Genomic DNA, 72,089 nt, shown 5'->3' with positions numbered 1-72,089 from the left:
TTTCCCGCGGATGCTGGCTAGACCAGATTCGTCCGGCGGGTGCGACTCTTGGCCATCCATTCGTGACTCGTCGCCTATCGGCGTGTGCTAGTTGGGTGGCTGTCGCGCTCATCTTCCGGCGAGTACACTACCTATCGGCGTGCGTATCGGGAAGAGCTTGTTGTGGACGCAGTTCCCAGTGAGCGTGGTACTTGTCGGTACGCGTGTCACGTTTTGGGTTTTGACTGCCGGGATCGACGGTCCGGTGCGCGGACGCGATCCACCGACGCCCCGCTGCCTATCGGTGTGCGGGGCATGGAATTGTGCGAGAACGTCGTGCGAGGGTCGGAGGTCCAGTGCGCGGATCCGACTTGTTGATGTTCCGCTACCTTTCGGCGCATGAAACGTGGTATTGCGCGAGTGTGTTGCGCGAAAAATGAGCTTGTTATCCTTATTTTATCCCCGTTAGCCCCCCGAGTTTCTTGGGTACTCGTAGAGGAGACGAGAAATTGTAATATGATAAGGTAAAGGAGTCGAAACGAAATGTAATCAAATTATAATGTTGAAATAGTTAAAAATTACATTCCCAGGCCGTTGGCCGTACTTGAAATATGAAATTGTCTTTTGCTAAAACGGAAAACAGAATGAAAATAATTGCACATCGGGGATGGGGCGCCTCTATTGGTAGTATTGCCGCAGGTGCTCCGCGTTCCACGGGTGCATGAACACGAGTCCTTCCAGGTTCTTGAGCTCGTATGTGCCGTTGTGGATGGCTCGACGCACGCATTACGGGCCTTCCCAGGTGGGACCCAGAAATCCCGCACCTTGCACCTTGGTGTTTTGGAACACCCTTCTAAGGACGAGGCTTCCGTCGGCGAACTTTCGCAGCTTGATCTTGGAGTTGTAGTACTTCTCGACCTTCCTCTTTTGTGCAGCAAGGCGGGTGAGCGCATCCGCCCTCTTCTCATCTATGAGATCTAGCTCGAGCCTGATTGCGTCGTCGTTGGCGGCTTCTTCATACTCCTCGATGCGTAGGGTCAGCAGCATGGTCTCGACAGGTACCACGGCCTCGACGCCGAACGCGAGAGCGAAAGGGGTTTCGCCAGTCGTGTTTCGAGCGGTGGTTCGGTACGCCCACAAGACCATGCGAAGCTCGTCGGCCCAAGCCCCCTTCCTTTCTTCCAGCTTCTTCTTCAGGTTCTCCTTGATTGTCTTGTTGACCGCCTCGACTTGACCGTTGTCTTGCGGATGGCGGGGGGAAGAGAAAGTCTTGCTAATGCCCAAATGCTCGCACATTTCTCGGGGGCGCACGTTGTCAAATTGCTTTACGTTATCGATCACAATCGACGCGGGGATCCCGAAGCGGCAGACGATGTTCTTCCAGATGAAGTTCGTCGTGTTCGCCTCGGTGATCTTTGCCAGCGGTTCGGCCTCTACCCACTTCGTGAAATAGTCGATCGCCACGATCGCATGCTTGTATTGCCTCGGAGGCATAGGTAGCTCGCCAATGAGATCGATTACCCACTTCGTGAAGGGTCGGTGATCGGCCATAGCGGGGCAGGCGCTTGGCGCGGGATGTGAGCGAACCTTTGGCATTTGTCGCATTTTTTGGCCCACTCGTGGGAGTCCTTTTTCAAGGTTGGCCAAAAATATCCGAGCCTTAGAAGCTTCAATGCCAAGGATTGTCCGGTGGCATGGTTTCTGTTGTCGGCCCATCTAGGGCCGACGAGGACAAGGCATCTCTTCGACCCGCGTGACTGGTGCGAGGTCTTGAACGGCGAAACCCTGACCCAATCAGGGGGCCAGCCGAAACCAATGGCCGAGCCTGGCTATCCACGGCCCTCGGCCCAAAAGCCTCGGCCAATGGCCGAGCTTGGCTATCCTCGGCCAGCGGCCCGATAGCCTCGGCCAAAGGCCGAGCTTGGCTATCCTCGGCCATCAGCCCGATAGCCTCGGCCAAAGGCCAAGCTTGGCTATCCTCGGCCATCGGCCCGATAGCCTCGGACAAAGGCCGAGCTTGGCTATCCTCGGCCATCAGCCCAATAGCCTCGGCCAAAGGCCGAACTTGGCTATCCTCGGCCATCGGCCCGATAGCCTCGGCCAAAGGCCAAACTTGGCTATCCTCGGCCTCATGAGCTTGACCTCCGCTCGGCCTCATGAGCTCGACCTCCGCTCGGCCTCAGGAGCTCGACCTCGGCCTCACGAGCTCGATCTCGGCCTCAGGAGCTCGACCTCTGCCTCACGAGCTCGACCTCGGCCTCACGAGCTCGACCTCGGCCTCATGAGCTCGGCTTTCGGCTCCATGGCCGACCCCGGGCCGGCCTTCGGCTCCATGGCCGACCCAGGGCCGGCCTCCGACTCGATGGATGACCCAGAGCCGGCCTCCATCTCCGTGGCCGACCCAGGGCCGGCCTCCAGCTCCATGGATGACCCAGAGCCGGCCTCCAGCTCCATGGCCGACCCAGGACCGGCCTTCAGCAAAGGGGATGCCCAAAATGCCCCGCGGTCGCCTATAAATACAAGAGGCCCGCCCTCTTCCAAAGGTAATCGATTCTTGAGTACTGAAACGCTGCCGAACTCGTACCTTGCTCGTTTCTCTCAAGTCTCGGTCTCTAAACACCTAAACCCTCTATATCCACCTCAATCCTACTAATGTTGAGCGTCAGAGAGGTAAACAGAGGTAACCCCTCTGTTTCCCCTTTGTATTTCACACATCTCTGCTTGCTTTGCAGGTGCTGGACAAGACAGACATTACCGACAGCTAAGGGACGACTCGGGATACCGAGTCCGACACGCTCGAGTCAAGACGAGACCACTTGGTCCGGCCTTGGGTCTAACCGCCTTTGACTCCTAAATCGTTGTCCGAAAAACAGCGACAACATTTTGGCGCTAGAAGGAGGGGATCTCTCGACCTTGACGTTGCAGTCCCTCTACCACTTTCACTCCCACTACTCTCACGAATTTTGAACGATGAGTCACATTCCCACTACCTCCGCGGGTACTCGAGCGACGAGCTCGAGGTACGGTCACCGACGCCTCGCGCACCGTCTTGAAGGGCAACCTCCCGATAGCAAGAGCTAGCCACAAGACCCGGTGAGTGACCCCGAGGCCGAGCTCCGAGAGGACACGGCCCGGCGGCTTGCGGAGCTCCTTGACCGTCCCGGCGTCGACTGCTCGCTCATCGCCAATCTCCTCGGCTACGACGTCGAGGATTGATCCGCCCGAGACGACTCCGACCCCGACTACGTGGGGGAGTCAAGGACCGATGAGGCGACTCCTAGCCTCGCCCAAACGCGGCCCGAGAGGTCCAATGGTGCATTGGCCGATCCTTCGCACCCGGCACGACGACAGGCACAGTCACGTTCCCGGGGACTCGCCCCCTCGGTTTCAAGAGGCGGCCGGACACGGCCCCTTTCCGAGGAGAGAGCGACTCTGGTGGATGATGGGGCCGATAACCGAAGCGCTCGCCGGATGGTCCGACAAAGGGCGGCCTCGCCCCGCCACGCACCAAGTGTTGACCTTAGAGAGCGCTTGACGGCGCAGAGAAACTCCCGAGGGGAGGATCTCCACCAAAGGCTCAACTCCCGCAGGGACGCGCTCCTCGCCGCTACTCTCGGCCGGCCTCAGGCCAACATCGTGGACCAAGCGTCCAATGTGTTGGAATCGATCTAGGGTTTAAGAAAATAACTAACGCTTCGGGAAGCGGCGGAATTTTAAAAATTGACTAGAGAGAGAGAGGAGAGGGGCGGCCACAAGTTCTAGATAGAGATGCTCTCAATCTCTAACTTATGTGGAATGAATAGAATGAGAGGAATGAGGGTCCTATTTATAGGAGAATGGTTGGCCTTGGAAAGAAGTAGTTTCCTCTTATTTTCCAAGCCTTAATGAGCAATCTTTTATTGCCCATTCCTATCCAAGATAGGCGCCAACCTCAAGCATATCCCCAAGGGATTAGTTTCCTCTTTTGTTCTCTCTTGGTTGCCTTGGCCGAAATTCCCTATACAAGTATAGGAAATTTGTTTCCTCTTTTTCTTTTGGCAAGTATCTTGATACATTTATGCACAAAATATTCTCTCTTACTATGGGTATTATGGGCGCCTATCACCTTCTAGAAGGGGCTTCTAAAAGCTTCTTCATTTGTTCACGACAACATGAAAAAGGCCCATTAAGAATTTTCAATAAAATTCTTATGAAATGAAATTAATTCACAAGGCCCAATTAATCATATTATGGCCGAGTGTTACTTGTCATCAAATGACCATGTCAAAAAATTTATTGACATTCATTTCATCCTATGTCTCAAAAGACAAAAATACCATTTTGACAATTTTCGTTCTTGTTTTGACTTAGCTTCCAGTTTAACTATTCCTACTCGATGTGATTCGTGACAGTGACCTCATGGACCCAAATGAACAAAGCTTGAGCTAAACACTTGGACTCAAAACTTCACAAACCTTTTCCAAGTTTAGCTTAATGCCAACTGATTCCACTAAAGAGTTGACACTGAAAATCTCTCGGTTCAAATGAATTTCTTTTCTACTCAAGAATTCAACCTAATTATGATGAGCGGATCCACTGAATATTATCTATGTTTACCCTTCATGAATGTCATCAACTAGTAGGGATTTACTAAAGTACCATTTTACCCTTCTACCTGTTATTTCCTCAAGTCCTTTGCCGCTTGTGAATAAGTTAGAAACAATGTATTGACGAGGAGCTAACTAGTCAAATTGTTGCATCCAAAAGAGTCAGGACTCAATTTGGACACTGGCCAGTTCATTTATTCACACTCCAAGGAACAAAGCATGAGGTGACATACATTGCATTTCAGCAATCTTGTACATGAATTCCATATCTATGAGAACTTCACAAAGTTACTCATGACAGACTCACAACTTAGTACTTCACCAATAGGCCTTTTTCGGAATCACATAGTGAGTCCGAACTTTGACTTTCTCAAATGAGAATACTAAGGTGTGAAATGGCATGTCTCATTTCAGGATTAAGGTAAGCATGATGCAATTCATACATAGTGACTTCAAGACATAAGAGGTTAAATGGTTTGTTCTTATCTTGTCTCTAGAAGTGCACTGGTCAATTCAGTACCTTCGGAAGATACGTAGAAGAACTATAGAGTCTTCAACTCTCAATGCCTCATAACCAGACATCATAGATTCTTCTAACAATCGTACTAAGGTCAATAGTCGTTTGACCCTAAGATTGCGAATATATCGTTTTAAGCAAACTACGAAGAGTTTGTTCATGCAAATCTACATTTGTCTCTTCGTAAGTTGTTAAGTTTGTTTATGGACTAAAAGACTAAGGTTTTATCATAAAGCTTCAAACAAAGAAAGAAGATTGAATGAACGTTTCAACTTTTTATTAATGAATAAGCAATTACAAGCAAGAGTCTTCGTAAGACTATATGACATCAAATGTACATAAATAGACACTACTACTCTTCTTGTGGGCACCATTGACAACACAATGAGCGCCAACCCGCGACTCTTGTGGCCCCGGTGGTCAGCCCTGCTAACGGGCTTGACATGGTCACGATGATTCAGAGCCTCCAAAACCAAATCATCGAGATGAGGGAATTGGGGAGGCAAAGGCCTTACGGGGGGATCGAGGAGTCATACTCTCCCTTCGCCACTCAAATCCTCGCGCAGCCTTGCGTGGGGAACTTCAAATCGCCGTCCATCCCTCCCTATGACGGACGGACGGACCCAAACTTCCACATCCAGCACTACGAGACGTGGATGACAATGCAGGGGCAGCCGGACGCGACCCTGTGCCAAGCCTTCAGCCTGACCCTCACAGGGTCGGGCTTTGAGTGGTTCCGGAGTTTGAGACCTGGGAGCATCCCGTCCTTCCGGGCCTTGCGAGAGGCTTTCCTTGCCCGCTTCGCCACCCTCGTGGCACAAAAGAAGCCGAAGACCCACCTCCTCTCCATTCGGCAAGGGAGAGACGAGACGTTGAGATAGTACCTCGCTCGCTTCACCGAGGAGTCTCACAAAGTCGAGGGTTTCGACGACAAGGACGCCATCACGGCGATCACCGAGGGAGTTCGCACAAGCGACTTCCTCAAGTCCATTGTTGGGAAAGTCCCGCAGGACATGGCAGAGCTGATGGCGAGAGCCCGCACGTATATGGGAATCGAGGATTATCTCGATGGCCGAGATGGCCGGAAGTCAGGGGGACAAAGTGGTCGACGCCGCGACGACCAAGATGGAGATCGTCTCGACTCTTGGAAGAGGAGGAACAAGGGAGGCCGGGCCCCTAACGGTCGCTCCCTCCCCGAGCCGAGATCATCGCACGTCTATACCTTCTGAAAGTTTTCGACGTTCACCCCCCTGAACACCCCACAAGAGCGGATCCTAGCTCTGCACCGCGACAAGCTAGGAAGTCCGACTCCTCTCACAAAGGATCCCGCAAAGAGGGATCGAAACAAGTTCTGTGAGTACCACCAAGATCACGGGCATCTGACGTCCGAATGTTATCAACTCAGGTGTCAGATCGAGGCCCTGATTCAAGACGGGAAATTAAAAGAGCATGTCCTGAGAACGGTCGGGACGGCCGCGGCGCACGAAGGCCGCCCACGGCAAGAAAAGAAAGGTCCGGTGATGGTGACCGTTGCGGACCTAGCAACGACTGAAGAATCGGGGAACTCACAACTGCACATCGTGGGCTCGATCATGGGCGGCCCGGAGTTCGGAGACTCGAGCACGCAAAGGAAGAAATACGTGCGCGAAGTTTCCCAAGGGAAAATAGCGCACTACATCAACCACACGTACGAGGCTCCTTCTTTCGGCCCCGTTCGAGTCCATGTTCTTCACCGGCCAAGAGGCGGCGCGTGTGCTCCACCCGCACAATGACGCGATAGTCGTCTCCGCACCGGTCGCCAACAACATCGTCCGGAGAATCCTAATCGACAATGGAAGCTCCGCCGACATAATCTTCAAATCGGCGCTGGACAGGATGAAGTTATCCGGAGTGGGACCGACCCCGGTCTCGACCCCACTCTTCGGCTTCTCCGGGGAGAGGGTCAAGACGGAGGGAACCATCGACCTCCCGGTCACTTTCGGAACGCTGGGGGGGCTCGAGGTCACTCGCATCGTATCCTTCCTAGTTGTGGACCAGCCCTCGGCGTACAACATCCTCATCGGCCGCCCGACTCTCAACCGGTTGAAGGCCATAACGTCCACCTATCACCTGATGATGAAGTTCCCGACTGAGAAGGGGATTGCCATCATGTTGGGAGACCAGTCGATGGCGAGGATGTGCTACATCCAAGGCGTGGACGGGAAAGGAAAGGAAAAGATGGTGAGCACCATCCTCTAGCCCAGTCAAGCTGCGGAAGCTGGTACTACAGTAGAAACCCGCTCCCATTCTCATTATGTCATTTTATTTCCGATTTTAAGACAATTTCAAATTTCAATAAGGCCAATGGCATGGAAATATAATTTTTGACTATTTCGACATGGTAATTAGATTACATTTCGCCTCGATGCCTTTATCGTGTTGCATTATAATTTCTAGTCTCCTCTGCGAGTACACAAGAAACTCGGGGGGCTGATGGGAAATAATGCTCAACGAAACAAAAACTCACTCACTCAAAAAAAAAAAAAACAAAACAAAAACAAAGGCATAGCAAAGTCTCAAGGGACCGATGGTTAGGCCGGAGGTCCCAGAGAGAGGCGGTCTACATTACTCATCGAGTTGAGTTCACTCCTCGAGTTGAGTTTCGAGCCCACGAGTCGATCGACAACTCCTCGTGCCGACTCTACATTTCTCCTCGAGTCGAGTACCGAGTCCACGAGTCGACAAGCTACTCCTCGTGCCAATTCTACGTTTCTCCTCGAGTTGAGATCACTCCTCGAGTCGAGTACCGAGTCCACGAGTCGATAAGCTACTCCTCGTGCCGACTCTACATTACTCCTCGAGTTGAGTTCACTCCTCGAGTTGAGTTTCGAGTCCACGAGTTGATCGACAACTCCTCGTGCCGACTCTACATTTCTCCTCAGTTGAGTGCACTCCTCGAGTCCAGTACCGAGTCCACGAGTCGACAACCTACTCCTCGTGCCGATTCTAAGTTTCTTCTCAAGTTGAGTTCACTCCTCGAGTCGAGTACTGAGTCCACGAGTCGACAAGCTACTCCTCGTGCCGACTATACGTTTCTCCTCGAGTTGAGTTCACTCCTCGAGTCGAGTACCGAGTCCACGAGTCGACAAGCTACTCCTCGTGCCGACTCTACGTTTCTCCTCGAGTTGAGTTCACACCTCGAGTCGAGTACCGAGTCCACGAGTCGACAAGCTACTCCTCGTGCCGACTCTACGTTTCTCCTCGAGTTGAGTTCACCCCTCGAGTCATGTACCGAGTCCACGAGTCGACAAGCTACTCCTCGTGCCGGCTCTACGTTTCTCCTCGAGTTGAGTTCACTCCTCGAGTCGAAAACTGAGTCCACGAGTCGACAAGCTACTCCTCGTGCCGACTCTACGTTTCTCCTCGAGTTGAGTTCACTCCTCGAGTCGAGTACAGAGTCCATGAGTCGACAAGCTACTCCTCGTGCCGACTCTACATTTCTCCTCGAGTCGAGTACCGAGTCCACGAGTCGACAAGCTACTCCTCGTGCCGATTCTACGTTACTTCTCGAGTTGAGATCACTCCTCGAGTCGAGTACCGAGTCTAGGAGTCGACAAGCTACTCCTCGTGCCGACTCTACATTACTCCTCGAGTTGAGTTCACTCCTCGAGTTGAGTTACGAGTCCACGAGTCGATCGACAACTCCTCGTGCCGACTCTACGTTTCTCCTCGAGTTGAGTTCACTCTTCGAGTCGAGTACCTAGTCCACGAGTCGACAAGCTACTCCTCGTGCCGACTCTACGTTTCTCCTCGAGTTGAGTTCACTCCTCGAGTCGAGTACCGAGTCCACGAGTCGACAAGCTACTCCTCGTGCCGACTCTATGTTTCTCTTCGAGTTGAGTTCACTCCTCGAGTCGAGTACCGAGTCCACGAGTCGACAAGCTACTCCTCGTGCCGACTCTACGTTTCTCCTCGACTTGAGTTCAATCCTCGAGTTGAGAACCGAGTCCATGAGTCAACAAGTTACTCCTCGTGCCGACTCTACGTTTCTCCTCGAGTTGAGTTGACTCCTCGAGTCGAGTACCGAGTCCACGAGTCGACAAGCTACACCTCGTGCCGGCTCTACGTTTCTCCTCGAGTTGAGTTCACTCCTCGAGTCGAGTACCGAGTCCACGAGCCGACAAGCTACTCCTCATGCCGACTCTACGTTTCTCCTCGAGTTGAGTTCACTCCTCGAGTCGAGTACTGAATCCACGAGTCGATCGACAACTCCTCGTGCCGACTCTACATTTCTCCTCAGTTGAGTTCACTCCTCGAGTCCAGTACCGAGTCCACGAGTTGACAAGCTACTCTTTTTGCCGATTCTAAGTTTCTTCTCAAGTTGAGTTCACTCCTTGAATCGAGTACTGAGTCCACGAGTCGACAAGCTACTCCTCGTGCCGACTATACGTTTCTCCTCGAGTTAAGTTCACTCCTCGAGTCGAGTACCGAGTCCACGAGTCGACAAGCTACTCCTCGTGCCGACTCTACGTTTCTCCTAGAGTTGAGTTCACTCCCCGAGTCGAGTACCGAGTCCACGAGTCGACAAGCTACTCCTCGTGCCGACTCTACGTTTCTCCTCGAGTTGAGTTAACTCCTCGAGTCGAGTACCGAGTCCACGATTCGACAAGCTACCCCTCCTACCGGCTCTACGTTTCTCCTCGAGTTGAGTTCACTCCTGGAGTCGAGTACCGAGTCCACGAATCGACCAGCTACTCCTCCTGCCGACTCTACGTTTCTCCTCGAGTTGAGTTCACTCCTCGAGTCGAGTACAGAGTCCATGAGTCGACAAGCTACTCCTCGTGCCGACTCTACATTTCTCCTCGAGTCGAGTACCGAGTCCACGAGTCGACAAGCTACTCCTCGTGCCGATTCTACGATACTCCTCGAGTTGAGATCACTCCTCGAGTCGAGTACCGAGTCCAGGAGTCGACAAGCTACTCCTCGTGCCGACTCTACATTACTCCTCGAGTTGAGTTCACTCCTCGAGTTGAGTTACGAGTCCACGAGTCGATCGACAACTCCTCGTGCCGACTGTACGTTTCTCCTCGAGTTGAGTTCACTCCTCGAGTCGTGTACCCAGTCCACGAGTCGACATGCTACTCCTCGTGCCGACTCTACGTTTCTCCTCGAGTTGAGTTCACTCCTCGAGTCGAGTACCGAGTCCACGAGTCGACAAGCTACTCCTCGTGCCGACTCTATGTTTCTCCTCGAGTTGAGTTCACTCCTCGAGTCGAGTACCGAGTCCACGAGTCGACAAGCAACTCCTCGTTCCGACTCTACATTTCTCCTCGACTTGAGTTCACTCCTCCAGTGGAGTAGCGAGTCCAAGAGTCGACAAGCTATTCCTCGTGCCGACTCTACGTTTCTCCTCGAGTTGAGGTCACTCCTTGAGTCGAGTACCAAGTCCACGAGTCGACAAGCTACACCTCGTGCCGGCTCTACGTTTCTCCTCGAGTTGAGTTCACTCCTCGAGTTGAGTACCGAGTCCACGAGTCGACAAGCTACTCCTCGTGCCGACTCTACGTTTCTCCTCGAGTTAAGTTCACTCCTCGAGTCGAGTACTGAATCCACGAGTCGATCGACAACTCCTCGTGCCGACTCTACATTTCTCCTTGAGTTGAGTTCACTCCTCGAGTCGAGTACCGAGTCAACGAGTCGATAATCTACTTCTCGTGCCGACTCTACATGTCACCTCGAGTTGAGTCTAATCCTCGAGTCAAGTAACGAATCCGCGAGTCGACTAGCTACTCCTCGTGTCGACTCTACATGTCTCCTCTGGTCAAGTTCACTCCTCGAGTCTCGTACCAAGTAAGAATTGGCCACCTGAGTACCCAAATGTGAAACGCGCACCAGGGCGCCGCACTCACAAAGGCACAAGGCTCGACCCAAGAGACCCAACCCGGAAATGCGACCAGCGCACTAAGGTGCCACACTCGCCGGGGGATCAAGTCTTCACCTAACCTTGCCTGTCACGTGACGCACGCGCCCAATTGTGCCATGTTCATGAGATGGTATGGCCACACAAGTGTGGCACCGCGCTCGCCGCCCAGCTCATGAGCCGAAAGGCAGCGAGTCACAAATGGGTTTCAAAGGCTTGCGTCCGTCGGATGTATGTGGTCTAGCCAGCGTCCACGGGAAACCTGGCCACACAAATGTGGCACCGCGCTCGCCGCCCAGCTCGTGAGCCGAAAGGCAGCGAGTTACAAATGGGTTTCAAAGGCTTGCGTCCGCCGGAAGTATCTGGTCTAGCCAGCGTCAATGGGAAACCTGGCCACACAAATGTGGCACCGCGCTCGACGCCCAGCTCGTGAGCCGAAAGGCAGCGAGTCACAAATGGGTTTTAAAGGCTTGAGTCCGCCGGACGTATCTGGTCTAGCCAGCGTCCACGGGAAACCTGGCCACACAAATGTGGCACCGCGCTCGCCGCCCAGCTTGTGAGTCGAAAGGCAGCGAGTTACAAATGGTTTCAAAGGCTTGCGTCCGCCGGACGTATCTGGTCTAGCCAGCGTCCACGGGAAACCTGGCCACACAGATGTGGCACCGCGCTAGCCGCACAGATCGTGAGCCGAATGGCAGCGAGTTACAAATGGGTTTCAAAGGCTTGCGTCCGCCAAACGTATCTGGTCTAGCCAGCGTCCACGGGAAACCTGGCCACACAAATGTGGCACCGCGCTCGCCGCCCAGCTCGTGAGCCGAAAGGCAGCAAGTTACAAATAGGTTTCAAAGGCTTGCGTCCGCCGGACGTATCTGGTCTAGCCAGCGTCCACGGGAAACGTGGCCACACAAATGTGGCACCGCGCTCGCCGCCCAGATCGTGAGCCGAAAGGCAGCGAGTTACAAATGGGTTTCAAACGCTTACGTCCGCCGGACGTAACTGGTCTAGCCGGCGTCCACGGAAAACCCGTTCACACCAACGTGACACCAAGGCCCCCCGAGGCCCAAGCTGTGCGAATCGATTACACCTTCGTTGGTAAATCGAGAAAATAAGCCACGCATTGCCAAGCCGCGCAAATCGATTACGCCTTCGCTGGTAAGTCGAGAAAATAAGACGCGCACCGACAAAGCCGTGCGAGTTGACTACGATAGTATGTCGAGAACATAAGACACGCATAAAGTCGTCCTGCGTGACGCACAAAGGCCGTTCCCCGTGACACACAAGGGCCGTCTCTCGTGACGCCTCAAAGGCCGTCCCCCCGTGTTGCATGGAAAGCCCTTCTAAGGCATGCTCGCAGACCCGAGAGCATTCATCCCGCATCCGCATGAAAGCGTAGATTTTGAGTTTCCAGTCGACCTACGCTCAACCGGAAACTCGGGGGGCTAATGTTGTCGGCCCGTCTAGGGCCGACGTGGACAAGGCATCTCTTCGACCCGCGTGACTGGTGCGAGGTCTTGAACGGCGGAACCCTGACCCAACCAGGGGGCCAGCCCAAACCAATGGCCGAGCCTAACTATCCTCGGCCCTCGGCCTAAAAGCCTCGGCCAATGGCCGAGCTTGGCTATCCTCGGCCAGAGGCCCGATAGTCTCGGCCAAAGGGTGAGCTTGGCTATCCTCGCCATCAGCCCAATAGCACCTCGGCCAAAGGCCGAGGTTAGCTATCCTCGGCCATCAGCACGATAGCCTCGGCCAAAGGCCGAGCTTGGCTATCCTCGGCCATCAGCCCGATAGCCTCGGCCAAAGGCCGAACTTGGCTATCCTCGGCCATCGGCCCGATAGCCTAGGCCAAAGGCCGAGCTTGGTTATCCTCGGCCTCATGAGCTCGACCTCCGCTCGGCCTTATGAGCTCGACCTCCACTCGGCCTCACGAGCTCGACCTCAGCCTCACGAGCTCGACCTCGGCCTCACGAGCTCGACCTCGGCCTCACGAGCTCGACCTCGGCCTCACGAGCTCGACCTCCGCCTCATGAGCTCGACCTCCGCCTCATAAGGTCGACCTTAGCCTCATGAGCTCGGCTTTCGGCTCCATGGCCGACCCACGGCCGGCCTTCGGCTCCATGGACGACCGAGGGCCGGCCTCCGGCTCCATGGACGACCCAGAGCCGGCCTCCAGCTCCATGGCCGACCCAGGGCCGGCCTCCAGCTCCATGGACGACCTAGAGTCGGCCTCTAGCTCCATGGCCAACCCAGGGCCAGCCTTCAGCCAAGGGGATGCCCGAAATGCCCCTCGGTCGCCTATAAATACAAGAGGCCCGCCCTCTTCCAAAGGTAATCGATTCTTGAGTACTGAAACGTTGCCGAACTCGTACCTCGCTCGTTTCTCTCAAGTCTCGGTCTCTAAACACCTAAACCCTCTATATCCACCTGAATCCTACTAATGTTGAGCGTCGGAGAGGTAAACAGAGGTAACCCCTCTGTTTCCCCTTTGTAGTTCACGCCTCTCTGCTTGCTTTTCAGGTGCTGGACGAGACAGACACTACCGACAACTAAGGGACGACTCAGGATACCGAGTCCGACACGCTCGAGTCAAGATGAGACCACTTGGACTGGCCTTGGGTCTAACTGCCTTTGACTCCTAAATCGTTGTCCGAAAAACAGCGAGAACAGTTTCCGCACACCCCTTCGTGCACTTCACGGAGTGCTTTCTTCGCCTCGACCTCGGTCAAGCAGCGGAGGAGGGGCATGGAGTAGCCCCTCTATAACAGGTTATGCTCCCTCATCGTGTACTTCGGCGCCAAGCTTCTCAGCTTTTTGGCCTCTTCTTTGTCTTCGGGGATGACTCCTCGCTTAAGGAATTCCACGAGTGGAGTCATCCATGAGGGATGCGGGGTCTCGTCACCTACCCATACGTCGCCTCTCGAGACGTAGGGTCGGGTCAGCACTTCGATCGGGACGCTGCCTTCGCCTTCCTCGTCTATTCTAGACGCGAGGCGAGCCAGGGCATCAGCGTCAATGTTCGCTTCTCGAGGAACTTTGACGATCTCGAACCATGACAGGGCTTCTAGGTTCTTTTGGGTCTTGGAAAAGTATGCGATCATGCTCGGCTCTTTAGCAGCGTAGTCGCCCTTAACCTGGTTCACAATCAACTGCGAGTCGCAGTGGATGCGCAGGTTTTGGACGCCTAGCTTATTTGCTAGCTCCAAGCCAACGATCAGAGCCTCGTACTCTGCCTCGTTGTTGGAAGCCTTGAATTCGAACCGCAGGGCGTATCTCAGTTTTTCCGTATCGGGATTTGTGAGTACAACGCCGGCGCTAGCCCCCCGGGCGTTTGACGCGCCATCCACGTGCAAGTCCCAGACCGGCCCTATCGGGTTGTTGGTCCTCTTCTTCGACGACTCGTTGTGGTCGTCCTCCTTGTCTTCTCTGCCCTCACCACCTTTGTCCCCCTCGTCAGTTGAGGGCGCGCCTGCGAACTCGGCTATGAAGTCGGCGAGGGCCTGGCCCTTGATGGCGGTTCTCGGTTGGAACTCGACCCCTTACTCGCCCAACTCTTGGGACCATATGGCCATTCGAGAGGAGGTCCTTTTTTGAAGGGCCTTCTCGATGGGATGTTCCGTGCGGACCACAATGGGGTGCGCCTGAAAGTAGGGTCGGAGTTTTCTCGCGCTCATGACAAGGGCGAGGGACAATCTCTCGATTTCTGAGTATCGAGTCTCAGCGTCAAGGAGCGCCTTGCTAACGTAATAGACCGGCCACTGCACCTTGTCTTCTTCGCGTATGAGAACCGCGCTCACGGCCCTGTCGGAAACCGCGAGGTAGATGTATTAGGTTTTGCCATTCTTTGGCTTTGCGAGGAACGGGGGGGAGGCGAAATAGTCTTTCATTTCGCGGAATGCTTCCTCGCACTCCTCCGTCCACACGAACCCGTCGATCTTCTTCAGTGCCTTGAAAAACGGTTGCCACTTATCTGTGGCCTTGGACACGAATCGCGTCAGGGCGGCGATCCTTCCTGTCAGACTCTGAACTTCTTTTACTTTCTGCGGTGACCTCATCTCTAAGATCGCCCTAATCTTCTCAGGGTTAGCCTCGATCCCGCGGCGGCTAGCCATGTAGCCCAAGAATTTTCCGGACTCGACCCCAAAAGCGCACTTGTTGGGGTTGAGCTTCATCCTGTAGCGTCGCAGGATCGTGAACATCTCTCTAAGGTCTCGAACATGGTCGTGGGCCTTAAGGCTTTTGACGAGCATATCGTCCACGTAGACCTCCATGGTTTTGCCAATTTGATTGGAGAACATTCGGTTCACCAACCTTTGATACGTTGCTCCCGCATTTTTGAGGCCAAATGGCATGACCTTGTAACAGTAGAGTCCGCGGTTCGTAACAAAGGTGGTCTTTATCCGATCTGGCTCGTGCATGCGGATCTGGTTGTAGCCTGAGTAGGCATCCATGAAGCTCAACAACTCGTGGCCTGCCGTAGCGTCCACAAGTTGCTCGATCCTCAGGAGAGGGAAGCTATCTTTCGGGTAGGCCTTGTTCAGATCTTTATAGTCGATACAGATCCGCCACTTCCCGTTTGGCTTCTTGACCATCACCATATTCGACACCCACCTGGGGTGCTCCGCCTCCCTGATGAAGTCGGCGGCGAGAAGTTTGTCAACCTCTTCACCAATGGCTTGGTATCTCTCTCCGCTGAACGTCCGCCGCGGTTGAACACGTTCAGCTACTCTCTTGTCGTCGTTGAGACGGTGGTATCTCGGGGTCGATCCCCGGCATGTCGGCGTGTGTCCACGCGAAAACGTCCTTGTGCTTGTGGAGGAAGTTGGCGAGCCGGTTTCGGACTTTGGACTGGAGCTGGGCGCTTACCTAGACTACCTGGTCACATTTGGCGTCGTCCAACACGACGGTAACAAGGTCGTCCGGTGTCTCCACCTTTCGACGCTCGACATCGTCCCCTGGTCCAGTTCTCCGAAGGTGCCTCCCTCATCGACCTTGCATGGGAGCTTGTCCCCGAGCTGGAAGACGGTGCTCACCATCATTCCTTTCCCCTTTCCGTCCACGCCTTGGATGTAGCACATCCTTGCTATTGATTGGTCTCCCACCATTATGGCGATCCCCTTCTCGGTCGGAAACTTCATCATCAGATGGTAAGTGGATGTAATGGCCTTCAACCGATTGAGGGTCGGGCGGCCAATTATGATGTTGTAAGTAGAGGGTTGGTCCACGACCAGGAACGGCACGATGTGGGTGACCTTGAGCCCCCTCGGTGTCCCGAAGGTGACCGGGAGGTCGATGGTTCCCTCTGTCATGACCTTCTCCCCGGAGAAGCCGAAGAGTGGAGTCAAGATCGGGGTCGGTCTCATTCCAGATAGCTTCATCCTGTCCAGCGCCGACTTGAAGATTATATCGGCGAAGCTTCCATTGTCGATTAGGATTCTCCGGACGAGGTTGTTGGCGACCGGGGCCGAGACGACTATCGCGTCGTTGTGTGGGTGGAGGACTTGTGCCGCCTCTTGGCCAGTGAAGAACATAGACTCGAATGGGGCCGGAGGAGGAGTCTCGTACGTATGGTTGATGTAGTGCGCTATTTTCCCTTGGGAAACTTCACGCACGTACTTCTTCCTTTGCGTGGACGAGTCCCCAAACTCCGGGCCGCCCATGATCGAGCCCACGACGTGTAGTTGTGAGCTCTCCGGTTCTTCAATTGCTGCTCGGTCCGTGACGGTCACCGTCGCCGGACCCTTCCTTTCCTGCCGTGGACGCTCACCGTGCGCCGCGGCCGTCTCGATCGTTCTAAGGACGTATTCTTTCAGTTTCCCATCTTGAATCAGGGCCTCGATCTGACGCTTGAGTTGATAGCATTCAGACGTCAGATGCCCGTGATCTTGGTGGTATTCGCAGAACTTATTTCGATCCCTCTTGGCGGGATCCTTCGTGAGAGGAGTTGGACTTCCTAGCTTATCACGGTGCAAAGCCAGGATTCGCTCCGGCGGAGTGTTCAGGGGGTGAACGTCGAAAACTTTCGGAAGCTATCGACGTGTGACGGTCTCGGCCCGGGGAGGGAGCGACCGTTAGGGGCCTTGCCTCCCTTGTTCCTCCTCTTCCGAGGGTCGGGACGATCTCCATCTCGGTCATCGCGGCGTCGACTACCCTGTCCCCCTGACTTCCGGCAATCTTGGCCATCGAGATAGTCCTCGATCCCCATGTACGTGCGGGCTCTCGTCATAAGCTCCGCCATGTCTCGCGGGACTTTCCCAACGATAGACTTGAGGAAGTCGCTCGTGCGAACTCCCTCGAGTATTGCCGTGATGGCATCCTTGTCGTCGAATCCTTCGACATTGTGAGACTCCTCGGTGAAGCGAGCGAGGTATTGTCTCAACGTCTCGTCTCTCCCTTGCCGGATGGAGAGGAGGTGGGTCTTTGACTTCTTTTGTGACACGAGCGTGGCGAAGCGGGCAAGGAAAGCCTCTCGCAAGGCCCGGAAGGACAGGATGCTCCCGGGTCTCAAACTCCGGAACCACTCAAAGCCCAACCCTGTGAGGGTCAGGCTGAAGGCCTGGCATACGGTCACATCTGGCTGCCCTTGCATTGTCATCCACGTCTCGTAGTGTTGGATGTGGAAGTTTGGGTCCGTCCATCCGTCATAGGGAGGGATGGATGGCAGTTTGAAGTTCCCCACGCAAGGTTGCGCGAGGATTTGAGCGACGAAGGGAGAGTATGACTCCTCAATCCCTCCATACGGTCGTTGCCTCCCTGACTCCCTCATCTCGATGATTTGATTTTGGAGGCTCTGAATCATCGTGACCATCTCAAGCCCGTTAGCAGGGCTGACCGCCGGGGCCACAGGAGTCGCCGGTTGGCGTTCATTGGACGCTTGGTCCACGACATTGGCCTGAGGCCGGCCAAGAGTTGCGGCGGGAAGCGCGTCCCTTTGAGAGTTGAGCCTTTGGCGGAGATCCTCCCCTCGAGAGTTTCTCTGCACCGTCAAGCGCTCTCTAAGGTCTACGCTCGGTGCGTGGCGAGGCGAGGTCGCCCTTGGTCGGACCGTCCGGTAAGCGCTTCGGCTATCGGCCCCATCATCCACCAGAGTCGCTCTCTCATCGGCGAGGGGCCGTGTCCAGCCGCCTCTTGAAACCCAGGGGGCGAGTCCCCGGGAATGTGACCGTGCCTGTCGTCGTGCCGGGTGCGAATGATCGGCCAATGCACCATTGGACCTCTCGGGCCGTGTTTGGGCGAGGCTAGGAGTCGCGTCATCGGTCCTTGACTCCCCCACGTAGTCGGGGTCGGAGTCGTCTCGAGCGGATCGATCCTCGACGTCGTAGCCGAGGAGACTGGCGATGAGCGAGCCGTCGACGCCGGGACTATCAAGGAGCTCCGCAAGCCGCCGGGCCGTGTCCTCTCGGAGCTCGGCCTCGGGGTTGTTCACCGCGTCTTGGGGCTGGTTCTCGTTATCACAAGGTTGCCCCTCAAGATGGTGAGCGAGGCTTCGGAGGCCGTACCTCGAACTCGTCGCTCGAGTGCCGGCGGAGGTAGTGGGAAGGTGACTCATCTCTCGAGAGTCGTAAGAGTAGTGAGAGTGTGGAATGGAAGGGAGAGCGCGCTAAGGTCGGTAGTCCCCTCCTAGCGCAAAAATGTTGTCGCAGTTTTTCGGACAACGATTTAGGAATCAAAGGCGGTTAGACCCAAGGCCGGACCGAGTGGTCTCGTCTTGACTCGAGCGTGTCGGACTTGATATCTCAGGTCGTCCCTTTGCTGTTGGTGATGTCTATTTTGTCTAGGAACCTGAAAAGCAAGCAGGAAGGTGTGAACTACAAAGGGGAAACAGAATGGTTGCCTCTGTTTACCTCTCTGACGCTCAACATTAGTAGGATTGAGGTGGATATAGAGGGTTTAAGTGTTTAGAGGCCGAGATTTGAGAGAAACGAGCGAGGTACGAGTTCGGCAGCGTTTCAGTACTCAAGAATAGATTACCTTTAGAAGAGGGCGGGCCCCTTGGCCGAGTGAAGCATTAGGCTCGGCCATTGGCCGAGGCAAACCTCGGGCCAGCCGATGGCCGAGGATAGCATAGGCCCATTGGCCGAGGATGGCAGATGGCCGAGGATAGCAAGGCCCGGCCATTGGCCGAGGATGGCCGATGGCCGAGGATAGCCAGGCTCGGCCATTGGCCGAGGATAGCCGAGCTCGGCCTTTGGCCGAGGCTATCGGGCCGATGGCCGAGGATAGCCGATCTCGGCCTTTGGCCAAGGCTATCGGGCTGATGGCTGAGGATAGCCGAGGCTATCGGGCCGATGGCCAAGGATAGCCGAGCTCGGCCTTTGGTCGAGGCCATTGGGCCGATGGCCGAGGATAGCCGAGCTCGGCCTTTGGCCGAGGCTATCTTGCCGATGGCCGAGGATAGCCGAGGCTATCTTGCCGATGGCCGAGGATAGCCGAGCTCGGCCTTTGGCCGAGGCTATCGGGCTGATGGCCGAGGATAGCCTAGCTCGGCCGATGGCCGAGGATAGACGAGCTCGGCCTTTGGTCTAGGCCATTGGGCCGATGGCCGAGGATAGCCGAGCTCGGCTAAGGATAGCCAAGCTCGGCCTTCGGCTGAGGCTATCTTGCCGATGGCCGAGGATAGCCGAGGCTATTGGGCCGATGGCCAAGGATAGCCGAGCTCGGCCTTTGGCCGAGGATAGCCGAGCTCGGCCTTTGGCCGAGGCTATTGGGCTGGTGGCCGAGGATAGCCGAGGCTATTGGGCCGGCCATTGGCCGAGCTGGCCCATGGGCCGATCAATGGCCGGGGCAAGCCGCCGGGACGCGTCTGATCGCTGTTTTGCCTTTGATTGGTCGCGATCGGGGTTGGGCCGATAACACTCGAATCAATTTCAAATCCAAATCATGCTAACCAATCCAGACCCGATCTTAATTTCTCAAGTCAAATCAACCATAACAGTTTCCTAGGCTTAGAATTCTTATCACAAGACATTCAGACCGAATCACACAGCCAAACTAGATCACACGGCCACACAAGGCACACGTCCACAACAACACACGGTCACAACAAGTAATTCAACCAAAATTCGTCCAACAATCTCATAATTCCAACCATCCATTTTCAATCAATATCCATCCATAAAACATGCTTAGAAACGTCCCAAAATCATTAAATAACACGCAGGAACAACAAAGTCCCAAATCAAAACCTAGTCTATGGTGATTTTTGGCCAAAATTCAATCCAAACATAAACTTTGTGTTCAATCACCAAATTCATCTTGTAATCATTACTAGTCAAGCTGAAGGAACACATAAAACCAAGCAATTTCTCAGATTTCATCTCGGTTCAAAAACCCCAAAAAAATGGATCTATGAACCCTAAAACGAAATCAAACCAAGGAGAGAGATTTATCACCTCAAACTGTGGAATCAAGTGTCCTTGATGAGCTTTCCCACTTCCCCGTTGTCTTTCTCCCGGTCCGGCACCGCCGTTGCTCACGGCGAATCTTGTGTCCTCCGCCTGAAGCGCGCGCAATAGAGGTGCTAGGCTGGAGAGGAAAGAAAGAAATCAAAGAGATGGAATGGTGCTAGTGGTGATCGGTGAGGAAGAATTAATGGCTGATATTTTTTTTCTTTTGCAGGTGGAGCTCGCGTGCGGTCGGGAAGAAGAAGAGAATAATATAAAGAAAGAAGAAGAAAGAAAAGAAGAGAGAGGGTGGCCGAGAGAGAGAGGGGAAGAAAAGGATAAGATTTCCACGTGGCAGCTTTCCATTGAGCCACATAAACACAAGTGGACCACCACGATTTTGACATTTCTCTCTCAAAACGACCCATTTTTTATCTATTTCTTTCAATCTCGTCCTTCATTTGATGCACATTAGTCCTTTCAAAATAAAACCTCGCAATCTTGTCCTTAATTAATTAAAAATAATCTTGAAAAATAACTGAGAAAATTCTCATTAATTCCCGTTATCTTGAATATATTTAAGGGATTTCGGAATTTATTTTCACTCTTGAGATTTCAAGTCTCCGAGTATGTTCCGAATAATTTTATTCGAAAAACAATATCGAGTTTACTCGAAGATCCTTAGTCCGAATTTTCATCAACCTTTAATATATATTCAAGATACTTAAAATTTAAGGACGCCTCATGTGCAACAAGAATTTGATTCAAAATAAAACTCATTTATTTTATTCAAATTTACAAGTCGAGCGTTACAAAAGTTTGTATATTACATTAGAGATCTTCACAAAGTTACTCATGACATCTTCATAACTTAGTGCTTCACCAATAGGTCCTGTTCAGAATCACATAGTGAGTCCGAACTCTGACTTTCTCAAATGAGAATACGTAAGCTATGAAATGACATGTCTCATTTCAGGATTGAGGTAAGCATGATGCAATTCAGACGTAGGGACTTCGAGACATAAGAGGTTAATTGGTTTGTTCTTATTCTGTCTCTAGAAGTGCACTGGTCAATTCCGTAGCTTCAGAAGATACCTAGAAGAACTATAGAGTCTCCAACTCTCTATGCCCCATAACCAAACATCATAGATTCTCCTAACAATCGTACTGAGATCAATAGTCCTTTGATCCTTAGATTGCGAATATATTGTTTTAAGCAAACCATGAACAGTTTGTTCATGCAAATCTACATTTGTCTCTTCATATAGGTTTGTTTAAGGACTAAAGACTATAGATTATCATAAAGCTTCAAACAGACAAGGAAGAAAGAATGCACGTTTCAACTTTTATTAATAATTCAGCAGTTACAAGCAAGAGTCTTCGTGGGACTTTATTACATCAAATATACATAAGTAAAGACTACTACGCTTCTTGTGGGCACCATTAAATATACATAAGTAAAGACTACTACTCTTCTTGTGGGCACCATTGACAACAGAAATTAGGAAAATATTCGAGTATGTACCTTGTGCCTTTATGCACTAACACTGCTCTTCCTTGAACATGAAGATCTAAGATTCCTTTCTAGAAGTCCACTCTATCTCTCTAAGCTCTAGGAAAGCGTGCTTTCGAAATGTATTAGAGATGATGCACCTATCCTAAACACTAAGTGGGAGGGTTATACTTGTTGTTTGTAACCCACGATCCCCAACACTAATGAGAGGAGCAATTGAACGTTAGACTAAGAGTCACCCTTGTGGCCGTCTCGTCAATGAGAGTACTCAATGGCATTTTGCTTCGATCATTGCTCGATGAGCTATGTCCGAGAGTGAGACGATGTGAACAAGGCCTCCCCTCGGCGGACTTCTTCTCAAAGTTGACCTCTCGTACTAAGTGGTTGGTTGCACACTTAGACTGAATCCCTAGTAATCCTCCCTCGAGGCACTGCGAAATGATATGAGTGATCGAACCAATTTAGAAGGTGGCTAGTCAAAATTGGTGTATTGACAACATGGCTAAAGCATTAATGATGTGTCATTTACTTATAAAAGGATAATTTTTTCGGCCTTACCTCGAACGAGTATAATGTCATTTTTTTATAACACCTTTGGATTGTATCAAGTCTTTAAAACATAAACCATAAACAAAAAGAATAATCATAAACTTGTTTCAACTTTTCAGCATAATGTCTCTCAACCCTCTCTTAACCATCATTTCCTCGAACAAACTCGAAGGGGAAAATTACGTCACTGGAAACGTACTTACCATGGACAAGCACAAATGGGTACTCACCACCCTGTGTCCTCCTCAAACAAATGATGATTCGACTCGAGAGGACAAAGACGCCCTGGCGGGCTGGCTCCGATCTGATTAGATTGTAAGGTGCTATATCTTAGCATCAATGAACAATGTGTTGCAACAACAACATCGTGACATCGAGACTGCCGCCAACATGCTCTACAATCTCCTTGAGATGTTTGGAGGGCAAAGGCGTCAAGCAAGGCAACAAGCAGTCCGACAGTTTATGAACTGTCGCATGAAGGCTGGGACTCCTTTCAGGGACCATACAATGCTGATCGTTAGTTACCTGAATGAGATGGAAATCCTAGGATCTATGATTGACGAGCATATCAAAATAGATATGATCTTGGAAACTCTCCCCGAATCTTTTGAAACCTTTGGGAAGAACTTAATATCCGTTGCTCGTCTTCTTGAGCAAGATTATTGTTTAAAGTTCATTAAGAATGGAATACGTATTTCGTTTCCTGATACTTCTTTTGTCACTGATGCATGTATGAAGAATGCTCTTTTTTACATTTATCCCACTCAACCTTCTCTTTTAGACACTGAAATAGATAATGATCTAGTTAGGGAGCCAAAGAGGATCAAACTATCTGAATCCTCCGATCTAACAAAATCAACATACCTCTAGAACTTAAGACTTGGTCATATCAGTCTAGACAGGATTAAGAGACTTGTGAGGGATGGTCCACTCCAAGCCTCTGCAATAGGTTCACTACCAACTTGTGAATCTTACATAGAAGGAAAAATAACTAAGCGACCTTTCTCCGATAAGGGTCGAAGAGCCACTGAGTCGTCGTGGAACTAGTACATTCTGATGTATGTGGTCCGCTCTGTCAACGGGCACGTAGTGGATACGAATACTTCGTTACCTTCACTGATTATTATTCAAGATATGGTTTTGTCTATTTGCTCAAACACAAATCCGAGACCTTTAACGTATTTAAGGTCTTTAGGGCTTTAGTGGAAAAGAAAACTGGTAAAGCGATCAAAACCCATCGATCCGATCGAGGTGGTGAGTATATGTCTGAAGACCTCCATAAAGAAGAAGGTATCGCTTCTTAGCTTACCGCACCTGGCACACCTAAACAAAATGGGGTGTCAGAGAGAAGAAATCGAACTCTTATGGAGATGGTTAGATCAATGATGAGTTACTCATCACTCATGTTGTCGCTGTATTTCGGACAACTATTTAGGAGCCAAAGATGGTTAGACCCAAGGCCGGACCAAGTGGTCTCGTCTTGACTCGAGCGTGTCGGACTTGGTATCCCAAGTCGTCCCTTAGCTGTGGATGTCCCTTGAGTTCGTCAGAGTACCTGGAAAGGAGTAGAGAACACGTGAACTACAAAGGGGAAACAGGGGGGGTGCCCCTGTTTACCTCTCCGACGCTCAACATTAGTGGGATTGAGGTGGAGTATAGAGGTTTTAGGGGGGTTTAGAGGCCAAAGATGAGCGAAACGAGCGAAGTACGAGTTCGGCAACGTTTCGGGACTCAAAAATGGATTACCTGGACCAAGGGGGGTGCCTTGGTATTTATAGGCAGCCAAGGGGTGGTTTGAAGACCCCTTGGCCGAGTGAACAAGTTTGGGTCGGCCAATGGCCGAGGGAAGGCTCTAGAGCCGGCCATTGGCCGAGGGAAGGCTCTAGAGCCGGCCATTGGCCGAGGCAAGACTCTAGAGCCGGCCAATGGCCGAGGCAAGGCTCTAGAGCCGGCCATTGGCCGAGGCAATGCTCTAGAGCCGGCCATTGGCCGAGGCAAGACTCTAGAGCCGGCCAATGGCCGAGGCAAGACTCTAGAGCCGGCCAATGGCCGAGGCAAGACTCTAGAGCCGGCCAATGGCCGAGGTAAGGCTCTAGAGCCGGCCATTGGCCGAGGCAATGCTCTAGAGCCGGCCATTGGCCGAGGCAAGACTCTAGAGCCGGCCAATGGCCGAGGCAAGGCTCTAGAGCCGGCCATTGGTCGAGGCAAGACTCTAGAGCCGGCCAATGGCCGAGGCAAGGCTCTAGAGCCGGCCATTGGCCGAGGCAATGCTCTAGAGCCGGCCATTGGCCGAGGCAAGACTCTAGAGCCGGCCAATGGCCGAGGGAAGGCTCTAGAGCCGTCCATTGGCCGAGGCAAGGCTCTAGAGCCGGCCAATGGCCGAGGCAAGGCTCTAGAGCCGGCCAATGGCCTAGGCAAGGCTCTAGAACCGGCCATTGGCCGAGGCAAGACTCTAGAGCCGGCCAATGGCCGAGGCAAGGCTCTAGAGCCGGCCATTGGCCGAGGCAATGCTCTAGAGCCGGCCATTGGCCGAGGCAAGACTCTAGAGCCGGCCAATGGCCGAGGGAAGGCTCTAGAGCCGTCCATTGGCCGAGGCACGGCTCTAGAGCCGGCCAATGGCCGAGGCAAGGCTCTAGAGCCGGCCAATGGCCTAGGCAAGGCTCTAGAGCCGGCCATTGGCCGAGGCAATGCTCTAGAGCCGGCCATTGGCCGAGGCAAGCGTTGGGCCGGCTGCATGGGCATTTGACTTGGCTCTTGGTTTGGGCCGGCCCCTGGTTGGGTCAGGGCCTCGCCGTTCAAGACCTCGTACCGGCCGCGGGGGTACGAGTGGAAACTCAAAATCTATGCTTTTATACGGATGCGGGATGAACACTCTCGGGTTTACGTCATAAGGAATGGCCTTCGCGCGTCGCGAGGGACGGCCTATGGTTTCGGGTTGATCGTGCGTGGCTTATTTTCTCGATCTACCAATGAGGACGTGATCGATTAGCACGGCTTTTTTGTGCGTGGCCTATTTTCTTGACTTGCCAACGAAAGCGTGATCGATTTGCACGTCTTTGTTGTGTTGTGCGCGTCTTGTTTTCTCGATTTGCCAACGAAGGCATAATCGATTTGCACGTCTTTGTTGTATTGACGCAGACCTTGAACCCATTTGTAACTCGTTGCCTATCGGCCGACGAGCTGGGCGGCGAGCGCGATGCCACATTTGTGTGGCGAGGTTTCCCGTGGACGCTGGCTAGACCAGATACGCCCTGCGGACGCAGACCTTGAACCCATTTGTAACTCGTTGCCTATCGGCCGACGAGCTGGGCGGCGAGCGCGATGCCACATTTGTGTGGCGAGGTTTCCCGTGGACGCTGGCTAGACCAGATACGCCCTGCGGACGCAGACCTTGAACCCATTTGTAACTCGTTGCCTATCGGCCGACGAGCTGGGCGGCGAGCGCGATGCCACATTTGTGTGGCGAGGTTTCCCGTGGACGCTGGCCAGACCAGATACGCCCTGCGGACGCAGACCTTGAACCCATTTGTAACTCGTTGCCTATCGGCCGACGAGCTGGGCGGCGAGCGCGATGCCACATTTGTGTGGCGAGGTTTCCCGTGGACGCTGGCTAGACCAGATACGCCCTGCGGACGCAGACCTTGAACCCATTTGTAACTCGTTGCCTATCGGCCGACGAGCTGGGCGGCGAGCGCGATGCCACATTTGTGTGGCGAGGTTTCCCGTGGACGCTGGCTAGACCAGATACGCCCTGCGGACGCAGACCTTGAACCCATTTGTACCTCGTTGCCTATCGGCCGACGAGCTGGGCGGCGAGCGCGATGCCACATTTGTGTGGCGAGGTTTCCCGTGGACGCTGGCTAGACCAGATACGCCCATGTGGACGCAGACCTTGAACCCATTTGTAACTCGTTGCCTATCGGCCGACGAGCTGGGCGGCGAGCGCGATGCCACATTTGTGTGGCGAGGTTTCCCGTGGACGCTGGCTAGACCAGATACGCCCTGCGGACGCAGACCTTTAACCCATTTGTACCTCGTTGCCTATCGGCCGACGAGCTGGGCGGCGAGCGCGATGCCACATTTGTGTGGCGAGGTTTCCCGTGGACGCTGGCTAGACCAGATACGCCCTGCGGACGCAGACCTTGAACCCATTTGTAACTCGTTCCCTATCGGCCGACGAGCTGGGCGGCGAGCGCGATGCCACATTTGTGTGGCGAGGTTTCCCGTGGACGCTGGCTAGACCAGATACGCCCTGCGGACGCAGACCTTGAACCCATTTGTAACTCGTTGCCTATCGGCCGACGAGCTGGGCGGCGAGCGCGGACTTGAGACTCAGCTCGAGGACTCATGTAGAGCCTGCACGAGGAGTAGTTAGTCGTTTTGTTGACTTGGGACTCAACTCGAGGGCTCTCGTAGACCTGCACGAGGAGTGGTTAGTTGGCTTGTGGACTCGGGACTCAACTCGAGGGCTCTCGTAGAGCCTGCACGAGGAGTTTCGTGAAGAGTCGGTGCGAGGAGTATCGGTCGACTCGCGGACTCGTAACTCGACTCGAGGAATGAATTTATCTCGAGGAGACATATGAAGAGTCGGCACAAGGAGTATCAGTCGACTCGTGGACTCGAACTCGACTCGAGGACTCGCGTAGAGCCTGCACGAGGAGTTTCGTGAAGAGTCGGCGCGAGGAGTATCGGTCGACTCGCGGACTCGTAGCTCGACTTGAGGAATGAATTCATCTCGAGGAGACATGTGAAGAGTCGGCACGAGGAGTATCAGTCGACTCGCGAACTCGTAGCTCGACTTGAGGAATGAATTCATCTCGAGGAGACATGTGAAGAGTCGGCACGAGGAATATCAGTCGACTAGCGGACTCGAACTCGACTCGAGGAGTGAACTCAACTCGAGGAGATACGTGGGGAGTCGGCACGAGGAGTATCAGTCGACTCGTGGACTCGGACTCAACTCGAGGAGTGAATTCAGCTCGAGGAGATATGTGAAGAGTCGGCACGAGGAGTGTCAATCGGCTCGTGGACTTGAACTCAACTCGAAGAATGAGCTCGTCTCGAGGAATTACGTGCAGGTTGTCTCTCTTTGGGACCTCCGGCCTAACCATTGGCCCCTTGAGACTTTATTGTGCTTTTATCTGTTTTTTGTTTTTGAGAGAGTTAGCCAGACACAGTTGGGCGAACTGATGAACCGAATCCAAAGACGTTTGGACGGAGCGATGAAGTCGCTCCAGCTCGATTAGACGAAGTGCCGAGCTCGACCAAGCGAGGCAACGAACTCAACCAGACGAGGTGACGAGCTCGACCAGACGAGCTTGGCCAGGCGAAATCACCCAGGCGAGTTGAAGAGCTCAGCCAGGCGAGGCGAGCTGACGAGCTCGGCCGGGCGAGGCGAGCTGATGAGCTCGGCCAGGCGAGGCGAGCTGCTGAGCTCGGCCAGGCGAGGCGAGCTGCTGAGCTCGGCCAGGCGAGGCGAGCTGATGAGCTCGGCCAGGGCGAGGCGATCTGATGAGCTCGGCCAGGCGAAGCGAGCAGATGAGCTCGGCCAGGTGAGGCGAGCTAATGAGCTCGGCCAGGCGAGGCGAGCTGCTGAGCTCGGCCGGGCGAGGCGAGCTGATGAGCTCGGCCAGGGTGAGGCGAGCTGATGAGCTCGGCCAGGCGAGGCGAGCAGATGAGCTCGGCCAGGGCGAGGCGACGAGCTGGCGGGCTCGGCCAGGCGAGGCGAGCTGATAAGCTCGACATCCCAAAAATTCGTGAGAATCGGCACGAGGAGTATCAGTCGACTCGTGGACTCAGGCTCAACTCGAGGACTCATGTACAGCCTGCACGAGGAGCTACGTGATGAATCGGCACGAGGAGTATCGGTCGACTCGTGGATTCGAACTCGACTCGAGGAATGAACTCATCTCGAGGAGTTACGTGAAAAGTCTTTCTTTGGGGCCTCCGGCCTAACCATCGGCCCCATGAGACTTTATTATTATTATTATATTTTTTTTTGAGTTGTTGTTGAGTTGTTTTTGATTGAGCATTGATCCCTGTTAGCCCCCCGAGTTTCTTGCGTTTGTGAGACGAAGGCCAAGAAACTCTCGTATTAGAGGTATACAATAGTGTGCGTTATACTTTTTCATGTGTGAAATAACTCTTTATTGCAATAAGGGGGTCGTTACAGTTTGTCATGGCACTTGGCCTTCTTTGAAAACGGGAAATTACATTTTCGAAATAAAAGTGATCACGAAGCCGATCGAGTTCGGGCGTGAATTTAAATGTCGAAGTCGCGACCAGCATGGCTTGCTAGTAGATGCAACGAATTCCCTGAGATTCCCAACTCGAATCAGGGAATCAATTCGCTTCTTAAGCTGCTTGCATTCGATCGTAACGTGCCCGTGATCTTTGTGGTATTCGCAGAACCTACTTCGATCTCGCTTCGCGGGGTCCTTTGTGAGTGGAGCGGGGTTTCCCAGCTCATCGCGGCGTAAGCTCAGGATCCGGTCGGGCGTTGTGTTGAGCGGGACGAAGGATCGCTTCGGGGCTGGAGAAGGGTGGTCATTAGGGAGTTGACCCTTCCGGCGCCTTTTCCTTCGTGACTCGGGACCAACGGCCGGCATCACAAGCGTGGCTGTGCGCCTTCGGTCGAGTGCCCGATCAATGTTGGGTGGTTGCTGCCCCAAGATGATCGCGGTCTCGCGTCGGGCGTTGAGCTTTTCTCTCAAGTCGAACCCGTGATTCTCTCTTTGAGAACTGAGGCGGTCTCTCAAGTCTCCGGAGGCCGTCCCTATCACCCTTGTTAAGGGCGCATCGTTCAGGCGACGCCTTTGGAGGATGCCGAGACCATCGACATTGTCACCTTCACAAGGGTTTTGGACACGGACGGTGAGCTTGGAGCGTCCCTTTCGAGACCTCGAGGCCGAGCATCCTCGGGCATTGTGTGAGCTTTGATGCCTTGACGTGGTCGCCCGAGGGTGTCCCCTCGAGGGCGCGTGTGCATGCTCATCAGAAAGTTGACGTTTCGATGCGGCCGCCCGAGGGTGTCCCTTTGGAGGCGTGCGCGCCTGTCCACTTTCGTGAATAGCGTGGTCGAGGTTGGTCTCGTGGTTGATGTCATCGACATTGTTGGAGTCGAGGAGGTCGGCGATGAGCGCGCCGGTGACGCCGGGGCGATCTAGGAGCTCGGCGAGCCTTCGAGCCGTGTCCTCTCGGACTGCGGCCTCGGGGTCATTCGCCGGGTCTTGGGGCTGGCTCTCGTTATCACGAGGTTGCCCTCCAAGACGACGCACGGGGCCTCGGAGGTCGCGCCTCGAGCTAGTCGCTCGGGCGCCCACAGAGGTGGCGGGGCTACGACTCATCTCTCGAGAGTCGTAGAAGTGAGAAGAAGACTGGTAGAGGGGATGTGTTACAAAGGTCGAGAGATCCCCTCCTTCTAGCGCCAAAATGTTGTCGCTGTTTTTCGGACAACTATTTAGGAGCCAAAGACGGTTAGACCCAAGGCCGGACCAAGTGGTCTCGTCTTGACTCGAGCGTGTCGGACTTGGTATCCCAAGTCGTCCCTTAGCTGTGGATGTCCCTTGAGTTCGTCAGAGTACCTGGAAAGGAGTAGAGAACACGTGAACTACAAAGGGGAAACAGGGGGGGTGCCCCTGTTTACCTCTCCGACGCTCAACATTAGTGGGATTGAGGTGGAGTATAGAGGTTTTAGGGGTGTTTAGAGGCCAAAGATGAGCGAAACGAGCGAAGTACGAGTTCGGTAGCGTTTCGGGACTCAAAAATGGATTACCTGGACCAAGGGGGGTGCCTTGGTATTTATAGGCAGCCAAGGGGTGGTTTGAAGACCCCTTGGCCGAGTGAACAAGTTTGGGTCGGCATAATGGCCGAGGGAAGGCTCTAGAGCCGGCCATTGGCCGAGGGAAGGCTCTAGAGCCGGCCATTGGCCGAGGCAAGACTCTAGAGCCGGCCAATGGCCGAGGCAAGGCTCTAGAGCCGGCCATTGGTCGAGGCAATGCTCTAGAGCCGGCCATTGGCCGAGGCAAGACTCTAGAGCCGGCCAATGGCCGAGGCAAGACTCTAGAGCCGGCCAATGGCCGAGGCAAGGCTCTAGAGCCGGCCAATGGCCGAGGCAAGGCTCTAGAGCCGGCCATTGGCCGAGGCAATGCTCTAGAGCCGGCCATTGGCCGAGGCAAGACTCTAGAGCCGGCCAATGGCCGAGGCAAGGCTCTAGAGCCGGCCATTGGCCGAGGCAAGACTCTAGAGCCGGCCAATGGCCGAGGCAAGGCTCTAGAGCCGGCCATTGGCCGAGGCAATGCTCTAGAGCCGGCCATTGGCCGAGGCAAGACTCTAGAGCCGGCCAATGGCCGAGGGAAGGCTCTAGAGCCGTCCATTGGCCGAGGCAAGGCTCTAGAGCCGGCCAATGGCCGAGGCAAGGCTCTAGAGCCGGCCAATGGCCTAGGCAAGGCTCTAGAACCGGCCAATGGCCGAGGCAAGGCTCTAGAGCCGGCCATTGGCCGAGGCAATGCTCTAGAGCCGGCCATTGGCCGAGGCAAGACTCTAGAGCCGGCCAATGGCCGAGGCAAGACTCTAGAGCCGGCCAATGGCCGAGGCAAGGCTCTAGAGCCGGCCAATGGCCGAGGCAAGGCTCTAGAGCCGGCCATTGGCCGAGGCAATGCTCTAGAGCCGGCCATTGGCCGAGGCAAGACTCTAGAGCCGGCCAATGGCCGAGGCAAGGCTCTAGAGCCGGCCATTGGCCGAGGCAAGACTCTAGAGCCGGCCAATGGCCGAGGCAAGGCTCTAGAGCCGGCCATTGGCCGAGGCAATGCTCTAGAGCCGGCCATTGGCCGAGGCAAGACTCTAGAGCCGGCCAATGGCCGAGGCAAGACTCTAGAGCCGGCCAATGGCCGAGGCAAGGCTCTAGAGCCGGCCAATGGCCGAGGCAAGGCTCTAGAGCCGGCCATTGGCCGAGGCAATGCTCTAGAGCCGGCCATTGACGGAGGCAAGACTCTAGAGTCAGCCAATGGCCGAGGCAAGGCTCTAGAGCCGGCCATTGGCCGAGGCAAGACTCTAGAGCCGGCCAATGGCCGAGGCAAGGCTCTAGAGCCGGCCATTGGCCGAGGCAACGCTCTAGAGCCGGCCATTGGCCAAGGCAAGACTCTAGAGCCGGCCAATGGCCGAGGGAAGGCTCTAGAGCCGGCCATTGGCCGAGGCAAGCCTCTAGAGCCGACCAATGGCCGAGGCAAGGCTCTAGAGCCGGCCAATGGCCTAGGCAAGGCTCTAGAGCCGACCATTGGCCGAGGCAATGCTCTAGAGCCGGCCATTGGCCGAGGCAAGCCTTGGGCCGGCTGCATGGGCATTTGACTTGGCTCTTGGTTTGGGCCGGCCCCTGGTTGGGTCAGGGCCTCGCCGTTCAAGACCTCGTATCGGCCGCGGGGGTCGAGGAAGTGCCTTTGTCCTTGTCGGCCCTAGACGGGCCGACAACAACTCACTCTTTCCTTTTGGGGATATGCCCTCGAAACAGCCGCTTACATTCTGAACCAAGTTCCATCCAAAACGGTTCCTGATACTCCTTATGAACTATGGACTGGCCGTAAAGCAAATCTTGGCCGCATCAAAATTTGGGGTTGCCCTGCACACGTGCTGAGGTAAAAGACTAGCAAGTTGGCTAGTAGGTCAGAATTGTGTACGTTCGTTGGATATCCAAAGGAAACCAAAGTTTTTACTTTCTATATTCCCGAGGATGATAAGAATTTTGTTAGCACGAATACTCGTTTCCTTGAGGAGGACTTTATGAAGGATGCAAAACCTAGAAGCAAAATTGTGCTTGAAGAAAAGTTGAGTGAGGAAGCTTCTACCTCATCTGTAAGAATTGTTCTTACCCCAAATGAAACACAACCTAACTCTTCAGAATCTCGTCAAGTAGCACTTCGACGTAGTGGGAGGGCTACTCAAAAGCTTGACAGGTACATGTCCTATGGAGACTGTCTCGTAGCCGTCTCCGACATGGATGACCCTGATTCCTATAGCCAAACAATGGCTTGTTCTGAATCAAACCTTTGGCTTGACGCCATGGAAGTTGAAATGCACTCGATGTATGTGAACAAAGTCTAGAAACTTGTAGACCTTCCTGAAGGGATTAAACCCGTAGGGTGTAAGTGGACATACAAGAAGAAAATGGGTCCGGATAGGAACGTCGAGACGTTCAAAGCACGACTTGTAGCTAAGGGTTATACCCAACAAGAAGGGATTGACTATGAAGAAACCTTCTCGCCAGTCACGATGCTTAAATCCATCCCCATATTTCTATCCATAGCTGCAACTCTCGACTATGAGATCTGGCAAATGGATGTCAAGACAGCCTTCCTGAATGGGAATCTTGACGAGCGCATTTATATGGCTCAACAAGACGGTTTCGTGGAACAAGGTCAAGAGACCAAGGTTTGTGAGTTATTTAAGTCCATTTATGGACTAAAGCAAGCATCCAGGTCATGGAATATTAGATTCGATGAAAATGTGAAAAACTTCGGCTTTGAACAGTCAATAGATGAGCCGTGCATTTACAAGTTAATGCACGAATGCAAAGTTGTATTTCTGGTACTATATGTCGATGATATATTAGTCATACGTAAATGATGAGGGTAAGTTATCTAAGGTTAAGGTCTGGCTGGCAAAGCAATTCGATATGAAGGAAAAACCGCGTACATTCTGATAAGGTTTGAGGAGAAGCCGCGTACATTCTGGGGATCCAAATCTTTCGAGATAGGAAAAACCGGACCCTGTCGCTCTCTCAAGCATCTTATATATATTGATAAGGTGATGGATCGCTTCTCGATGCAAGACTCCAAGAAGGGCTGAACACCCTTTAGGCATGGAGTCTTACTCAATAAGGACCAGTCTCCCAAGACAGCACAAGAGATTGAAGACATGAGAAAAATTCCATACGCATCAGCCGTAAAAAGTCTCATGTATGCTATGCTCTGCACTAGACCTGAAATCTGTTCCGCCGTTGGCGTAGTTAGCCGTTTCCAATCCAACCTTTGACTCGAGCACAGGATTGTTGTTAAGCATGTTCTTAAGTATCTTCAAAGAACTAGGAACTTGATGCTTACATACTCAGGTACTGACCTGACTATGACGGGATATACCGACTCCGATTTTCAAGCGGACAAGGATTCCAGGAAATCCACTTTCGGATTTGTGTTCATCCTTAATGGTGGAGCTGTTGTGTGGAGGAGTATTAAGATATCTTGCATTACTGATTCCACAATGGAAGCAGAATATGTGGCTGCTTGTGAGGCATCCAAAGAGGCTGTATGGCTTAGAAAATTCCTTAAGTATTTGGAAGTCGATCCAAACTTCGACGAGCCCTTGACCCTTTATTGTGATAATAGTGGGGATGTCGCTAACTCAAAGGAACCTCGAAGCCATAAGTTATGAAGATGTCATGAGTAACTTTGTGAAGTTCTCATAGATATGGAATTCATGTAGAAGATTGCTTAAATGCAATGTATATCACCTTATGCTTTGTTCCTTGGAATGTGAATAAATGAACTGGCCAGTGTCCAAATTGAGTCTTGACTCTTTTGGATGAAACAATGTGACTTGTTAGCTCCTCGTCAATACATTGTTTCTGAATTATTCACAAGCAACAATGGAGTTGAGGAAATAACAGCTAGAAGGGTAAAATGGTAATTTTGTAAATCCCGACTAGTTGATGATATTCATGAAGGGTAAACATAGATAATATTATGTTGATCCACTCATCACAATTAGGTTGAATTCTTGAGTAGAAAATAAATTCATTTCAACCGAGAGATTTTCAGTGTCAACTCTTTAGTGGAGTCAGTTGACATTAAGCTAAACTTGGAAAAGGTTTTTGAACTTTTGAGTCCAAGTATTTAGTTCAAGCTTTGTTCATTTGGATCCATGAGGTTACTGTCACAAATCACATCGAGTAGGAATAGTTAAACTAGAAGCTATCAAAACAAGAACGAGACAAGTTTTACGAAAATTGTCAAAAGGGTAATTTTGTCTTTTTGGACATAGGATGAAATGAATGTCAATAAATTTTTTGACATGGTCATTTGATGACTTACATCCACTCGGCCAAATTAATTAGTTTGGGCCTTGTGGATTAATTTCATTTCATAAGAGTTTTATTGAAAATTCATAATGGGCCTTTCTCATGTTGTCATGAACAAATGAAGAAGCTTCTAGAAGCTCCTTCTAGAGAACCTTGGCCACCCAACCCAAAGAAAGAAAGGGAGATTATTGTGTGCATAAATGTATCAAGATACTTGCTAAAAGAAAAAGAGGAAACAAATTTCCTCTATGAGGAAAGTAGGATTTCGACCAAACAAGCAAGGAGAGAGCAAAGAATAAAAGAGGAAACGAATCCAAGGTGTTATGAAGGCATATGTTGGCCGTGTGACTTGGATATGAATGGGAAATAAAGGATTGCTCATGAAGGCTTGGAAAATAAGAGGAAACTACTTCTTTTCAATGCCAACCCTTCTCCTATAAATAGGACCATCATTCTATTCATTCCACATAAGTTAGAGATTGAGAGCTTCTCTCTCTAGACCTTGTTGAGGCCGACTTTTCCTCTCTCTCTCACTAGTTTTCTTTCGTTTTTGTTTTGGCACCTAGGTCCACATTTGACCCAGTGTTTTCGCTATTCGACTTTAAGACTTGTTCTTGAGTCGTCGTGTTTAAAAGTGCCCATTCACTGATTCCTTTTCTTTCAAGTGATTCTTGTGATAAAAACCATCGTGGTTGCTCGTGTTGCCGAGGAAAGAAGAGAGACGTGCTACGAGTGGAGACGAACGTTGCAACTTTCCAAAATCTTCTCAACGTTCAAGCTTCTAAAAAGGTTAGTAAATTTATTATGCTCATAATAGTATTTATTTACGTGTACTTGCTCTTTGTCCAGGTTAGTAAAATTGTTTTACTTGTCAAAAGAAAATTTTTAAAATTCTGCCGCTTACCGAAGCGTTAAACTTTTTCTTAAACCCTAGATCAATTCCAACAACTAGAACTTGTGCATTCTGATGTATGTGGTCCGCTCAGTACACATATACGGGGAGGATACGAATACTTCGTTTCCTTCACCGATGATTACTCAAGATACAGTTTTGTCTATTTGCTCAAACAAAAATCCGAGACCTTTAACGTATTTAAGGTCTTTCGGGCTTTAGTGGAAAAGCAAAATGGCAAACAGATCAAAACCCTTCGATCCGATCGAGGTGGAGAGTATATATCTCAAGAGTTCGATGACTTTCTTATCGAAGAAGGTATCGCTTCTCAGCTTAGAGCACCTGGCACACCTCAACAAAACGAAGTGTTAGAGAGAAGGAACCGAACTCTAATGGAGATGGTTAGATCAATGATGATTTACATTCTGAACGAAGTTCCGTCTAAAACGGTTCCTGGTACTCCTTATGAACGATGGGTTGGCCGTAAAGTAAATCTAGGCCACATTCGAAGTTGGGGTTGCCCAGTACATGTGCTAAGGCAAAAGACTAGTAAGTTGGCTAGTAAAACAGAATAGTACCTATTTGTTGGATATCCAAAGGAAACCAAAGGATTCATATTCTACAAGTCCCGTGGATGACAAGACTTTCATTAGCACGAACGCTCGTTTCCTTGAGGAGGACTTTCATGAAAGATGTAAAATCTAGAAACAAAGTTGTGGTTGAAGAAAAGTTGGGTGAGGATGCTTCTACCTCATCTGTAATAACTGTTATTACCCCAATTAAAACACAACCTAACTCATCAGAACCTCGTCAAGTAGTACTTCGACATAGTGGGAGGGCTTCTCAAAAGCCTAAAAGGTACATGTCTTACGGAGATACTCTCGTAGCCGTCTCTGATATGGATGACCCTATTTCCTACAGCCATGAAATGGCTTGTTCTAAATCAAACCTTTGGCTTCACGCCATGAAAGTTGAAATGCACTCGATGTATGCCAACAAAGTCTGGACACTTGTAGACCTTCCCGAAGGGATTAAACCCTTAGGGTGTAAGTGGATATACAAGAAGAAAAAAGGTCTGGTTGGGAACGTCGAGACGTTCAATGCACGACTAGTGGCTAAGGGTTACACTAAAAAAGAAGGGATTGACTATGAAGAAACCTTCTCGCGAGTCGCGATGCTTAAATCCATCTGCATACTTATATCCATAGCTGCAGCTCTCGATTATGAGGTCTGGCAAATGGATGTCGAGACTGCCTTCCTGAATGGCAATCTTGACAAGCGCATTTACATGGCTCAACCGCACAGTTTCGTGGAAGAAGGTCAAGAGACCAAGGTTTGTGAGTTGCTAAAGTCCATTTATAAATTAAAGAAAGCATCTAGGTCATGGAATACTATATTTGATGAAACTGTGAAGAGCCTCAGTTTTGAGCAGTCAATAGGTGAGCCAGGTGATTACAAATTAATACACGAAGGCAAAGTTGTGTTTCTGGTGCTGTATGTCGGTGATATATTACTCATAGGTAATGATGTGGGTAAGTTATCTGAGATTAAGATCAGGTCAGCAAAGCAATTCGATATGAAGGATCTAGGAGAAGCCGCATACATTCTGGGGATCCAAATCTTTCAAGATCGGAAGAACCAGACTTTGTCGCTCTCTCAAGCATCTTATATTGATAAGGTGATGGATCGCTTCTCGATGCAAGACTCCAAGATGGGCCAAACACCCTTTATTCATGGAGTCTCACTCTCTAAGGACAAGTCTCCCAAGACTACACGAGATTGAGAACATGAGAAAAATTCCTTATGTTTGCAATGCTTTGTTCTAGACCTGATATCTGCTTTGCAGTTGGCGTAGTTAGCCATTTTCAGTCCAACATTGGACCCGAGCACTAGATTGATGTTAAGCATGTTCTTAAGTATCTTCGGAGAACTAGGAGTTTGATGCTTACATATTCAGGTACTGACCTGACTATGACCGGATATACCAACTCCGATTTTCAAGCGGATAAGGATTCCAGGAATTCCACTTCAAGATCTGTGTTCACACTTAATGGTGGAGCTGTTGTATGGAAGAGTATTAGGCAATCTTGCATTGCTGACTCCACAATGGAAGCAGAATATGTGGCTGCTTGTGAAGCATCCAATGAGGCTGTATGGCTTAGAAAATTTCTTAAGTATTTGGAAGTCGTTCCAAACGTCGACGAGCCCATGACCCTTCATTGTGATAACAGTGCGGCTGTCGCTAACTCAAAGGAACCTCCAAGCCATAAGCGCTCTAAAAATATTGAGAGGAAATTGTTGGAATTGATATAGGGTTTAAGAAAAAGTTTAACGCTTCGCAAAGCGGCGGAATTTTAAAAAAATTATTTTCAAGTAAAAACAGTTTTTTACTAACCTAGACAAAGAGCAAGTACATATAAATAAAAACTTTTATGAGCATAGAAGTTTACTAACCTTTCTTGAAGCTTGAACTTTGAGAAGCTTTTGGAAAGTTGCAACACTCGTCTCCCTCGCAGCACGTCTCTCTTTCTTTCCTCGGCGACTCGAGCAACCACTAAAGTTTCTATCACTAAATCACTCGAAATAAAAGGAATCAGTGAGTGGGCACCTTTAAACACTACGACTTAAGAACGAGTCTTGAAGTCGCAGAGCTAAACTCTAGGTCAAATGAGGACCTAGGTGCCAAAACAATAAAACGAAATTGACTAGAGAGAGAGAGAGGAGAGGGACGGCCAAGGTTCTAGAGAGAGAGTCTCTCAAATCTCTAACACTTGGATGAATGAAATGTGTGGAATGAGGCTCCTATTAATAGGAGAGGTCTTACCTTTAATAAGGTAGTTTCCTCTTCTATAGAATATCACATATTCATGAGCAAATATTGCCCATTACCTCTTTGATTAACACGGCCATGGAGCATCTAGAAGGCTCTTGGATTTCTTTCCTTTTATGTTTTGCACTCTCCTTGCCCTAGTTGGCCGCCCATATTGTTTTCCTCTTAGAGGAAATTTTTTTCCTCTTTTTCTTTTGGCAAGTATCTTGATACATTTATGCACAAAATATTCTCTCTATCTCTTGGGTAGTAGGCGCCCATTTCAAGTCTAGAAGGAGCTTCTAGAAGCTTCTTCATTTGTTCATGACAACATGAAAAAGGCCCATTAAGAATTTTAAATAAAATTCTTATGAAATGAAATTAATTCACAAGGCCCAATTATTTTAATATGGCCGAGTGACATTAAGTCATCAAATGAACTTGTCAAAAAATTTATTGACACCCATTTCAACCTTTGCCTCAAAAGAAAAAAATACCCTTTTGACAATTTTCGTTTTTGTTTTGACTTAGCTTCCAGTTTGACTATTCCTACTCGATGTGATTCGTGACAGTGACCTCATGGATCTAAATGAACAAAGCTTGAGCTAACTACTTGGACTCAAAAGTTCACAAACCTTTTCCAAGTCTAGCTGTTATTTCCTCAACTCCTTTGTCGCTTGTGAATAAGTTAGAAACAATGTATTGACGAGGAGCTAACAAGTCACATTGTTTCATCCAAAAGAGTCAGGACTCAATTTGGACACTGGCCAGTTCATTTATTCACAATCCAAGGAACAAAGCATGAGGTGATATATATTGCATTTCAGCAATCTTGTACATGAATTCCATATCTATGAGAACTTCACAAAGTTACTCATTTCATTCTCACAACTTAGTACTTCACCAATAGGCCTTGTTCGGAATCACATAGTGAGTCCGAACTCTGACTTTCTCAAATGAGAATACTAAGGTGTGAAATGACATGTCTCATTTCAGGATTAAGGTAAGCACGATGCAATTCATACGTAGTGACTTCGAGATATAAGAGGTTAAATGGTTTGTTCTTATCTTGTCTCTAGAAGTGCATTGGTCAATTCAGTACCTTCGGAAGATACCCAGAAGAGCTATAGAGTCTCCAACTCTCAATGTCTCATAACCAGACATCATAGATTCTTCTAACAATCATACTGGGGTCAATAGTCATTTAACCATTAGATTGCGAATATATCGTTTTAAGCAAACTACGAAGAGTTTGTTCATGCAAATCTACTTTTGTCTCTTCGTAAGTTGATTAGTTTGTTTATGGACTAAAGACTAAGGTTTTATCATAAAGCTTCAAACAAGGAAGATTGAATGAACGTTTCAAATTTTTATTAATGGATAAGCAATTACAAGCAAGAGTCTTCATGAGACTTTATTACATCAAATGTACAATATAAAGATTACAACTCTTCTTGTGGGAACCATTGACAACAGAAATACCATTTGATTCAAGAGATCATGCAGCGCGGACACGTCGAGGTGAAGAACATCTCAATGGTGGACTATTGTCAATGGTGCCCACAAGAAATGTAGTAGTATTTACTTATGTACATTTGATGTAATAAAGTCTCACAAAGACTCTTGCTTATAACTTCTTAATCACTAATAAAAGTTGAAACGTTCATTCATTCTTCCTTGTCTGTTTGATGTTTTATGATAATCTATAATTTTTAGTCCTTAAACAAGTCTAACAACATACACTACAACAAATAGGACATTTACCGACGATTTTTTTCGTCACTAATGACCCATAATCGTCGCTAAATCTCTTTAGCGACGATTTTAGCGACGATTTTTATCGTCGCTAAATGCCCGTGCCTAAATATATTTAGCGACGAATTAATCGTCGCTAAATATTTACCGACGATATTAGCGACGATTTTTTCGTCCCTAAATGTTTAAACTAGGAGTTTTTTTTAATTATTTAGCGACGACTTTGGCGTCGCTAAAAATTAACGTATTCCCGCGGGTGAATTTCGCGCGCGAATTAGCGACGATTAAGTCGTCGCTAATACGTTAATTTTTTAATAATTAGCGACGACTTTGTCGTCGCTAATTATTAATTTTTTTTCAATTTTTTAAATTATTCATTTTTTATGATCGTTAGTTATTATTTATTTTTTTTCGTGTATGAAATTCTAAAATGAAAAATCAAATAAAAATCAAATTATATTATCGAAATGAACTTATATATAAAATACTTGAAATTGAATAGTGGTTATTAATTAAATTCTCGAACGTTATTAAATAAATAATCATAAATTGTTTATTTAAATAAATGAAATACATTTCAATAACCAAATGAGAGTATTTAAACGCTATAAGCGATTTAAAAAACTCATGAGTTAATCGAGCTTTAATTTGGATAACTCTTTCCTGAAAACATCAAAAATCCGGCTTCGTCACCTTTGACTCGTACGGTTCCCGCTCGTCCGCCCAAATCTGTCATCAAACCGCGAAAATCCGACATCGAGTTAATTTCTTAAATCCAAACTCTTATCAATATCCAAAATTCCAAATCCGACATCTCGACTCAAAAACCCGAGCCCAGCCAAGTCAACAACCAAACACGAATCCAAACTAACTTGTCACAAAATTCGTAACCTTGTCATTAAATCCACATTTTAAATTCAAACCAAAAACCCGTAACGTACAATCTCATCACAAATCATAACTTTAAACTCCAAACTTCAAAAATTCCCGTGGCTCAGACTTTCATCATCACAAAACAGTCTCAATGCCACAAATATCACAATATGGCTCACGGCCAAAAATCACAGGGTCAAATAAAAATTTCAAGACCAAAACAACTCACGGCCATAACCATTTCCAAACCAAATTACATAACATTCCAAAAATCCTCATAGCCTCCTAATTCAACCAGAAATTCCTTCACAAATATGAGCATCAACTTAACCATAACAAATCACAATCAACCCCTTAGAACACACGGCAGAAGAACAAGACACACGGCCAAATGAATCTCACGGCCAAAGAAATGTTGGAATTGATCTAGGGTTTAAGAAAAAGATTAAACGCTTCGGGAAGCGGCGGAATTTTAAAAAATTTATTTTCAAGTAAAAACAGTTTTTACTAACCTAGACAAAGAAGCAAGTACATGTAATTAAAAATTAATATGAGCTAAGAGTTTACTAACCTTTCTTGAAGCTTGAACCTTGAAGAAGCTTTTGGAAAGTTTGCAACGCTCGTCTCCCCTCGCAGCACGTCTCTCTTTCTTTCCTCGGCACCTCGAGCAACCACGATAGTTTCTATCACTAAATCACTCGAAATAAAAGGAATCAGTGAGTGGGCACTTTTAAACACTACGACTTAAGAACAAGTATTGAAGTCGCAGAGCTAAACACTAGGTCGAGTGAGGACCTAGGTGCCAAGACAAGAAAAATCGAAAATAAACTAGAGAGAGAGAGGATTTTCGGCCACAAGTTCTAGAGAGAGAGTCTCTCAAATATCTTAAACTTGGATGATTTTTAAATGTGAGGAAATGAGTCTCCTATTTATAGGAGAGGTCTCACCTTCAATACGGTAGTTTCCTCTTCTATATAATATCACATATTCATGAGCCAATTTCCTCTTTTTCCCTTTGAGACACTCGGCCAACACAAGGCTTCTAGAAGCCTTGATTTGTTTCCTATTTTGTTCAAGGCTTGCCTTTTCTCTCAACATGGACGATTCCCTTATGCATGCATATGCAAATTTGTTTCCTCTTTTTCTTTTGGCAAGTATCTAAATACATTTATGCACAAAATAAACTCTCCTATTTCTGTTGGAATTGATCTAGGGTTTAAGAAAAAGATTAAACGCTTCGAGAAGCGGCGGAATTTTAAAAAATTTCTTTTCAAGTAAAAACAGTTTTTACTAACCTAGACAAAGAAGCAAGTACATGTAATTAAAAATCAATATGAGCTAAGAGTTTACTAACCTTTCTTGAAGCTTGAACTTTAAGAAGCTTTTGGAAAGTTTGCAACGCTCGTCTCCCCTCGCAGCACGTCCCTCTTTCTTTCCTCGGCACCTCGAGCAACCACGAAAGTTTCTATCACTAAATCACTCGAAATAAAGGAATTAGTGAGTGGGCACTTTTAAACACTACGACTTAAGAACAAGTCTTGAAGTCGCAGAGCTAAACACTAGGTCGAGTGAGGACCTAGGTGCCAAGACAAGAAAAAATCGAAAATAAACTAGAGAGAGAGAGAGGATTTTCGGCCACAAGTTCTAGAGAGAGTCTCTCAAATCTCTTAAACTTGGATGGAATGAAATGTGAGGAAATGAGGCTCCTATTTATAGGAGAGGTCTCACCTTCAATAAGGTAGTTTCCTCTTCTATAGAATATCACATATTCATGAGCTAATTTCCCTATTTCCTACTTGAGACACACGGCCAAAACAAGTCTTTTAGAAGCCTTGATTTGTTTCCTATTTTGTTCAAGGCTTGCCTTTTCTCTCAACCTGGCCGATTCCTTATGCATCCCATATGCAAAATTTGTTTCCTCTTTTTCTTTTGGCAAGTATCTTGATACATTTATGCACAAAATAAACTCTCTTTCCTTGGGTATTATGGGCGCCTATTCTCATCTAGAAGGAGCTTCTAGAAGCTTCTTCATTTGTTCATGACAACATGAGAAAAGCCCATTAAGAATTTTCAATAAAATTCTTATGAAATGAAATTAATTCACAAGGCCTAATAAACTTGTCATCAAATGAACTTGTCAAATGAACTTGTCAAATGATTTATTGACATTTATTGACATCATTTCATCATATGTCTCAAATGAACTTGTCATCATATATTGCATTTCAGCAATCTTGTACATGAATTCCATATCTATGAGAACTTCACAAAGTTACTCATTTCATTCTCACAACTTAGTACTTCACCAATAGGCCTTGTTCGGAATCACATAGTGAGTCCGAACTCTGACTTTCTCAAATGAGAATACTAAGGTGTGAAATGACATGTCTCATTTCAGGATTAAGGTAAGCACGATGCAATTCATACGTAGTGACTTCGAGATATAAGAGGTTAAATGGTTTGTTCTTATATTGTCTCTAGAAGTGCACTGGTCAATTCAGTACCTTCGGAAGATACCTAGAAGAAGTATAGAGTCCCCAACTCTCAATGCCTCATAACCAGACATCATAGATTCTTCTAACAATCATACTGAGGTCAATAGTCCTTTGACCCTAAGATTGCGAATATATCGTTTTAAGCAAACTACGAAGAGTTTGTTCATGCAAATCTACATTTGTCTCTTCGTAAGTTGTTAAGTTTGTTTATGGACTAAAAGACTAAGGTTTTATCATTGTTGGAATCGATCTAGGGTTTGAGAAAAAGTTTAACGCTTCGTTAAGCGGCGGAATTTTAAAAATTTTCTTTTTAAGTAAAACTAGTTTTTACTAACCTAGACAAGAGCATGTGCATGTAAATAAAAACTAATATGAGCTATTAAAGTTACTAACCTTTCTTGAAGCTTGAACCTTGTAGAAGCTTTTGGAAAGTTGCAACGCTCGTCTCCCCTCGCAGCACGTCTCTCTTTCTTTCCTCGGCACCTCGAGCAACCACGAAAGTTTCTATCACTAAATCACTCGAAAAGAAGGAATCAGTGAGTGTGCACTTTTAAACACTACGACTTGAGAACGAGTCTCGAAGTCGCAGAGCTAAACACTAGGTCGAGTGAGGACCTAGGTGCCAAGACAAGAAAAAAATCGAAAATAAACTAGAGAGAGAGAGAGGATTTTCGGCCAAAGTTCTAGAGAGAGAGTCTCTCAAATATCTTAAACTTGGATGAATGAATTGTGAGGAAATGAGGCTCCTATTTATAGGAGAGGTCTCACCTTCAATAAGGTAGTTTCCTCTTCTATAGAATATCACATATTCATGAGCAAAATAACCCTTATTTCCCATTCCTCTTAGGCGCCCAAGGCAGCCTTCTAGAAGGCTAGGATTTGTTTCCTTTTTTGTTCGTTGGCTTGCCTTTTACTCATATGGCCGAAATTCTATATGCATCCTTATGCAATTTGTTTCCTCTTTTTCTTTTGGCAAGTATCTAAATACATTTATGCACAAAATAAATTCTCTCTCTTTGGGTATTTGGGCGCCTATGACTTCTAGAAAGCCTTCTAGATTTTTCTTCATTTGTTCATAACAACATAAGAAAAGCCCATTAAGAATTTTCCATAAAATTCTCATGAAATGAAATTAATTCACGAGGCCCAATGATCAAGTCATGGCCGAGTGAAACATGTCATAAAATGACCTTGTCAAAAAATTTATTGACATTCATTTCATCCTTTGTCTCAAAAGACAAAAATACCCTTTTGACTATTTTCGTTCTTGTTTTGACTTAGCTTCCAGTTTAACTATTCCTATCGATGTGATTCGTGACAGTGACCTCATGGACCAAAATGAACAAAGCTTGAGCTAAACACTTGGACTCAAAAGTTCACAAACCTTTTCCAAGTTTAGCTTAATGCCAACTGACTCCACTAAAGAGCTGACACTGAAAATCTCTCGGTTCAAATGAATTTATTTTCTACTCAAGAATTCGACCTAATTATGATGAGCAGATCCACTGAATATTATCTATGCTACCCTTCATGAATGTCATCAGCTAGTCGGGATTTACTAAATTACCATTTTACCCTTCTAGCTGTTATTTTCTCAACTCCTTTGTCGCTTGTGAATAAGTTAGAAACAATGTATTGACGAGGAGCTAACAAGTCACATTGTTTCATCCAAAAGAGTCAGCACTCAATTTGGACACTGGCCAGTTCATTTATTCACACTCCAAGGAACAAAGCATGAGGTGACATACATTGCATTTCAGCAATCTTCACAAAGTTACTCATGACAGACTCACAACTTAGTGCCTCACCAATAGGCCTAGTTCGGAATCACATAGTGAGTCCGAAATTTCACTTTCTCAAATGAGAATACTAAGGTGTGAAATGGCATGTCTCATTTCAGGATTAAGGTAAGCATGATGCAATTCATACATAGTGACTTCGAGACATAAGAGGTTAAATGGTTTGTTCTTATATTGTCTCTAGAAGTGCACTGGTCAATTCAGTACCTTCGGAAGATACCTAGAAGAACTATAGAGTCTCCAACTCTCAATGCCTCATAACCAGACATCATAGATTCTTCTAACAATCATACTGAGGTCAATAGTCCTTTGACCCTAAGATTGCGAATATATCGTTTTAAGCAAACTACGAAGAGTTTGTTCATGCAAATCTACATTTGTCTCTTCGTAAGTTGTTTAGTTTGTTTATGGACTGAAAGACTATGGTTTTATCATAAAGCTTCAGACAAGGAAGATTGAATGAACGTTTCAACTTTTTATTAATGAATAAGCAATTACAAGCAAGAGTCTTCGTAAGACTATATGACGTCAAATGTACATAAATAGACACTACTACTCTTCTTGTGGGCACCATAGACAACAAACTCCCACTTGACTCAAAGAAGATGTGAGTAGTCCTACATGCCTAATCCCTCTCGAAGTTGGTCGAAGACCATGTTCGCTAAGGCCTTGGTGAATGGATCTTCCAGAGATCTACTTCACCTCCACGTCTCCGCGTTGCGCGATCTCTCGAATCAAATGGTATTTCCTCTCAATATGTTTAGAGCGCTTATGGCTTCTAGGTTCCTTTGAGTTAGCGACAGCCCCACTATTATCACAATAAAGGGTCATGGGCTCGTCGACGTTTGGAACAACTTCCAAATACTTAAGGAATTTTCTAAGCCATACAGCCTCTTTGGATGCTTCACAAGCAGCCACATATTCTGCTTCCATTGTGGAGTCAGCAATGCAAGATTGCTTAATACTTCTCCACACAACAGCTCCACCATTAAGGATGAACACAGATCCTGATGTGGATTTCCTGGAATCCTTATCCGCTTGAAAATCGGAGTCGGTATATCCCGTCATAGTCAGGTCAGTACCTGAGTATGTAAGCATCAAGTTCCTAGTTCTTCGAAGATACTTAAGAACATGCTTAACAGCAATCCAGTGCTCGGGTCCAGGGTTGGATTGGAAACGGCTAACTACGCCAACGGCGAAACAGATGTCAGGTCCAGTGCAAAGCATGGCATACATGAGACTTCCCACGGCAGAGGCGTAAGGAATCTTTCTCATGTCTTCAATTTCTTGTGCAGTCTTGGGAGACTGGTCCTTAGAGAGTGAAACTCCATGCCTAAAGGGTGTTTGACCCCTCTTGCAGTCTTGCATCGAGAAGCGATCCATCACCTTATCAATATAAGATGCTTGAGAGAGCGACAGGGTCCGGTTGTTCCTATCTCGAAAGATTTGGATTCCCAGAATGTACGCGGCTTCTCCTAGATCCTTCATATCGAATTGCTTTGCTAGCCAGACCTTAACCTCAGATAACTTACCCATGTCATTACCAATGAGTAGTATATCATCGACATATAGTACCAGAAACACAACTTTGCCTTCGTGTATTAACTTGTAAACACAAGGCTCGTCTATTGACTATTCAAAGCCGAAGCTCTTTACAGTTTCATCGAATCTAATATTCCATGACCTAGATGCTTGCTTTAGTCCATAAATGGATTTAAGCAACTCACAAACCTTGGTCTCTTGACCTTTATCCACGAAACCGTCTGGTTGAGCCATGTAAATGCGCTCGTCAAGATTGCCATTCAGAAAGGCTGTCTTGACATCCATTTGCCAGATCTCATAGTCGAGAGCTGCAGCTATGGATAGGAGTATGCGGATGGATTTAAGCATCGCGACTGGCGAGAAGGTTTCTTCATAGTCAATCCCTTCTTGTTGGGTATAACCCTTTGCCACAAGTCGTGCTTTGAACGTCTCGACGTTCCCATCAGGACCCCTTTTCTTCTTGTATATCCACTTACACCCTACGGGTTTAATCCCTTCAGGAAGGTCTACAAGTTTCCAGACTTTGTTGACATACATCGAGTGCATTTCAACTTTCATGGCGTCAAGCCAAAGGTTTGATTCAGAACAAGCCATCGCTTGGCTATAGGAAACAGGGTCATCCATGTCGGAGACGGCTACAAGAGAGTCTCCATAAGACATGTACCTGTCAGGCTTTTGAGTAGCCCTCCCACTACGTCTAAGTACTACTTGACGAGATTCTGATGAGTTAGGTTGTGTTTTAGTTGGGGTAAGAACAGTGCTTACAGATGAGGTAGAAGCTTCCTCACCCAACTTTTCTTCAAGCACAATTTTGCTTCTAGGTTTCGCATCCTTCATAAAGTCCTCCTCAAGGAAACGAGCATTCGTGCTAACGAAAGTCTTATTGTCCTCGGGACTATAGAAAGTAAAACCTTTGGTTTCCTTCGGATATCCTACAAACAGGCACAATTCTGACCTACTAGCCAACTTCCTAGTCTTTTGCCTCAGCACGTGTGCAGGGCAACCCCAAATTCGGATGCGGCCAAGATTCACTTTACGGCCAGTCCATCGTTCATAAGGAGTACCAGGAACCGTTTTAGACGGAACTTGGTTCAGAATGTAGGCGGCTGTTTCGAGGGCATATCCCCAAAAGGAAAGCGGGAGTGATGAGTAACTCATCATTGATCTAACCATCTCCATAAGAGTTCGGTTTCTTCTCTCTGACACTCCGTTTTGTTGAGGTGTGCCAGGTGCGGTAAGCTGAGAAGCGATACCTTCTTCTTTAAGAAAGTCATCGAACTCTCCAGACATATACTCACCACCTCGATCAGATCGAAGGGTTTTGATCACTTTGCCAGTTTGCTTTTCCACTAAAGCCCTAAAGACCTTAAATACGTTAAAGGTCTCGGATTTGTGTTTAAGCAAATAGACAAACCCATATCTTGAGTAATCATCAGTGAAGGTAACGAAGTATTCGTATCCTCCACGTGCCTGTTGGTTGAGCGGACCACATACATCAGAATGTATTAGTTCCAGCAACTCAGTGGCTCTTCGACCCTTATCGGAGAAAGGTCGCTTAGTCATTTTTCCTTCTATGCAGGATTCACAAGTAGGTAGTGAACCTATTGCAGAGGCTTGGAGTGGACCATCCCTCACAAGTCTCTTAATCCTATCTAGACTGATATGACCAAGTCTCAAGTGCCAGAGGTATGTTGATTTTGTTAGATCGGAGGATTCAGAAAGTTTGATCCTCTTTGGCTCCCTAATTAGATCGTTATCTATTTCGGTGTCTAAAAGAGAAGGTTGAGTGGGATATATGTAAAAAAGAGAATTCTTCATACATGCATCAGTGACAAAAGAATTATCAGGAAACGAAATACGAATTCCATTCTTAATGAACTTTAAACAATAATCTTGCTCTAAAAGACGAGCAACGGATATTAAGTTCTTCCCAAAGGTAGGAACAAGATAAACATTATTCAAGTTTAAAGTGCGGTCTTCAAAAGACAGCGTCACGGATCCCACAGCCTTCGCAGACACCAGGCTCCCATCACCCCATTTGAGACAGAACTCGCCTTCCTCTAAGCTCTTGGTTTTCTTGAAACCATTCAAGGAACAACAAATATGGTTAGTAGCAGCGGAGTCAAGAATCCACGTTGATACATTATCAGCTACTAAGCATGCTTCAGTAACTAGTACAATACTATGTTCCTTTGCTTTGAGATAGGCAGGACAGTTCGTTTTATCGGCCTTGTGAGGTCTCTTCTTAGTTCCAGAGGCGGAGGCTTTTTGCTCAGTAGCATGTGCCTCTCCTTGATTCCTCTTTCTCTTATTGAGACCTACAGCAGTGTAAAGCTCCTTCATAAGCTCGGTAACAGTGTACTTTAGCTTTGTAATGGAGTAGTTCAGCATGAAGGTATCAAGAGACTCGGGGAGAGTTTCTAAGATCATATCTATGATATTCTTCCCATCAATCTCAGATCCTAGGATTTCCACTTCATTTAGGTAACTAATGATCAGCATCATATGGTCCCTAACAGGAGTCCTAGCCTTCATGCGACAGTTCATAAACTGTCGGACTGCTTGTAGCCTTGTTTGACGCCTTTGCCCTCCAAACATCTCAAGGAGATTGTAGAGCATGTCAGCGGCAGTCTCGATGTCACGATGTTGCTCTTTCAGCATATTGTTCATAGATGCCAAGATATAGCACCTCACAATCTCATCGGATCGAAGCCAGGCCGCTAAGGCGTCATTGTCCTCTTGAGTTGAATCATCATTCGTCAGAGGAGGACACGGGGTGGTGAGTACCCATTTGTGCTTGTTAACGGTAGGTATTATGTCGAGGTTACGTTTCGAATCTACGTAGTTTTCGTTTTCGAGTTTGTTCGAGGAAAGAAAGATTGAGAGAGGGTTGAGAGACATATTGCCTATTTAAGTTGAAACAAGTTTATGATTAGTCTTTGGTTTAGGATTTAAGTTTCATTAAGACTTTTGTAAAACCCAAAGGTGTTATAAACCAAACAATAATTTACTCCCTCAAGAGAAGGCCGCAAAAAATCTCCATTTATAAGTAAATGACACATCATTAATGCTAAGCCAAGATGTCAATACATCTATTTTGACTAGCCACCTTGTAAATTGGTTTGATCACTCACATCCTTTCGCAGAGCCTCAAGGGAGGATACTAGGGATTGAGCCTAAGCGTGCAACCAACCACTTAGTCCAAAAGATCAGCTTTGAAAAACAATCCCCCAAGGGGAGGCCTTGCCATCATTGCATCACTCTCGGACGTAGCTCATTGAGCAATGATCGAAGCAATAACGCCTTGGAGTACTCACATTTAAGTGAGGGTCGCAAGAGCGGCTCTTAGTCCCACGTTATTGCATCTTTCACTAGTGTTGGGGATCGCGGGTTACAAACAACGAATATAACCCTCCCACTTAGTTTTTGGAGTTGGTTCATCGACTCTTATAAGTTCGGAAACAAATTTCCTAGTTAGAGAGCGACAGAGCGGACAACTAGAAGAGAATCCTAGATCGACATGTTCAGAGCAGTATTAGTGCATAAAGGCACAAGGGACATACTCGATCTTTTCCTATTTTCTATTTCGGGAAAGTGCGTGAGGGAAGTGTGAACTTCAACTCACTCGAACACTTGAAAGTTTGAGATTACACATCTTTTTATTTTTCGGCTTGTCTACAAGGAGACCTCCCACTCAAAATTTCAAGAGCATATAGATTTTGAACATATGTGATATAGATATAGTTTTGAAAACATTTTGAAAACTTATTTGATTTGGATGACAAAATATTTTTCAAGTTTGAAAGTGAAAACGGTTTTTCAAAATTCAAACTAGTTTTGTAAAAATTCAATTTCAATTAATCTTTCAAAAATCAAAACTTTTAATCTTTACACATCATGTTTATAATCATATGAAAAACATTTTTGCTCAAGAAAATTTTCTCATTAGAGTTCTATAACTCATGGTAGTGGGGTTTGAAAATCCGGATTTCTAAAAAACTGGAGTTTCAGACAGCCGCGCACCTCGGAGTAAAATCGCCATATCTGGCGGCTCCAATGTCCTTTTCAGCCGAAACCGGTGGAATTGGACAGAGGACAGACAGAGCTTTAATTTGATTCAAGAATCATTAAATTTAGATTTCTGAGCAGAGAGTTATGCCGCTTTTAATGCGGGTTTACATTCCAGCTCGAAGAAAAAGAAATAAATTAAAGCTTTGTCCTTTTAGGTGCGAAAAAGAATCGAGTGTAACGGAACGTTTTATGAAGGTTATTAAAGCTTTTATTTGTGTTTTATTAGAAAGGTAATAACATAGAATAAAAGAAATAATCAACATGCATAAAACGATTCAAGTAAATAAACGAAACTAGCAAGAAAACAAAATTAGTCACAAAATTTTACTCGAAAATTCTCAAACCTTTAAAACACGTTTTTCAATATAAAAAATTAAAAACTTTTAGAACTGATTCTAATGTGTTTTAACATCATCCCAAACTCATAGAAAAACAACATGGTTTTTAATTTAAAGGCATGAGCAATAAATTAAAAAAAAACTAAGATTACAATTCTAACTTGTCACAAAATTAGTAAACTTTCGAAAACGATTTTCAAGCTCATAATTTAAAAACATGCACATGCATTCCTTTGACCATAGCTCTGATACCATTTGTTGGAATCGATCTAGGGTTTGAGAAAAAGTTTAACGCTTCGTTAAGCGGCGGAATTTTAAAAATTTTCATTTTAAGTAAAACTAGTTTTTACTAACCTAGACAAGAGCATGTGCATGTAAATAAAAACTAATATGAGCTATTAAAGTTACTAACCTTTCTTGAAGCTTGAACCTTGTAGAAGCTTTTGGAAAGTTGCAACGCTCGTGTCCCCTCGCAGCACGTCTCTCTTTCTTTCCTCGGCACCTCGAGCAACCACGAAAGTTTCTATCACTAAATCACTCGAAAAGAAGGAATCAGTGAGTGGGCACTTTTAAACACTACGACTTGAGAACGAGTCTCGAAGTCGCAGAGCTAAACACTAGGTCGAGTGAGGACCTAGGTGCCAAGACAAGAAAAAAATCGAAAATAAACTAGAGAGAGAGAGAGAGGATTTTCGGCCAAAGTTCTAGAGAGAGAGTCTCTCAAATCTCTTAAACTTGGATTAATGAATTGTGAGGAAATGAGGCTCCTATTTATAGGAGAGGTCTCACCTTCAATAAGGTAGTTTCCTCTTCTATAGAATATCACATATTCATGAGCAAAATAACCCTTATTTCCCATTCCTCTTAGGCGCCCAAGGCAGCCTTCTAGAAGGCTAGGATTTGTTTCCTTTTTTGTTCCTTGGCTTGCCTTTTACTCTTATGGCCGAAATTCTATATGCATCCTTATGCAATTTGTTTCCTCTTTTTCTTTTGGCAAGTATCTAAATACATTTATGCACAAAATAAATTCTCTCTCTTTGGGTATTTGGGCGCCTATGACTTCTAGAAAGCCTTCTAGATTTTTCTTCATTTGTTCATAACAACATAAGAAAAGCCCATTAAGAATTTTCCATAAAATTCTCATGAAATGATTTCAATTCACGAGGCCCAATGATCAAGTCATGGCCGAGTGAAACATGTCATAAAATGACCTTGTCAAAAAATTTATTGACATTCATTTCATCCTTTGTCTCAAAAGACAAAAATACCCTTTTGACTATTTTCGTTCTTGTTTTGACTTAGCTTCCAGTTTAACTATTCCTATCGATGTGATTCGTGACAATGACCTCATGGACCCAAATAAACAAAGCTTGAGCTAAACACTTGGACTCAAAAGTTCACAAACCTTTTCCAAGTTTAGCTTAATGCCAACTGACTCCACTAAAGAGCTGACACTGAAAATCTCTCGGTTCAAATGAATTTATTTTCTACTCAAGAATTCGACCTAATTATGATGAGCGGATCCACTGAATATTATCTATGCTACCCTTCATGAATGTCATCAGCTAGTCGGGATTTACTAAATTACCATTTTACCCTTCTAGCTGTTATTTCCTCAACTCCTTTGTCGCTTGTGAATAAGTTAGAAACAATGTATTGATGAGGAGCTAACAAGTCACATTGTTTCATCCAAAAGAGTCAGCACTCAATTTGGACACTGGCCAGTTCATTTATTCACACTCCAAGGAACAAAGCATGAGGTGACATACATTGCATTTCAGCAATCTTGTACATGAATTCCATATCTATGAGAACTTCACAAAGTTACTCATGACAGACTCACAACTTAGTACCTCACCAATAGGCCTTGTTCGGAATCACATAGTGAGTCCGAAATTTGACTTTCTCAAATGAGAATACTAAGGTGTGAAATGGCATGTCTCATTTCAGGATTAAGGTAAGCATGATGCAATTCATACATAGTGACTTCGAGACATAAGAGGTTAAATGGTTTGTTCTTATATTGTCTCTAGAAGTGCACTGGTCAATTCAGTACCTTCGGAAGATACCTAGAAGAACTATAGAGTCTCCAACTCTCAATGCCTCATAACCAGACATCATAGATTCTTCTAACAATCATACTGAGGTCAATAGTCCTTTGACCCTAAGATTGCGAATATATCGTTTTAAGCAAACTACGAAGAGTTTGTTCATGCAAATCTACATTTGTCTCTTCGTAAGTTGTTTAGTTTGTTTATGGACTGAAAGACTATGGTTTTATCATAAAGCTTCAGACAAGGAAGATTGAATGAACGTTTCAACTTTTTATTAATGAATAAGAAATTACAAGCAAGAGTCTTCGTAAGACTATATGACATCAAATGTACATAAATAGACACTACTACTCTTCTTGTGGGCACCATTGACAACAAACTCCCACTTGACTCAAAGAAGATGTGAGTAGTCCTACATGCCTAATCCCTCTCGAAGTTGGTCGAAGACCATGTTCGCTAGGGCCTTGGTGAATGGATCTTCCAGAGATCTACTTCACCTCCACGTCTCCGCGTTGCGCGATCTCTCGAATCAAATGGTATTTCCTCTCAATATGTTTAGAGCGCTTATGGCTTCTAGGTTCCTTTGAGTTAGCGACAGCCCCACTATTATCACAATAAAGGGTCATGGGCTCGTCGACGTTTGGAACAACTTCCAAATACTTAAGGAATTTTCTAAGCCATACAGCCTCTTTGGATGCTTCACAAGCAGCCACATATTCTGCTTCCATTGTGGAGTCAGCAATGCAAGATTGCTTAATACTTCTCCACACAACAGCTCCACCATTAAGGATGAACACAGATCCCGAAGTGGATTTCCTGGAATCCTTATCCGCTTGAAAATCGGAGTCGGTATATCCCGTCATAGTCAGGTCAGTACCTGAGTATGTAAGCATCAAGTTCCTAGTTCTTCGAAGATACTTAAGAACATGCTTAACAGCAATCTAGTGCTCGGGTCCAGGGTTGGATTGGAAACGGCTAACTACGCCAACGGCGAAACATATATCAGGTCTAGTGCAAAGCATGGCATACATGAAGAATCCTACGGCAGAGGCGTATGGAATTTTCCTCATGTCTTCAATCTCTTGTGCAGTCTTGGGAGACTGGTCCTTAGAGAGTGAAACTCCACGTCTAAAGGGTGTTTGATCCTTCTTGGAGTCTTGCATTGAGAAGCGATCCATTACCTTATCAATATAAGATTCTTGAGAGAGCGACAGGGTACGGTTTTTCCTATCTCGAAAGATTTGGATTCCCAGAATGTACGCGGCTTCTCCTAGATCCTTCATATCGAATTGCTTTGCTAGCCAGACCTTAACCTCAGATAACTTACCCACGTCATTACCAATGAGTAGTATATCATCGACATATAGTACCAGAAACACAACTTTGCCTTCGTGTATTAATTTGTAAACACAAGGCTCATCTATCGACTGTTTAAAGCCAAAGCTTTTTACAGTTTCATCGAATCTAATATTCCATGACCTAGATGCTTGCTTTAGTCCATAAATGGATTTAAGCAACTCACAAACCTTGGTCTCTTGACCTTTATCCACGAAACCGTCTGGTTGAGCCATGTAAATGCGCTCGTCAAGATTGCCATTCAGAAAGGCTGTCTTGACATCCATTTGCCAGATCTCATAGTCGAGAGCTGCAGCTATGGATAGGAGTATGCGGATGGATTCAAGCGTCACGACTGGCGAGAAGGTTACTTCATAGTCAATCCCTTCTTGTTGGGTATAACCCTTCGCCATAAGTTGTGCTTTGAACGTCTCGACGTTCCCATCAGGACCCCTTTTCTTCTTGTATATCCACTTACACCCTACGGGTTTAATCCCTTCAAGAAGGTCTACAAGTTTCCAGACATTGTTGACATACATCGAGTGCATTTCAACTTTCATGGCGTCAAGCCAAAGGTTTGATTCAGAACAAGCCATCGCTTTGGCTATAGGAAACAGGATCATCCATGTCGGAGACGGCTACAAGAGAGTCTCCATAAGACATGTACCTGTCAGGCTTTTGAGTAGCCCTCCCACTACGTCTAAGTACTACTTGATGAGATTCTGATGAGTAGGTTGTGTTTCAGTTGGGGTAAGAACAGTTCTTACAGATGAGGTAGAAGCTTCCTCACCCAACTTTTCTTCAAGCACAATTTTGCTTCTAGGTTTTGCATCTTTCACAAAGTCCTCCTCATGGAAACGAGCATTCATGCTAACGAAAGTCTTATCGTCCTCGGGACTATAGAAAGTAAAACCTTTGGTTTCCTTCGGATATCCCACAAACAGGCACAATTCTGACCTACTAGCCAACTTCCTAGTCTTTTGCCTCAGCACGTGTGCAGGGCAACCCCAAATTCGGATGCGGCCCAAACTAACTTTACGGCCAATCCATATTTCATAAGGAGTACCAGGAACCATTTTGGACGGAACTTGGTTCAGAATGTAGGCGGCTGTTTCGAGGGCATATCCACAAAAGGAAAGCGGGAGTGATGAGTAACTCATCATTGATCTAACCATCTCCATAAGAGTTCGGTTTCTTCTCTGTGACACTCCGTTTTGTTGAGGTGTGCCAGGTGCGGTAAGCTGAGAAGCGATACCTTCTTCTTTAAGAAAGTCATCGAACTCTCCAGACATATACTCACCACCTCGATCAGATCGAAGGGTTTTGATCACTTTGCCAGTTTGCTTTTCCACTAAAGCCCTAAAGACCTTAAATACGTTAAAGGTCTCGGATTTGTGTTTAAGCAAATAGACAAACCCATATCTTGAGTAATCATCAGTGAAGGTAACGAAGTATTCGTATCCTCCACGTGCCTGTTGGTTGAGCGGACCACATACATCAGAATGTATTAGTTCCAGCAACTCAGTGGCTCTTCGACCCTTATCGGAGAAAGGTCGCTTAGTCATTTTTCCTTCTATGCAGGATTCACAAGTAGGTAGTGAGCCTATTGCAGAGGCTTGGAGTGGACCATCCCTCACAAGTCTCTTAATCCTATCTAGACTGATATGACCAAGTCTGAAGTGCCAGAGGTATGTTGATTTTGTTAGATCGGAGGATTCAGAAAGTTTGATCCTCTTTGGCTCCCTAATTAGATCGTTATCTATTTCGGTGTCTAAAAGAGAAGGTTGAGTGGGATAGATGTAGAAAAGAGAATTCTTCATACATGCATTAGTGACAAAAGAATTATCTGGAAACGAAATACGAATTCCATTCTTTATGAACTTTAAACAATAATCTTGCTCGAGAAGACGAGCAACGGATATTAAGTTCTTCCCAAAGGTAGGAACAAAATAAACATTATTCAAGTTTAAAGTGCGGTCTTCAAAAGACAGCGTCACGGATCCCACAGCCTTCGCAGACACCAGGCTCCCATCACCTCATTTGAAACAGAACTCGCCTTCCTCTAAGCTTTTGGTTTTCTTGAAACAATTCAAGGAACAACAAATATGGTTAGTAGCAGCGGAGTCAAGAATCCACGTTGATACATTATCAGCTACTAAGCATGCTTCAGTAACTAGTACAATACTATGTTCCTTTGCTTTGAGATAGGCAGGACAGTTCGTTTTATCGGCCTTGTGAGGTCTCTTCTTAGTTCCAGAGGCGGAGGCTTTTTGCTCAGTAGCATGTGCCTCTCCTTGATTCCTCTTTCTCTTATTGAGACCTACAGCAGTGTAAAGCTCCTTCATAAGCTCGGTAACAGTGTACTTTAGCTTTGTAATGGAGTAGTTCAGCATGAAGGTATCAAGAGACTCGGGGAGAGTTTCTAAGATCATATCTATGATATTCTTCCCATCAATCTCAGATCCTAGGATTTCCACTTCATTTAGGTAACTAATGATCAGCATCATATGGTCCCTAACAGGAGTCCTAGCCTTCATGCGACAGTTCATAAACTGTCGGACTGCTTGTAGCCTTGTTTGACGCCTTTGCCCTCCAAACATCTCAAGGAGATTGTAGAGCATGTCAGCGGCAGTCTCGATGTCACGATGTTGCTCTTTCAGCATATTGTTCATAGATGCCAAGATATAGCACCTCACAATCTCATCGGATCGAAGCCAGGCCGCTAAGGCGTCATTGTCCTCTTGAGTTGAATCATCATTCGTCAGAGAAGGACACGGGGTGGTGAGTACCCATTTGTGCTTGTTAACGGTAGGTATTATGTCGAGGTTACGTTTCGAATCTACGTAGTTTTCGTTTTCGAGTTTGTTCGAGGAAAGAAAGATTGAGAGAGGGTTGAGAGACATATTGCCTATTTAAGTTGAAACAAGTTTATGATTAGTCTTTGGTTTAGGATTTAAGTTTCATTAAGACTTTTGTAAAACCCAAAGGTGTTATAAACCAAACGATAATTTACTCCCTCAAGAGAAGGCCGCAAAAAATCTCCATTTATAAGTAAATGACACATCATTAATGCTAAGCCAAAATGTCAATACATCTATTTTGACTAGCCACCTTTTAAATTGGTTTGATCACTCACATCCTTTCGCAGAGCCTCAAGGGAGGATACTAGGGATTGAGCCTAAGCGTGCAACCAACCACTTAGTCCAAAAGATCAGCTTTGAAAAACAATCCCCCAAGGGGAGGCCTTGCCATCATTGCATCACTCTCGGACGTAGCTCATTGAGCAATGATCGAAGCAATAACGCCTTGGAGTACTCACATTTAAGTGAGGGTCGCAAGAGCGGCTCTTAGTCCCACGTTATTGCATCTTTCACTAGTGTTGGGGATCGCGGGTTACAAACAACGAATATAACCCTCCCACTTAGTTTTTGGAGTTGGTTCATCGACTCTTATAAGTTCGGAAACAAATTTCCTAGTTAGAGAGCGACAGAGCGGACAACTAGAAGAGAATCCTAGATTGACATGTTCAGAGCAGTATTAGTGCATAAAGGCACAAGGTAAATACTCGATCTTTTCCTATTTTCTATTTCGGGAAAGTGCGTGAGGGAAGTGTGAACTTCAACTCACTCGAACACTTGAAAGTTTGAGATTACACATCTTTTTATTTTTCGGCTTGTCTACAAGAAGACCTCCCACTCAAATTTTCAAGAGCATATAGATTTTGAACATATGTGATATAGATATAGTTTTGAAAACATTTTGAAAATTTATTTGATTTGGATGACAAAATATTTTTCAAGTTTGAAAGTGAAAACGGTTTTTCAAAATTCAAACTAGTTTTGTAAAAATTCAATTTCAATTAAACTTTCAAAAACAAAACATTTCAATCTTACACATCATGTTTATAATCATATGAAAAACATTTTTGCTCAAGAAAATTTTCTCATTAGAGTTCTATAACTCATGGTAGTGGGGTTTGAAAATCCGGATTTCTAAAAAACTGGAGTTTCAGACAGCCGCGCACCTCGGAGTAAAATCGCCATATCTGACGGCTCCGATGTCCTTTTCAGCCGAAACCGGTTGCATTGGATAGAGGACAGACAGAGCTTTAATATGATTCAAGAATCATTAAATTTAGATTTCTGAGCAGAGAGTTATTCCACTTTTAATGCGGGTTTACTCTAGCTCGAAGAAAAAGAAATAATTCAAGCTTGGTCCTTTTTAGGTGCGAAAAAGAATCGAGTGTAACGGAACGTTTTATGAAGATTGTTGTTGTCGCTATTTTTCGGACAACTATTTAGGAGCCAAAGACGGTTAGACCCAAGGCCGGACCAAGTGGTCTCGTCTTGACTCGAGCGTGTCGGACTTGGTATCCCAAGTCGTCCCTTAGCTGTGGGTGAAGCTCACCTCGTCTCGATACCTGAAAAGCAAACAAGAGATTGTGAACTACAAAGGGGAAACAGGGGGGGTGCCCCTGTTTACCTCTCCGACGCTCAACATTAGTGGGATTGAGGTGGAGTGTAGAGGTTTTAGGGGTGTTTAGAGGCCGAGACTTGAGAGAAACGAGCGAGGTACGAGTTCGGCAGCGTTTCAGTACTCAAGAATGGGTTACCTAGACTAGGGGAGTGGCCCCTGTATTTATAGGCAGCCAAGGGGTGGTTTGAAGACCCCTTGGCCGAGTGAGCAAAGTTGGGTCGGCCATGGAGAGCCGGCCTTGGAGGAGGGCCGGCCTTGGAGTGCCGGCCTTGGAGAGCCGGCCATGGAGAGCCGGCCATGGAGGAGGGCCGGCCTTGGAGGAGGGCCGACCTTGGAGTGCCGGCCCCCTTGGAGTGCCGGCCTTGGAGAGCCAGCCATGGAGGAGGGCCGGCCTTGGAGTGCCAGCCTTGGAGAGCCGGCCATGGAGGAGGGCCGGCCTTGGAGTGCCGGCCTTGGAGAGCCGGCCTTGGAGGAGGGCCGGCCTTGGAGAGCCGGCCATGGAGGAGGGCCGGCCTTGGAGTGCCGGCCTTGGAGAGCCGGCGATGGAGGAGGGCCGGCCTTGGAGAGCCGGCCATGGAGAGCCGGCCATGGAGGAGGGCCGGCCTTGGAGTGCCGGCCTTGGAGAGCCGGCCATGGAGGAGGGCCGGCCTTGGAGAGCCGGCCATGGAGAGCCGGCCATGGGGGAGGGCCGGCCTTGGAGTGCCGGCCTTGGAGAGCCGGCCTTAGAGGAGGGCCGGCTGAGCATATAACCGGTCAGGCCGGCTGAGCATATGGCCGGCCATTGGCCGGCTGAGCATATGGCCGGCCACTGGCCGACTGACCTTTGGACCGGCGACAGGCCGGCCAAGCATATGGTCGGCCGCCGGCCGGCTGACCCTTGGCCCGGCCACTGGTTTGGGCCGGCCAAAGGCCGAGGCAAGGTTTCGCCGCTCGAGGCCTTGCACCGATCGCATGGGTCGAGGTGACGCCTTAGTCCCCGTCGGTCCGAGACGGACCGACAACATTAGCCCCCCGAGTTTCCGATCGAGCGTAGATCGACTGGAAACTCAAAATCTACTCTTTATACGGATGCGGGATGAACGCTCTCGGGTTTGCGTCATGAGGAATGGCCGTTGGGCGTCGCGAGGGACGACTTATTGTTTCGGGTTGATCGTGCGTGCCTTATTTTCTCGATCTACCAATGAGGGCGTGATCGATTAGCACGGCTTTATTGTGTTGTGCGAATCTTGTTTTCTCGACTTGCCAATGAAGGCACAATCGATTTGCACGTCTTTTTTGTATTGTGCGCGTCTTATGTTCTCGATTTGCCAACGAAGGCATAATCGATTTGCACGTCTTTGTTATATTGTGCGCATCTTATGTTCTCGATTTGCCACCGAAGGCATAATCGATTTGCACGTCTTTGTTGTATTGTGCGCGTCTTATGTTCTCGATTTGCCACCGAAGGCATAATCGATTTGCACGTCTTTTTTGTATTGTGCGCGTCTTATGTTCTCGATTTGCCAACGAAGGCATAATCGATTTGCACGTCTTTGTTGTATTGTGCGCGTCTTATGTTCTCGATTTGCCACCGAAGGCATAATCGATTTGCACGTCTTTGTTGTATTGTGCGCGTCTTATGTTCTCGATTTGCCACCGAAGGCATAATCGATTTGCACGTCTTTGTTGTATTGTGCGCGTCTTATGTTCTCGATTTGCCACCGAAGGCATAATCGATTTGCACGTCTTTTTTGTATTGTGCGCGTCTTATGTTCTCGATTTGCCAACGAAGGCATAATCGATTTGCACGTCTTTGTTGTATTGTGCGCGTCTTATGTTCTCGATTTGCCACCGAAGGCATAATCGATTTGCACGTCTTTGTTGTATTGTGCGCGTCTTATGTTCTCGATTTGCCACCGAAGGCATAATCGATTTGCACGTCTTTTTTGTATTGTGCGCGTCTTATGTTCTCGATTTGCCAACGAAGGCATAATCGATTTGCACGACTTTATTGTACTTTTTTTTTTTTTTTTTTGAGCGAGCGAGCTCTAGTTTCGTTGAGCATTGTTTTTCGTTGAGCATTGTTTCCCATTAGCCCTCCGAGTTTCTCATGTACTCGTAGAGGAGACTAGAAATTATAATGCAGCAAGATAAAGACTTCGAGGTGAAATGTGATACAATTATCATGCACAAATAGTCAAAAATTACATCCCTGGGCCATTGGCCTTATTGAAATTCGAGATTGTCTTAAAACCGGAAATAAATTGTCATAATGAGAAACGGGGACGGGCTTCCGCTGCAGTGCCGGCTTCAGTAGCTCGACCGAGCTAGAGGATGGCGCTCACCATCTTTTCCTTCCCTTTCCCGTCCACGCCTTGGATGTAGCACATCCTCGCCATCGACTGGTCTCCCAACATGATGGCAATCCCCTTTTCAGTCGGGAACTTCATCATCAGGTGATAGGTAGACGTTATAGCCTTCAGTCGGTTGAGAGTCGGGCGGCCGATGATGATGTTGTACGCTGAGGGCTGGTTCACCACTAGGAAGGACACGATGCGGGTGACCTCGAGCCCCCCCCGGAGTCCCGAAGGTGACCGGGAGGTCGATAGTGCCTTCCGTCATGACCCTCTCCCCGGAGAAGCCGAAGAGTGGGGTCGAGATTGGGGTCGGTTTCAGTCCGGTCAGCTTCATCCTGTCCAACGCTGATTTGAAGACGATGTCGGCCGAGCTGCCGTTATCAATCAGGATTCTTCGGACGAGATTGTTGGCGACCGGGGCCGAGACGACTATTGCGTCATTGTGCGGGTGGAGAACTCGTGTCGCCTCTTGGCCGGTGAAGAACATGGACTCGAACTGGGCCGGAGGGGGAGCCTCGTACGTATGGTTGATGTAGTGCGCAACTTTTCCTCGGGAAACCTCGCGCACGTACTTCTTCCTTTGCGTGGACGAGTCCCCAAACTCCGGGCCACCCATGATCGAGCCCACGACATGCAGCTGTGAGCTCTCCGGTTCTTCAATCGCTGCCTGGTCCGTGACAGTCACCGTCGCTGGACCCTTCCTTCCTTGCCGTGGACGGCCTTCGTGCACAGCGGCCGTCCCGACCGTTCTCAGGACATACTCTTTTAATTTCCCGTCTTGAATCAGGGCCTCGATCTGACGCCTAAGATGATAGCACTCGGACGTCAGATGCCCGTGATCCTGGTGGTATTCACAGAACTTATTTCGATCCCTCTTCGCGGGATCCTTCGCAAGAGGAGCCGGACTTCCTAGCTTGTCGCGGTGCAGAGCTAGGATCCGCTCTTGCGGAGTGTTCAGTGGGGTGTACGTTGATAATGCTCGGAAGCTATCAACGTGCGACGATCTTGGATCGGAGAGGGGGCGACTGTTAGGGGCCCGGCCTCCCCTGCTCCTCTTCCTCTGAGGGTCGGGACGATCTTCGTCTTGTTCATCGCGGTGGCGACTACTTTGTCCTCCCGACTTTCGGCCATCGCGGCCATCGAGATAGTCCTCGATTCCCATATGTGTGCGGGCTCTCGTCATCAGCTCTGCCATGTCTCGTGGGACCTGCCCGACAATGGACTTGAGGAAGTCGCTCGTGCGAACTCCCTCGGTGATCGCTGTGATGGCGTCCTTTGTTGTCAATAGTGCCCACAAGAAGAGTTGTAGTCTTTATTTTGAACATTTGATGTAATAAAGTCTCATGAAGACTCTTGCTTGTAATTGCCTATTCATTCATTAATAAAGTTGAAACGTTCATTCAATCTTCCTTGTCTGAAGCTTTATGATAAAACCATAGTCTTTTAGTCCATAAACAAACTTAACAACTTACGAAGAGACAAATGTAGATTTGCATGAACAAACTCTTCGTAGTTTGCTTAAAACGATATATTCGCAATCTTAGGGTCAAAGGACTATTGACCTCAGTATGATTGTTAGAAGAATCTATGATGTCTGGTTATGAGGCATTGAGAGTTAGGAACTCTATAGTTCTTCTAGGTATCTTCCGAAGGTACTGAATTGACCAGTGCACTTCTAGAGACAAGATAAGAACAAACCATTTAACCTCTTATGTCTCGAAGTCACTATGTATGAATTGCATCATGCTTACCTTAATCCTGAAATGAGACATGCCATTTCACACCTTAGTATTCTCATTTGAGAAAGTCAAAGTTCGGACTCACTATGTGATTCCGAACAAGGCCTATTGGTGAAGTACTAAGTTGTGAGTCTGTCATGAGTAACTTTGTGAAGTTCTCATAGATATGGAATTCATGTACAAGATTGCTGAAATGCAATGTATGTCACCTCATGCTTTGTTCCTTGGAGTGTGAATAAATGAACTGGCCAGTGTCCAAATTGAGTCTTGACTCTTTTGGATGAAACAATGTGACTTGTTAGCTCCTCGTCAATACATTGTTTCTAACTTATTCACAAGCGACAAAGGAGTTGAGGAAATAACAGCTAGAAGGGTAAAATGGTAATTTAGTAAATCCCGACTAGCTGATGACATTCATGAAGGGTAAACATAGATAATATTCAGTGGATCCGCTCATCATAATTAGGTCGAATTCTTGAGTAGAAAATAAATTCATTTGAACCGAGAGATTTTCAGTGTCAGCTCTTTAGTGGAGTCAGTTGGCATTAAGCTAAACTTGGAAAAGGTTTGTGAACTTTTGAGTCCAAGTGTTTAGCTAAAGCTTTGTTCATTTGGGTCCATGAGGTCACTGTCACGAATCACATCGATAGGAATAGTTAAACTGGAAGCTAAGCCAAAACAAGAACGAAAATAGTTAAAAGGGTATTTTTGTCTTTTGAGACATAAGGATGAAATGGATGTCAATAAATTTTGACAAGTTCATTTGATGACTTAATGTCACTCGGCCATAATATGATTAATTGGGCCTTGTGAATTAATTTCATTTCATAAGAATTTTATTGAAAACTCTTAATGGGCCTTTTTCATGTTCTCATGAATAAATGAAGAAGCTTCTAGAAGCTCCTTCTAGAAGTGAAATGGGCGCCCATAATACCCAAGGAAAGAGAGTTTATTTTGTGCATAAATGTATTTAGATACTTGCCAAAAGAAAAAGAGGAAACAAATTTCCCACACATGCAATGGGAAATTCGGCCAAGTGAGAAAAGGGAAAGCCAAGGAACAAAAAAGGAAACAAATCCTTGCCTCTAGGAGGCAGCCTTGGGCGCCCAACAAGGAATGGGAAATGAAGGATTTTTGCTCATGAATATGTGATATTCTATAGAAGAGGAAACTACCTTATTGAAGGTGAGACCTCTCCTATAAATAGGAGCCCCATTTCCTCACAATTCATTCATCCAAGCTTAAGAGATTTGAGAGACTCTCTCTCTAGAACTTGGCCGAAGTCCTCTTCTCTCTCTCTCTAGTTTATTTTCGGTTTTCTCTTGTCTTGGCACCTAGGTCCTCACTCGACCTAGTCTTTAGCTCTGCGACTTCGAGACTCGTTCTCAAGTCGTAGTGTTTAAAAGTGCCCACTCACTAATTCCTTCTTTTCGAGTGATTTAGTGATAGAAACTTTCGTGGTTGCTCGAGGTGCCGAGGAAAGAAAAGAGAGACGTGCTGCGAGGGGAGACGAACGTTGCCAACCTTCCAAAGGCTCATCAACGTTCAAGCATCAAAAGGGTTAGTAACTTTTAAAGCTCATATTAGTTTTTATTTACATGCATATGCTCTTGTCTAGGTTAGTAAAAACTAGTTTTACTTAAAAAGAAAATTTTTAAATTTCCGCCGCTTTGCGAAGCGTTTAATCTTTTTCTTAAACCCTAGATCGATTCCAACAAATGGTATCAGAGCTATGGTCAAAGGAATGCATGTGCATGTTTTTTAAATTATGAGCTTGAAAATCGTTTTCGAAAGTTTACTAATTTTGTGACAAGTTAGAATTGTAATCTTAGATTTTTTTTAATTTATTGCTCTTGTCTTTAAATTAAAAAGCATGTTGATTTTCTATGAGTTTGGGATGATGTTAAAACACATTAGAATCAGTTCTAAAAGTTTTTAATTTTTTATATTGAAAAACGTGTTTTAAAGGTTTGAGAATTTTCGAGTAAATTTTGTGACTAGTTTTATTTTCTTACTAGTTCCGTTTATTTACTTGAATCGTTTTATGCATGTTGTTATTTCTTTTATTCTATGTTGTTACCCTGCTAATAAAACACAAATAAAAGCTTTAAACAACCTCATAAAACGTTCCGTTACACTCGTTTCTTTTTCGCACCTAAAAGGACAAAGCTTTAATTTATTTCTTTTTCTTCGAGCTGGAATGTAAACCCGCATTAAAAGCGGTATAACTCTCTGCTCAGAAATCTAAATTTAATGATTCTTGAATCAAATTAAAGCTCTGTCTGTCCTCTGTCCAATGCCACCGGTTTCGGCTCAAAAGGACATCGGAGCCGCCAGTTATGGCGATTTTACTCCGAGGTGCGCGGCTGTCTGAAACTCCAGTTTTTTTTGGAAATCCGGATTTTCAAACCCCACTACCATGAGTTATAGAACTCTAATGAGAAAACTTTCTTGAGCAAAAATGTTTTTCATATGATTATAAACATGATGTGTAAAGATTAAAAGTTTTGTTTTTTGAAAGATTAATTGAAATTGAATTTTTACAAAACTAGTTTGAATTTTGAAAAACCGTTTTCACTTTCAAACTTGAAAATATTTTGTCATCCAAATCAAATAAATTTTCAAAATGTTTTCAAAACTATATCTATATCACATATGTTCAAAATCTATATGCTCTTGAAATTTTGAGTGGGAGGTCTCTTTGTAGACAAAACCGAAAAATAAAAAGATGTGTAATCTCAAACTTTCAAGTGTTCGAGTGAGTTGAAGTTCACACTTCCCTCACGCACTTTCCCGAAATAGAAAATAGGAAAAGATCGAGTATGTCCCTTGTGCCTTTATGCACTAATACTGCTCTGAACATGTCGATCTAGGATTCTCTTCTAGTTGTCCGCTCCGTCGCTCTCTAACTAGGAAATCTGTTTCCGAACTTAAAAGAGTCGATGAACCAACTCCAAAAACTAAGTGGGAGGGTTATACTCGTTGTTTGTAACCCGCGATCCCCAACACTAGTGAAAGATGCAATAACGTGGGACTAAGAGCCGCTCTTGCGACCCTCACTTAAATGTGAGTACTCCAAGGCGTTATTGCTTCGATCATTGCTCAATGAGCTACGTCCGAGAGTGATGCAATGATGGCAAGGCCTCCCCTTGGGGGATTGTTTTTCAAAGCTGATCTTTTGGACTAAGTGGTTGGTTGCACACTTAGGCTCAATCCCTAGTATCCTTCCTTAAGGCTCTGCGAAAGGATATGAGTGATCAAACCAATTTACAAGGTGGCTAGTCGAAATGATGTACTGACATCTTGGCTTAGCATTAATGATGTGTCATTTACTTATAAAAGGAGATTTTTTGCGGCCTTCTCTTGAGGGAGTAAATTATCGTTTGGTTTATAACACCTTTGGGTTTTACAAAAGTCTTAATAAAACTTAAATCCTAAACCAAAGACTAATCATAAACTTGTTTCAACTGTTATAGGCAATATGTCTCTCAACCCTCTCTCAACAATTCTTTCCTCGAATAAACTCGAAGGCGACAATTACGTCGACTGGAAACGTAACCTCGACATAGTCCTTACTGTCGACAAGCACAAATGGGTTCTCACCACCCCCTGTCCTCAAACGAATGATGATTCGACGCAAGAGGAGAAAGACGTCCTGGCGGCCTGGCTTCGATCCGATGAGATTGCAAGATGCTATATTTTGGCATCGATGAACAATGTGTTGCAACAACAACATCGTGATTTCGAAACTGCCACCGATATGCTCTACAATCTCCATGAGATGTTTGGAGGGCAAGGACGTCAAGCTAGGCAACAAGCGGTCCGACAATTCATGAACTGTCGTATGAAGGCTGGAACTCCCGTTAGAGATCATATGATGCTGATCATTAGCTATCTCAACGAGATGGAGATTCTTGGATCTGAGATTGATGGGGAGACCAAAATAGATATGATCTTGGAAACTCTCCCCGAAACCTTTGATACCTTCAAATTGAACTATTCCATGAACAAGCTGGAGTACACTGTTACCGAGCTCATGAAGGAACTTCAAACCGCTGAGGCACTCACTAAGAAAAAGAGGGCTCAAGGAGAAGTACATGCTACTGCCTCCACCTCTGGATCTAAGAAGAGACCTCGCAACGCCGAGAAAAAGAACCAACCTAAGGTTCAAACGAAGAAGAAGGCGCCAAAGGCTCCGAAGGTGGACAAGTCTAAAGACAAGTGCCACCACTGCAACGAGCCTGGTCACTGGCGTAGGAACTGTCCCGCCTACCTCAAAACCAAAGCTAAAGGTATTGTACTTGTTACTGAAGCCTGTTTAGTAGCTGATAATGTATCATCGTGGATTATTGACTCCGCTGCTACTAACCATATTTGCTGCTCCTTGACTGGTTTTAGGAAAAGCAAAAGCTTAGAGGATGGCGACTTCTGCTTCAAGTGGGGTGATGAGAGCGTGGTGTCTGCGAAGGCTGTGGGATCCGTGACGCTATCTTTTGAAGATCGAACTTTAAATTTGAATAATGTTTATTATGTTCCTTCCTTTGGGAAAAACCTAGTATCTGTTGCTCAACTTTTCGAGCAAGATTATTATTTAAAGTTTATAAAGAATGGAATTCGTATTTCTTTTTCTAATTCTTTCGTCACTGATGCATGTATGAAGAATGGTCTTTTTTACATCTATCCCACTCAACCTTCTCTCTTAGACACCGAAATAGATAACGATCTAATTAGGGAGCCAAAGAGGATCAAACTTTCTGAATCCTCCGATCTAACAAAATCAACATACCTCTGGCACTTAAGACTTGGTCATATCAGTCTAGATAGGATTAAGAGACTTGTGAGGGATGGTCCACTCCAAGCCTCTGCAATAGGTTCACTACCTACTTGTGAATCCTGCATAGAAGGAAAAATGACTAAGCGACCTTTCTCCGATAAGGGTCGAAGAGCCACTGAGTTGCTGGAACTAATACATTCTGATGTATGTGGTCCACTCAACCAACAGGCACGTGGAGGATATGAATACTTCGTTACCTTCACTGATGATTACTCAAGATATGGGTTTGTCTATTTGCTTAAACACAAATCCGAGACCTTTAACGTATTTAAGGTCTTTAGGGCTTTAGTGGAAAAGCAAACTGGCAAAGTGATCAAAACCCTTCGATCTGATCGAGGTGGTGAGTATATGTCTGGAGAGTTCGATGACTTTCTTAAAGAAGAAGGTATCGCTTCTCAGCTTACCGCGCCTGGCACACCTCAACAAAACGGAGTGTCAGAGAGAAGAAACCGAACTCTTATGGAGATGGTTAGATCAATGATGAGTTACTCATCACTCCCGCTTTCCTTTTGGGGATATGCCCTCGAAACAGCCGCTTATATTCTGAACCAAGTTCCGTCCAAAACGGTTCCTGGTACTCCTTATGAACGATGGACTGGCCGTAAAGTGAATCTTGGCCGCATCCGAATTTGGGGTTGCCCTGCACACGTGCTAAGGCAAAAGACTAGCAAGTTGGCTAGTAGGTCAGAATTGTGCCTGTTTGTAGGATATCCGAAGGAAACCAAAGGTTTTACTTTCTATAGTCCCGAGGACGATAAGACTTTCGTTAGCACGAATGCTCGTTTCCTCGAGGAGGACTTTATGAAGGATGCGAAACCTAGAAGCAAAATTGTGCTTGAAGAAAAGTTGGGTGAGGAAGCTTCTACCTCATCTGTAAGAACTGTTCTTACCCCAACTGAAACACAACCTAACTCATCAGAATCTCGTCAAGTAGTACTTCGACGTAGTGGGAGGGCTACTCAAAAGCCTGACAGGTACATGTCTTATGGAGACTCTCTTGTAGCCGTCTCTGACATGGATGATCCTGTTTCCTATAGCCAAGCAATGGCTTGTTCTGAATCAAACCTTTGGCTTGACGCCATGAAAGTTGAGATGCACTCGATGTATGTCAACAAAGTCTGGAAACTTGTAGACCTTCCTGAAGGGATTAAACCCGTAGGGTGTAAGTGGATATACAAGAAGAAAAGGGGTCCTGATGGGAACGTTGAGACGTTCAAAGCACGACTTGTGGCGAAGGGTTATACCCAACAAGAAGGGATTGACTATGAAGAAACCTTCTCGCCAGTCGCGATGCTTAAATCCATCCGCATACTCCTATCCATAGCTGCAGCTCTCGACTATGAGATCTGGCAAATGGATGTCAAGACAGCTTTTCTGAATGGCAATCTTGACGAGCGCATTTACATGGCTCAACCAGACGGTTTCGTGGATAAAGGTCAAGAGACCAAGGTTTGTGAGTTGCTTAAATCCATTTATGGACTAAAGCAAGCATCTAGGTCATGGAACATTAGATTCGATGAAACTGTAAAGAGCTTCGGCTTTGAACAGTCAATAGATGAGCCTTGTGTTTACAAGTTAATACACGAAGGCAAAGTTGTGTTTCTGGTACTATATGTCGATGATATACTACTCATTGGTAATGACGTGGGTAAGTTATCTGAGGTTAAGGTCTGGCTAGCAAAGCAATTCGATATGAAGGATCTAGGAGAAGCCGCGTACATTCTGGGAATCCAAATCTTTCGAGATAGGAAAAACCGGACCCTGTCGCTCTCTCAAGCATCTTATATTGATAAGGTGATGGATCGCTTCTCGATGCAAGACTGCAAGAGGGGTCAAACACCCTTTAGGCATGGAGTTTCACTCTCTAAGGACCAGTCTCCCAAGACTGCACAAGAGATTGAAGACATGAGGAAAATTCCTTACGCCTCTGCCGTAGAAAGCCTCATGTATGCTATGCTTTGCACCCGACCTGATATATGTTTCGCCGTTGGCGTAGTTAGTCGTTTCCAATCCAACCCTGGACCCGAGCACTGGATTGCTGTTAAGCATGTTCTTAAGTATCTTCGAAGAACTAGGAACTTGATGCTTACATACTCAGGTACTGACCTGACTATGACGGGATATACCGACTCCGATTTTCAAGCGGATAAGGATTCCAGGAAATCCACTTCGGGATCTGTGTTCATCCTTAATGGTGGAGCTGTTGTGTGGAGAAGTATTAAGCAATCTTGCATTGCTGACTCCACAATGGAAGCAGAATATGTGGCTGCTTGTGAAGCATCCAAAGAGGCTGTATGGCTTAGAAAGTTCCTTAAGTATTTGGAAGTTGTTCCAAACGTCGACGAGCCCATGACCCTTTATTGTGATAATAGTGGGGCTGTCGCTAACTCAAAGGAACCTAGAAGCCATAAGCGCTCTAAGCATATTGAGAGGAAATACCATTTGATTCGAGAGATCGTGCAGCGCGGAGACGTGGAAGTGAAGAAGATCTCAACGGTGGACAACCTCGCAGATCCATTCACCAAGGCCCTAGCGAACAAGGTCTTCGACCAACATCGTGAGGGATTAGGCATGAAGGACTACACACACCTTCTTTGACTCAAGTGGGAGTTTGTTGTCAATAGTGCCCACAAGAAGAGTTGTAGTCTTTATTTTGAACATTTGATGTAATAAAGTCTCATGAAGACTCTTGCTTGTAATTGCCTATTCATTCATTAATAAAGTTGAAACGTTCATTCAATCTTCCTTGTCTGAAGCTTTATGATAAAACCATAGTCTTTTAGTCCATAAACAAACTTAACAACTTACGAAGAGACAAATGTAGATTTGCATGAACAAACTCTTCGTAGTTTGCTTAAAACGATATATTCGCAATCTTAGGGTCAAAGGACTATTGACCTCAGTATGATTGTTAGAAGAATCTATGATGTCTGGTTATGAGGCATTGAGAGTTAGGAACTCTATAGTTCTTCTAGGTATCTTCCGAAGGTACTGAATTGACCAGTGCACTTCTAGAGACAAGATAAGAACAAACCATTTAACCTCTTATGTCTCGAAGTCACTATGTATGAATTGCATCATGCTTACCTTAATCCTGAAATGAGACATGCCATTTCACACCTTAGTATTCTCATTTGAGAAAGTCAAAGTTCGGACTCACTATGTGATTCCGAACAAGGCCTATTGGTGAAGTACTAAGTTGTGAGTCTGTCATGAGTAACTTTGTGAAGTTCTCATAGATATGGAATTCATGTACAAGATTGCTGAAATGCAATGTATGTCACCTCATGCTTTGTTCCTTGGAGTGTGAATAAATGAACTGGCCAGTGTCCAAATTGAGTCTTGACTCTTTTGGATGAAACAATGTGACTTGTTAGCTCCTCGTCAATACATTGTTTCTAACTTATTCACAAGCGACAAAGGAGTTGAGGAAATAACAGCTAGAAGGGTAAAATGGTAATTTAGTAAATCCCGACTAGCTGATGACATTCATGAAGGGTAAACATAGATAATATTCAGTGGATCCGCTCATCATAATTAGGTCGAATTCTTGAGTAGAAAATAAATTCATTTGAACCGAGAGATTTTCAGTGTCAGCTCTTTAGTGGAGTCAGTTGGCATTAAGCTAAACTTGGAAAAGGTTTGTGAACTTTTGAGTCCAAGTGTTTAGCTAAAGCTTTGTTCATTTGGGTCCATGAGGTCACTGTCACGAATCACATCGATAGGAATAGTTAAACTGGAAGCTAAGCCAAAACAAGAACGAAAATAGTTAAAAGGGTATTTTTGTCTTTTGAGACATAAGGATGAAATGGATGTCAATAAATTTTGACAAGTTCATTTGATGACTTAATGTCACTCGGCCATAATATGATTAATTGGGCCTTGTGAATTAATTTCATTTCATAAGAATTTTATTGAAAACTCTTAATGGGCCTTTTTCATGTTCTCATGAATAAATGAAGAAGCTTCTAGAAGCTCCTTCTAGAAGTGAAATGGGCGCCCATAATACCCAAGGAAAGAGAGTTTATTTTGTGCATAAATGTATTTAGATACTTGCCAAAAGAAAAAGAGGAAACAAATTTCCCACACATGCAATGGGAAATTCGGCCAAGTGAGAAAAGGGAAAGCCAAGGAACAAAAAAGGAAACAAATCCTTGCCTCTAGGAGGCAGCCTTGGGCGCCCAACAAGGAATGGGAAATGAAGGATTTTTGCTCATGAATATGTGATATTCTATAGAAGAGGAAACTACCTTA

Source organism: Urtica dioica, chromosome 1 (genome assembly GCF_054948205.1).
Source record: "Urtica dioica subsp. dioica isolate 48M chromosome 1, U.dioica_male_clone48M_v1_H2, whole genome shotgun sequence".
NCBI classification, from domain to species: Eukaryota; Viridiplantae; Streptophyta; class Magnoliopsida; order Rosales; family Urticaceae; genus Urtica; species Urtica dioica.
This window is presented reverse-complemented; position numbering follows the sequence as displayed.